The sequence below is a fragment of the Somniosus microcephalus genome, chromosome 9 (assembly GCF_052327205.1).
Source record: "Somniosus microcephalus isolate GS21.2 chromosome 9, FLI_Smic_1.0, whole genome shotgun sequence".
Classification (NCBI taxonomy): domain Eukaryota; kingdom Metazoa; phylum Chordata; class Chondrichthyes; order Squaliformes; family Somniosidae; genus Somniosus; species Somniosus microcephalus.
In genome coordinates this window covers 188111144-188183232 of record NC_140995.1, presented here as the reverse complement: position 1 = coordinate 188183232, position 72089 = coordinate 188111144, and the positions used below count along the sequence as shown (strand labels likewise).

Sequence of the window (72089 nt, the reverse complement as noted above, 5' to 3'; positions counted from 1 at the left end):
ATTTTAAAAAGGTGATGGTGTTTTTTTTAATTTATTTAATGTTTTACTATGTTTTTGGGGTGATCTCCATTCATATATTTGACAGGTCTGTCTGTCAAGTGTATGAAGGGAGATTCCCTTCTTCTATTGGCTCCCCATGGCCCACGTGATCCCAGGGACGCTGTGAACTGCCTGCGCCTGTGGGATACGGGGACCCTGCGCACTTGGTGTTTGGAGAGGCCCAGGATCAGAAGTATAGGCACCTCGGGAGCCTTCAGGTAAGTTCGTAGATTTTTCCAGATCAGAGGCCTCCTGCGTGCGGAAAATACGGTCCATTATATTTACAGTAGATTTATATTTTCCAATATGTGACCTCCCGATTTTTCTTACCAAACTGTAATTCCTCACATTTATCTATGTTGAAATTCATTTGCCAATTATATGCCCATTCTGCAAGATTATTAATGTCTTCTTGTAATTTGTTGCAGTCATCCTCAGTATTGACTATCCCCCCCCACCCCACACACACAATTTGGTGTCATCTGCAAATTTAGGAATTGTGTTTTTGACTCCAAAGTCTAAATCGTTAATATAAATTGTGAACAACAGTGGTCCCAGCACTGACCTTTGTGGAACAACACTTCCCACCTTCTGCCACTCTGAATAGCTACCCTTTACCCCTATTCTCTGCTTTCTGTCTCAAAGCCAGATAGTTATCCATTCTGCTACTTGTCCCCTGAATCTGCATTCTCTGACCTTATTCATTAGTCTATTAGGTAGTACCTTCTTGAAGGCCTTTTGAAAATCTAGATAAATTACATCTACTACATTACCCTTGTCTACTCTCTGTTACCTTTTCAAAAAATTCAATGAGTTTGGTCAAGCAAGACTTTCCCTTTGAAATCCATGCTGACTATTCATTATTATATTTTTGGTTTCTAGATGTCCTTCTATTTTCTCCTTTAGTAGGGATTCCATTATTTTCCATACCACTGATGTTAAGCTGACTGGTCTATAGTTCCCTGGACATTACCGCATTACCAGCACCTGGCTACCGACCATAGAGCACATATACCAGAAACGCTGTTTACAGAGGTCATAGACCATCATCAAAGACCCTACCCACCCCAGCCACAGTCTGTTCACCCTCCTGCCATCTGGGAGACGCTACAGATGCATTCGCACCCGAACGACCAGATTTAGGAACAGCTTCTTTCCCAGGGCTGTCATCCTACTGAACTCCACAAATAAACTCTAAAGCCTGCACATCTGCCAATGCACTTTAATATGGTTATGTTTATGTTAATGTATTACAAGCCAAATGAATGTTGAATGTTTAAATGTCTTAATCTAAATGTACACTCTCGGGAGCCGCAAGCCTATATTTCGTTGTACTGCACATGTGCACTAACAATGACAATAAAGTTGATTATTATTATTATTATTATGTTCTACCTCCCTTCTTAAATATAAGTATTACGTTAGCTATCTGCCCGTCCTCTGGCACTACACCTTTCCCTAATGAATTATTAAAAATGTGTAGTAATGCCTCTACTATCTCTTCCCTAGATTCTTTTAAAATGTGTGGATGTAATCCATCCGGACTGGGGGTTTTATCCTCTTTGAGTTTTATTCGTTTATTTAATATTTCTTCTCTTTTTATTTTAAATGCAGTTATATCATTTCTAATCTCATCATCCGATGTCATTTCCACTTGTTCTGCATCCCTGGTAAATACCCACCTGTTCTGTCTCCTTAGTATATGTTTTATAAAGGTTTAGCATAACTTCCTTGGTTTTTTACTCTATTCCTCTATTGATAAAGCCAAGGATCCCATTTGCTTTTTTAACAGCCTTCTTAACTTGTCCTGCCACCTTTAACGATTTGTGTACATACACCCCCCAGTTCTCTCTGTTCCTGCACCCACTTTAAAATTGTACCATTTAGTTCCTATTGCCTCTCCTCATTCTTCCTCTCAAAGTGCATTACCTCGCACTACTCTGTGTTAAATTTCATCTACCATGCATCTTCCCACTTCACCAGTCTGTCAATGTCTTCCTGAAGTCTGTTACTATCCTCCTCATTGTTTATTCCATTTCCGAGTTTCATATCTATCAACTTTGAAATTATGCCCTGTACACACATGTCAATACCATTAATATATATCAAAAAGAACAGTGGTCCCAACACCGGCACCTGGGGGACACCATTGTAGACCTCCCTCCAGTCTGAAAAACAGTGGCCGCGATTTTGCGTTCGGTGTCAGGATGGGTGCGGGTCAGCTGGTTTCCGGGTTCCGGTCCTGCCCCCAGCTGCCTCCGCTCCACAGACATGATTTTCCCTTGCTTGACCTTGTTAAGCCTGCCCTGCGGGCTTAACGGCCAATTAACAGGAAGCGAGTCTGATGATGTCATTTGATGATGCGTCATCTGCCGATTTCCTTAAAGGGACCATGCACAATTTTATTTTGACAGTTGATTTCTCAGTGTGTGACAGCATTGAGGTTCTGAAAACACTGACAATCACTGCACAAAGGTGAACTCTTGCACCCAGGCTCTCCAATGACCCCCTCCATATGCTGGAATAGATGGCAGCTGCAGGTGAGATGGCAGAAGCGATCTGTCACTGGTGAGAGAGGTTTTCCCAATGAGGTGGCACTGGACATATAGTTGGATTTAAAATCTTGTAAGCTAAAGAAATCTGTATATGTTTTAAAAATCCAGTAGCCAACATTTTCTTTGCTCTGAAACTCACCATCTGCAACATTGCTTCCTTCACACCATTTCTGTAGCTGTCATCTTTTCACAAACATTACAGCAGACTCGCAGCATGCCACACTTACCTGGTGTGGTGTCCGGACATCGGGAAACCTGACCCAGAAGCGGAAAAATCGAAAAACAGGCTGAAAACTACTGACAAGTACCTGTTAATAGGCAGGTAATTGCCTTTAATCCGTTTCCCGCTGCCAGGTGTCGGGTTCATTCACAAATCGTGGACCCGACACTTGGGAAAGCTGTTTAGAGGCGGGTTGACGGCAGGTTCGGGACATGCCGTCAATCAATAGGCCTTTAACCTCTGACCCTCCTCTCTGAGCGCTGGCAAAATCGCAGCCAATGGTTCACCACTGCTCTCTGCTTTCTGTCCCTTAGCCAATTTTATATCCATGCTGCCATGTAGATGAGAAGTTGATCGAGGAAAGATCGTTGGGGGGACTCCAGAGGTAACAATGTGCGGCAGAAAGAGAACCCTTTGCTGGAGATGCTCTGGCTGTGATTGGATAGTGTACGAGTGGAACCATTGATCTGGACAACATAGGAGAGGTGATGCAGGAGGATGGTATGGTTAACCATGTCAAATGCTGCACAGAGATCGAGGAGGATGAAGAGGGATAGTGCACCATGGTCACAGAAAATGTCATTTGTGACTTTGGTTTGGGCGGCAGCACCAGCCCTTCCAACAGAAGGCACGGTGCCACTTGTGCATGGCAGACTGCACAAAGCAGCTCAGGATCTGAGATACAGGCAGCAGCAGCCCTGTTCCAGGAGCGCACAGCTCTCAGCGCGGACTGATCACAAGCCCATGACTCATCTTTCCACCATGCCCCACCATTCCAGTCACGGGTTTACTGGGAGATAGCGCAGGGTAGCAGCTGGCCGAAGGGCTCGTTTAGGCACTGGGGCCAAGGGGGTACCTTTAAAGAGTAGGGGGAATTTAATTCCTGTCTCTACAGTCTCCTCTTTCTCCTTCTTTGTTGGGAATGTAAGCCTGCACTGCCCCTCGCCTAATCCTGCACAGGTTCCCCCGTGGCTGCCTGGAAGGGGCCATACCCATAAAAGATGAGGGCAAGGCTGACCTTTATTCCTACAATTAAGGCTCTGCTGCATGGGCTATAAGTCATCGCGGAGCAAGTCGCAGAGTTGGTCGATGGCCTCCTTTGTAAAGCACTGCTATTGCACAGTCAGCTCCTCAGACAATCTCCTGGAATATCAGTCGAGACCTATACGCTCTCTGGCCCGAGTACTTGCTGTCTCCGCTGGTGGTGCTTCACTCACGGGCCTCCTGTGTCTGGTTCTCTTCCTTCTGTTCCTTCTCTTCCGTTATTTGGATACTAAGTCGAATTAAGGGATATGGGGATAGGGCGGGAAAGTGGAGTTGAGTTAAAAGATCAGCCATGATCTTACTGAATGGCGGAGCAAGCTCGAGGGGCCGTATGGCCTACTCCTGCTCCTATTTCTTATGTTCTTATTATAATAGCAAGCGGGGCTAAAGCCAGCAAAAGAGAGCAATTGATTGACACTCGTAAAATATCGAGGAGGTTTCAGCGAATTGTACTTGCCCGCGTAACTCACTTGCGTCCAAAATTCCGCAATCTTTTGGACTGCGTATTTGCTTTGCGTCCTGATTGTGCATGTCTCTGAGCGCAAATACGTAGGAAATTCCAGGCCTCTATTCCTTTTACCTCAGTGTAAGTTCCTAGAGAGTAGAAACAAAACAAGTTATAGAATATAATGTACCACAGATGACACGGTGACATTTGGGCTGTAAACAAATGAACAAACTGGTCTCGCTGCAAGAATATACATCCAATTAAATTTCATCAACAGGAAGGAATACAGACAGTCTAGACAGAAAATGTTTTTGCGTTTTTAATTTCTGGTGACTTAACAGAAATATTTACAGTGTTCATTTTAGCATAATTAGATGTACAAACAAACTCTCCATGCAACAAGCAGGATTATCCAATATGAAACTGGAAAAGAACAGCTGCCTCCCAGAGTACTATTTTCCTCTGCATACCCACACTTTATCGTTCTCTGTCAGTCTCTCTGTCTCTGCCTCATAAGAACATAGGAAATCAAGGAATTAGAAAGGGTCATTTGGCCTTTTAAGCCTATTCTTTCCCCAGACCATGTACACAACCTGTACTATCATGGATTCTGTACAATCTGTTCCCCCTGCTCCTGCAAAGGTAAACCAAGTAAAACTCCAGAACATATATGTTGTACAACATATAATACATCCTTTATCCATTGCAGTTACACCCCAGCAAACCATTGCATATGGTATCGTTTCTGCTATCTAGGAATAAAGTTAAACCTACTTTTCACTCCCAGCAGCGTTGGCAACAGCACTCATGATTCACTCAGAATTCTATACAGCATCCAAGTGGGAGTCAAAGGAAGCTCTCCTGACTCCATTTCAATGCTAGCTTGAGACCCTTATCTGGATACAGTGTCAGGATTCCCTTGGAATGAATTCCAGTCCCTGAGACCTGGCCCTTACCACAAGATCCCCACAGGCTCAACCATGGTGCAGTCCAGCCTTGGGCTTGTTCCCAGCCTTTTTCATTTTCTAGGTACGACTCTCTAAGTTGCCTCCCTTGCCATGACATTTCTAAGATGCAGCAGAATAAAGCATTTGGAAAAAGTTAAAAATATTAGCACAAGAACATGAAACAAGCGCTAAAGCACCTGAGAAGGGAACATCATCAAAAACAATATAATAGTGACATGTTTACTCATATGTGATCCCAGCACAGTTCCATAAATTTATTATGAACTTTTAAAAACAAAATGGCATTTTTTGATTTCTACAAAAACCAAACCAAGGCTTTTTGAACCACATTTTTCCAAACTCTGTCTGTGGAAGTTCAGAAGATTATATAAGAATAAATGAATAATGTTTCCTTCCTAAAGTGTAAAATATTTATTGTTTGTTCAAACCATTAATATGTCATTTTATTGTGGCAGGTTCTATTAAGGAAGTAATAGAACCTGCCATATAAAGTAATTTTTAAATTTGTTGCCTTACAAGACAACATTAAAAAAAAGTAACTTGCATTTATATAGCACTTTATTGCATCCTAATGGCACCCTCAAGATGCTTTGCAGTCACTGTTGTTATTTCTGTAAAATGTTCAAAATGCTATTGAAAACCGTAACCTTGACTGTTCTAGACTGTTCCCCTCACCCATTATGATAGATAATAAATATCCTGACTGGAGCCGAAGATTTATCGGCTAACTGCTCAGTCACTTTGGAGCCAATCATTTTTACTGTTCAGCTCCAAAGTATTTTCTGCAGTTCGACTGCAGTACAAACAGAGAATGCTGGGAATGCACAACAGGTCAGTCAGAATCTGGAAGAATGAGATAGATTAACATTTCAAGTTGGTCTGTTTATCAGAATTGGCATTGTCAGTCTAGTGAACTCCCAATGAAGGGTTTTATCTGAAACATTCAACTGTTTTTTTCTTTCAGATGCTCCCTGACATGGTCTGCATTTCCAGCATTAGCAGTTTTTTAAATTTTATCTTCCCTTTTAACTGTAGTGATTGGAGCTGAGAATTTTTGATTTCTGTCTCAGTATTACATGTAATTTGTTTCTTATGCTTTATACCCCATAATGAGTGGTGCCTTATTTCTCCATGAAACCACTGCTGGAATCCATTGGAACCCATTACCTTATTGTGCGGTCATTCGATGATTTTACTCATTATCAACTACAGTCACTCTTGTCTTGTCTGATTCATAAAGAAAGAAGAATGGGGTCAAAGGTTTGCATGAGTCCGCAGAGTGATCTCGACTTTCAACAGCAAAGACACTCAGTTCCAGGAATTACATTATACTGGGTCTGAAATGCTCCCAAAGACAACAAGAGTTTCACTGGGAGTGATTCCATTTGTCCTGCCTCAGACCTCATACTGCAAAATGTCTGGCACGATGATGCAGGTCTTTAACTACCTTTCGTTTTTATTGCTGGATGTAGAGCTCCTTCAATAAAGATTTCTGCACTCCCCGAAAAGCAACATCCCTCTCCAGATTGCTTAATGTCCACCCTAACCTGTATGTAATTGAACTGGACTCCAAAAGGAACTTTGATCCAACTACAAGGCAGGTGAGTGAACAAGATGACATGTCAGTGAGATGCAAGTTCAAATTCAATCCTTAGCAATAGATCCAAAACTGAATTTGATCTACAAATAATTAGTCTGTCCAGCAGGACGCATTCCCTTCTGTGGAATGGTAAAGCTCTTTCTAATGGCCCAGCTGAAAGCTCCAGAACTAACTGTACACATGAGTGCTAGCTTTTCTCTGGTTGGGCCATCCCATCAAACAGCATGCCATATGCAATGAAAGCTTTCACTAGCTCCTAAAGCCGTGATCATACAAGGCACAAGATGACTTTCCTGACACACAGTACCTTGCCAAGATAGTAAACATGCCTGCTGGTCACAAATGACATCCCAGGAGAGACAAAAACTCAAGCTCATTTTCATTAATTAATGTGTCTTCGAGCTGTCAGGTGTGCCATTGCAAAGGGCATCCCACCTGAATAAAACTGGCACTCATCTATCTGGCTCCGTGGAATGCGTGCTCCCCTTACTGACATCCCTTTCTTCTTTGACAGCTCAAAGTCAGTTTAGATCTGTGGGATGAGAACTACATTTTTCCTAAACCCTGTTGCTATATTGCCTTATCCATAAACTGGGACAAACTTCAGACTGTATTAAATTACTACCCACGTGCTCTGTGCTGTAAAAGGGAGAGAAATCCAGTGAGGAAGTTGAATCACGCTGTGTATTCTGTGCCTTGCAGCTGCTTTCAAGCTGACAATGTGAAGTGTGTGTTTTTGCTCATGATTAAAATAGTGCAGAAAATAAATATGGGTTTCCATGGTGCATTTTAATGGGGAACAGCTGCAAACTCAGTACAACACTGAATTAGTAACTGCTATGTAGACAGGCCTCGACTCAGATTGGTATTGCCTTCTGAGGCAAGAGAGCGATCTTGGGCCCTTGTTGTGCACTGTCGGACATAAAGTGGCTCTCCCACATATGTTCGAGGATGCTTTAAGTATGAAAATGCTTGTGTGATCATATAAACTTTTGACCTGACTTGTCTGTGGTCGTAAGGATCGACAAAAGAGGAAAAGAGATTTTTTTTTAAACCCAAATTAAAAGTACGCCTACAAGTGCAAACTCCAGATATCAGATTTACATCAGTTTTTCATGAATTACAAAAAGCAATGCTATGACTTCTTTTGGCGTTTGAAGCAAAATACCAATATCCGTTTGCAAGCTTAGATGCTCCAACACATTTTGGTACACACGGGGTCTTTAACACATGGCAGTATCCTTGTCTAAATCAGTGAACTCCATTAGTCAAATTAAAATGGCCATAAATTGTAAATCAGCTGCATCAGTTAGATTAAAAGAAGCGTTTTATTGGACTGTTTCCTCAGCAGTGGGTGTGAATAAGGCTTAAAGCAGGCCTGTTTCAGATCACATCCTGCTGTAGCTTTTTTTTCTGATACTGATTATTTCTTCCCCATAAGTGCCTTCAAGGCTTAGAGGAGGTTTTTTTTTCCATAGCACCTTTCAGGGATACACTCAGGGCTATCTAGCATCTAGCATTTATGCATTCAAACACGACTGGGTGACTTCACAATACCCACCAGAATTTAAGGGAAAGAACATATAATTCAGAACTGTGATGGGGAGTGATCAACAATGTTTTTTTTTGTTTTTTCCCCAAGTTTCTCCTCTTCTCTTCCAAAGTCACTTTTTCATGCTAAGATATGATTGGGCGTCGGTAGTCTCCCCGCACCTCACCAAAGTGCCCATTCTTCATGTATGAGTTCAGACAGTGAGCTTGGCTCAGTTGGTAGCACTCTAGCCTCTTTTTGAATAGCACCACAAGATCTTTAATATCCACCTAAATGAACAGGATCTTTCTTTAACATCTCATCCAACAAGGTAAGAATTTCTGTCTTTGGTTTTGTACAGTTTAAATAGCTGGGTATAAAATGGAAGGTTGTGGGTTCAAGTCCCACTCCAGGGAATTGAGCACATAATCTATGCTGACACTCCAGTGTAGTACTGAGGGAATTCTACACTGTCGGATGTGTCATCTTTTGAATGAGATATTAAACGGAGTCCCCATCCTGTCTCTCAGGTGGAGGTAAATGATTCCATGGCACTATTCAAAGATGGGGAGAGAAGTTCTCCTGGCCAATCCCTCAAACAACGTTAATTAAAAAACAGATTATCTGGTCATGTTGCTGTTTGTGATACCTTGCTGTGTGCACATTGGCTGCCGCATTTCCCTACATTACAATAGTGACTACACTTCAATAATACTTAATTGGCTGTAAAGCGGTTTGAGATGTCAGGAATGGTGCAGGATCTTTTTTTTCAGCAGGCGGTTTGATCACGAAAGATTTGTACCTATGTACCACTCTATTATGTCAAAATGTCCCATTACACTCATACAATGAGTTACTTTTGAAGTGCAGGAATTGTCATCACTCTGTGCCAACAACATCCTACAAACAGCAATGAGATGAATGACCAGTTAACCTGTTTTTTTTGGTGGTATTGGTTGAGGGTGATATGTTGCCTGGGCACCGGGAGAAACTATTCTTTTTGAATAGCACCACAAGATCTTTAATATCCACCTAAATGAACAGGATCTTTCTTTAGCATCTCATCCAACAAGGTAAGAATTTCTGTCTTTGGTTTTGTACAGCTCAAATAGCTGGGTATAAAATGGAAGACAGGAGACAGTCAGGCTACGAATAAGGGCAAATTCCCTTTTGATCAGGAATCAGTTACGATAAAGGTGCTTTGATCTATATGTAAATTGAATTGTTTATAAGGTTTATAATCATTGATGTGTGCTTGGGTCACAGACAAGTTGTATTTAACTTCTGATTAGCATTCCATTACTTCATTGGCTGTAAGGTGTTGTGGGATGTCTTGAGGTCATGAAAGGTGCTATATAAATGCAAGTTATTTCTTCATTTCCTTCATGCCATCATTTTCTTGACATTGACTATTTGATCGCTATTGGTTGACATATCCAAGAAGGATTTGAGGCATGGAAATTTTCAGTGGGTCACAGCAGGCACAATGGGCATTTGAGGCTCATGTATTCTATATATAACACTGCATCCCAAATATTAAATTTCAAGACTACAAATGTAGTACAAAGTAACTGTAAAAAGGCAGTTTTCTGAAAAAGGTATATTAATTCCTTATGGTCTGATTCCATTGTGCTGCTTAGTGTTTTGCCTGTGTCTTTTTGTTTTGTGAATCAATTTTTTAAATTGTAAATTGATCTGGACAATAGCATAGTGTGGATTAAAATGGTCACATGTAGTGACCTTTACCAAATTGACAGGAGTTGGAGTGGACATCTTATGTGTTCTCCATGAAGAAATTTACTATGATTAAGGCCAATTGTTAGAACAAGACCATGTTATCTCAGTGCAGCAGAAAATAAAATGAATGCTTCAATTCATAAGAGACTTGCTATGCTTATGGACACTGTCTTCATGCACACAAAGTAAGGGGTGTTGGAGAAATTCCAAATGGTATCAGACACATCCAATGATACACCACTTCCTCAGTACTGCACTGAAGTGATAGCTTATGTCCTGCATGCTCAAGTCTGTGGGAGGCATCACTGCCAAGCTGAATTTTCTCAACTCACATCTATGTACACATGCTTTCCAGCAGCAGTCAGTGGGTAGGAAAAAGGAGGGAGAACCCTGACAGATTTTTCTGCACCATAGCTGAGGGGCGCTGAAGCCAGGTGTGGCACTGCTGAGATCAGCTAACTCAGCACAGTTCACCCATTGAATCTGAGACCTTAATTGGCTTGTACAGCTTAGTACCATAGAGAATTTAAACTTGACTATTTGAGATGTTTGATAATAGTGTTTGTTTTGATGAGTAAAGTGGCAGAGCTTGGAAATCACAGGCAGCCGCATGGTCTTTGAAAACTAGTGCATCCCCATTGTGCATACTATTTAGAAACTGCAATATTATCCACACAGGATGTTCCCGTTTCAAGCACTTCCTGTGGTAGACAGGAAGACTTACTGTAATTAGTTCTCCATTTTCTGTAATAATGCACTTGATTAATATGTGGAAGAAGATCAGAGGTTCCAAAAAATGTCAATCAAGAATTTCCTGTCAGTGTTACATCATCATTCTTCAAAAAGAATGAAAACTACAGATGGAACTGTACTCATACATATGGCCTCTGTGTATCTCCTGATGTTGATAAAAATAGAACAATTGATGAAAAGCAGTCAAAATTCATCACGAGGATAAGCACCTTTTTCAGTTGGCCTATTTAAAAAGAGGTTCAACTTATCTTTAACAATCATTTCTGTTTTTAATCATTTCAAAATTACAATAACCATTCCTGTACAAATGTTAATATATATGTTTTAACTGTTTATCTTACAATGAAAAATGTGTTTCTGTTGCTGTTACAATTTCACAAGGAATGTACTTGCCATCATAAGCTTATATGATATCAAGTATGTTGGTGTTGGAAGGTGCATTTACTTTTGCATCAGAGGAAAGTGGTTTAGTATAGAGTGATACTAAAGTTGTAATGTAAATCTAGAGTCAGAGACCAACCTGTCTCCAGCGAAGTTGCCTGAGACCCCTGGGAAACAAGAGGTGAAGTAGTTTCACACTGCTTCAGCTTAACACCACATGCAGCGTGACCCTTGGACCCCCCGAAGCACTTTCTAAACCTACCTGCACTTTGAATGTTTAGATGGTGTGGATGTTGCTGTCTGCACTCTCTAAACATTTTAACCACTGGAAGAGAGGCTACATGCGTGTGCAGAACTCTGTTCTGGGCAGAAGATTTGGAGTTTCGGTCAAGTCATGTAAAGGGAGCACTGCCCACTGGAGCCAACACTACAGCTACTGGTCCAAGCAAAAAAAGGAGTTCAATCCAGTACCACAGGAGTTAAGATTTCTGACATCACTACACAGTTATGGGCCACTGCAATGAACTGTAGCTCCATAGCTAATCTGTTTTAAGATACCATAAGGCTAGTTTCAAATTCCAACTGTATTACCATAAAGATAACACTGACAACAGATAACAGTTTCTTGCTTTGTGCCAATGTTCTGTTAAAGTTCAACTTGTAGATCTCAAGTGACTAGAAAACGATGTAAAATTATTACTTTGAGGTTCAATAAAATATATAGCAGGTGTATTGTTGAATGTACCCAATTATAGAAGATTTGCCATTTTTATCACCTTTTTAAAGTTTCTCTAATACTGATTCACTCTCTTGTGAAATTTATAACATCATTGATATAGCAGAGAATAAGGGCCAATTCCTGCACATAGTTCAATAATATCAAACTTTTTATTAGTTAAAGCCTTTCTCTGACCGCTGATATTTTTACCAGAAAAGTTGTTTAATGTATATAATGAAAAGTACATATTTGAAAAGATGATTCAAAATAGTGAAATAATATTTACCAGTGATATGCAGAGTTTACAATTACCGTCACTATATTTTGTTTTGCTGTTAATTCTTCATGAGTAGCCATCGATAAAGTGGCTCCATGTTTGTGGGTCAATCATACAGTGATGTCTTTTCTTCACAGCAATAGGAAACCTTGAGTGTTTACACCTTGGCGCCAGTTTCCTGTATAATATTGCAGCTGGGCTATTTGAGCAAAACACACAATTTAATTAGCTCGTTGTCAAATCATTGTGGCTACACTGTAGCTTAGTTAAGTTTTAGTGTTATTTAGCATTTTTTGTTTTGTCATTCTAATTTAAACGTAATTATTTTGAAAGATTCAACGCAAAATATCTAGCATCATAAAATATGATAATATTGATATCAGTCCTTGATAATCAAAAGGTTCCACAATTATCCATTAAGGGCTGCAGATTTGCTATCACTGGTACAAACTGTCACAAAGGATGGTGGAGATTATATGAGATAGTCGGTAAGAATAATTAATAATCAATAGTGGTCTAAGATATGCGAATAATTACCAAGTGCCCGTTTATTATATTCCGGTAGCTATTTTCAGAACGAATGATCCGACCAGTCTTGGTCCCATATCTTGGTTCTTCCATTGGGCAAATCAGCGGACTTGACAGAAAATCTCGACGGCTCCAATAACCATTGGGTCGGGATTCTCACCGCCTCTGCAGCGGGAGAGGTTCCACATCTTTTCCAAAGTCTTGTCACTTTTTCCAATTATACGTTTAACGTGACAACGTTGGTGTTGAATTCTGTTTTGCTTTTAGTGTTTCTTTACACTCCAGCTGGACAGTGAATCCGCTGTTCAGTGCTGTCACAAGCGTTTCTTTAGTGTGGGTGCGGATCACTATAACTGCTTCAGTTACCCCTCACATCATAGCACAAAAAAGTGACGTTAAAGTATTTCACCGCCACCAGATGGGGGGAAAATGCTAACTATATCAACCATGTTTATTATGTTAATACAGCAGGAGTTCCGAACGTGGTTTAAAATGTAGAAAGCTTAACAACCACCAATAAACCAATGTTATTATTATTTATAGTGAGCACAGTCCCCGAGATAATCAACAACTTGTGTTAATCATAGCATTCTAGGAAATATAAAAAGAATTGAAGATTAAGTACGAATATAATAACAAACAGTGCTTTCAAATGACCTAAAATGATATGTGGGCGTCGTTGGGTGATCTGGTCTCCTCACAGACTGCTCCTCCGGGACATTTCGATCTGAACTACCAGGAATCACGGGACGAATGATTCTTGAAATAAAAATCCGCAATTCTAAGGATGATCTTGACAACAATTGGATCATTTAGTGTTGAACTATTCCCGTTGCATAATCAATGGCTTGAGAAATCTGTTTTCATAAAATAAAGATGTGTGTTAAAAACTAAAACTAAACAAGGCTTAAAGCTGAGCTCGATGTTGTTTACGAGCCCGGTCCACATTCGAAGGCCTGGTTACAGGTTAACTATCTGACGAGCGGATACAAACACTGCAAGTTGCTATAATAAACCAACAATTGTTATTGTTCACAGTGACTTTTACTCCCAACGTGCGATGGCTTTGTTAGAGTTTGATTTATGGGGAAATAAACAAGTTGCGCTCCCCCATATTTAATTGAATTTTTGAAGCTTGTTTTGACAGTAGTTTGGTATAAAATAATTATTTTCCACGTCAGTTCAAACCGTTAGAACAAGGGGGGGACAAGGAACAGCTGCCTTTTAGGGTGACTAGCGGTAAATGTAGATTTAACTAAAGACCGGGAAGAAATAGGAGCGCGGGTTTATTTCTGTCGGTTGTGACCCCGTTCGCAACAATTCGTACAATGACATTTAATTTCTCACTCTACTGGGCAACGGGGAATATAGTTCATCACTCAATAATCCAATTGTTATCACGATCATCCTTAGAGTTGTGACTTTTATTTACAACATTCATGAATCATTAGTCCTGATAGAAATGTCAGAGAGGAGCAGCTCGGGGAAGTCTGCGAGGAGACGCCAACTGTCATTAAATGAAAGTGTTCAATGTTAAAATAAAGTGACAAATTTAATAAATCAATTGAAGTTCGGTTGTGATTGAATACAAGTATTGGTTGATATCAACGCTTTAAATTGAAGTCTCTTCAGGTACATTCTTCTGAAAACTGGAATCTTTTGCTCAAATTTCACCTGAAAGGCTCTATAAAACCTTCCGTTTTTATATAAACACACACATCTATATGTGTACAACCCGGAAATACCGTTGGTTATGTAAGTAATATCAGCTGAACTAGGAAACAGCACCAAAAAAAATCTACGTCTTAATTACTGTATTAGTTTTGCAATCTTTGAAAATGCGGGACGTTTTGATGAAAATGTTCTGGATCCCATGAGCTCGGGGAAGATGATACAACGTTGTTGTTTTTGTTACATTGTAGACAGTGAAGGTGGTGTAAGAAGATTTCCACCCAAGCATCTCCCGAATATTTTGCTGCAACACCGTCAACCGATATGATGCAAGAAAAGTTTACCAAAAAACACCCCAGGAAATCTCAAAAAGCAAAAATACTGCGGCTGCTGGAAATCTGAAGACAGCCTCTGAATGGATAGAATAGTAAGTGCGGTATTAACAAGTCTCGCACATCAGCTCTGATGTGAAGTATAAAATCCACACGTTGTAAATGGTGGAAAGCATTCCAATTCCTCATAAAGATTTAAAACCAAGAAAGACCATAATTGAATATCTATTTAACTATTCGTTTAAGAATTGTGCTCCACGTCACACACTGAACAAATATTTCGTTACAGTGACTATTTCTATTGAGGATTCCACTGGTCAACGTGTTCTGCGCTGCCGCTGTCAACCATGCAGTGTGAGATCAAGTCAATATTAAAGCGCAGGTAACGCACACAGCATTCACAACCCTTTCATCTGCTGCATGCAACGAGTATACAGTAAAAAAAATCATATTCATTTGTTACTGTCTGCGACAAAAAATAATCACCCATATAAGGGAAAACAGTGGGAAGGAAGTCGGTCTATAGGTCAGTGACCAGAGGTCGAAAAACATCAGATAGCACAGTAAAATGTCTAATCTTAACAAAGATGCCCACTTGCTCTGTAATGCCAACTCGACTCTACTGGTGTTCTGTCCTTCTCCAGTCTCAATGCACTGACTAAATTATCGGATTACTCACTGATGGGCAGTTTCTAAATTAATTACAATTCTGCCCCCCCCCCCCACTCGTAACGTTTTTCAGTTGCACCGCTTTCTAAATATTAATAATATCGAAATAATTGATTTTAATAATACGTCGGCGAGGAATTTAAAGGAAAACTTCCGTTTCCTGTCAGTGCAGCGAAAAGACGAGTGTCTAAACAGAGGATGGATGAGATACCTCGATGTCAACAGTAGGTGGCACAATATACATTAACCCCAGCTTCATAGGTGGCGGGGGTGGGGACTGTCAACAATTGTTCACTGTTTTCATTAAAGCTTGCAGTTTTGTCAGAATGTTGTTGGATTTCTTTTTAATTCAGGGAAGTTGTTATTGTACTGTGTAGCGATAAGTACAACATGATGAATTCATATACAGTAATAAGTTCGCTTAAATAAGCTATTTAATCGGTTCTGTGAAGATTAGGTTACTGCCCTTGTCATTGTTTTTTTCCCCGAATAGCCTTGCTAAATCCTATGAATGTGTTACTCCGCCTATACTGCAAGTTAAGGGATGATCCTTGACGCTATGTATTTTTTTGAAAGATCTACTTCATAATACTGGCCATTAGAAATTTGCAAAGTTCCACTTGTACAGATGTGGTGGGGAACGTGTTTTGACCATTGCGACACAGTACTGAACGGGTTAATTGCACTGACGAGCATGTGTGTGGATTCTGCAGACTGGAGTTACCATTATAAATGGAAAAGGAATTCCATAACACTGAACCGTATCATTTTCACTGTGCATCTTTAAGCACAGGGCGTTAATCGGTGTAAAAAGTGTTGGGAATTTATTGCGATGTAATCTGCAAAACAATTGTGTTTGGGTTGTTTTGTTTAAAGTTTATATGTGGCGGTTAGATTAAGTTTTAGACAGTACAAATACAGATTGAGATGCAAAGGATGACTCGTTTACAGTGAAACCACGAGTGAAAACCCCAACTTGTTTCTCTCTCCTTCTCAAAGCAATAAAGAGCTACTTTATTAGAACTATAATTATATATCAACACTGGGCTGTATACAGATAAACACGAACCACGAGGTTGAAAAGCATCTGTTCATTGGCGAAACATCACACCAATTTGTAATAACCGCTCAGGACAAGATACAACCACGGTTACAGCCAGGTCATTCCAAAATTAGCGCTTTATCTTTTCTGAAGTGTGAGCCCTTCTTAAAAACCTGATTATTGTTAATTTGAACTGGATCGGCCGAGTTAAGGTTTCTTTGGCAGTGACTGATACCCAGGACAACACTTTTACAGTTTATTTTGCCGCCTTTCCTCAGAAATGAAAAGCAAATAATAATCGATGTTTTTTACAAAAGCCACCCGTGTGAGCTGAATGCAAGACCTTCTCAAGTCTACAGATAGGCGATCCGTTTTGTTTTACTCTATTAAGCCTGGCGCTAAGTTTCTCCTTTGCCCAAATTAAGGACATTTGTGCATTTTGGGGGAGATTTTAAATGAAGGCAATGTTTGTACAACAAATATCTCAAGGCTTCTGGTTGCAGCCTGGCACGAATCTCACCGCCCTCGTTATATAATGTATTTAAACTGGTACCTACCGCCATCAACGGGAGCTTGGTCAGAATCCGAATGATAAACCCTCGGCATATACGATGATGGGCGGGTTAAATGAAATGCATCTGATTGTATGATTTGCGATCCAATCGGTAACTGAATTTAAAGCTTTAATGTTACAATGACTACATTGCACGGGTAACGCACGGACTTCAGTCTTTACAAACTCTCAGTAATTTAGTCCACAGAATATTGTTCGTATTATGTGTCACTCTGCATCTTGTGGGGCGGGGGAGGCGAAGCTGGGCTTAAAATCAGACAACAACTCGTACGGATCTACCGGGTCGGGTTGTTATTTTCATATATTCCCCAAACAGAAACAATTTAAAATATTAACTTTTCCAACCTCTACGAAATTAACTGTATGTTTCTGCAGATCAATGTAGTGTCCTGCATTAGAATCTGAATATTATAAGAGTGTGGAGAGTATAGATAGTGTGCCGAGTATATAGAGAGAGGTTATGCAGAGCACACATCCTGATAAACTGCAGATGACCTGGTCAATGGGCAATGCTGGAGAAAGGTGTTTGGGAATTATTTACATTTATATACTGAGGAGCTGTGTTCTAAATTACTCAACAAATAGGAAGATAAATCTGTGAGTGTTCGTCCATTCGTTTGATGCTAAAATCCAGCTGCACATCTCTGTCGTGGAAGATATATTCTGGGTTATTGCTTATTCTGGTTTTTTTTTGTTAGTTTGTAGGGGGTATTGTTTTCACGGAGTGCGGCAATCCGGAGCTGACAAGGGCCTGGTCGCCACAGGGGTGTTAACTTCGCTTTGAAGTCTCGGAAAGGTGAGCAGGTCGGTGCCAAGCTGTGAAGGACTTGGTAATTCGTGGGGGCTGGCGGATAACAGGAGACCAGAGGTGCTGAGAGGACGAAGAAACGAAAAGAGGCGGGGTGGGGGATCGTGGCCGGGGAGAGAGGAGAAAATCCTGACAGCTGGACTTGTTCATTTTCGGCATTTCACTCTTATCGATAGACTTGATCCAACTGATTTAATTAGCGCCAGCAAATGGGCATTCAGTCTTATCTAATGCTTCCAATCTACTTTCAATCATATAGCAGACCGCTGAGGTCTGAGAGCGGGTGGGAGGGGTGGGGGTACGAAGCAGGGAATATAATTTTGGGAAAAATTGGTGTGCAATCGCAAAAAACAGAGAAATATATATTTCTTTAACGCATTGCTAAAGCAAAACAAAAACTACCTGGTTAACAGAACTATATATTTTACTTTATTTATTATTACTTTTATTTATTATTGTATATTTGACTTTTGTAACTTTTTTTGAGTTTTTTTAAACTCAAAATGCCATCTGAGCTGCGTGTTCTTGACGTGTATTTAAAAATGTTGGATATGATGATTCAAGATTGATGGTAAATGTATAATATCTGTTTGTGGGTGATTTATTAAAATAAAATAAATCGCCATTCTGAAACAACCTTATAGCAAACGATCGATATTTTAATATTATGTAAAAATAGTCCTCACAATAATGTATATATGCTGTGTATGCAATGTATATATAAGGATATGTAAAGGTAATTTCCCTGATAATAGAGCGTGTGGAAACCTCGTATACAAAAGAAAATATAAGAAATGGCTGGGAGTCAGTGAAGAGGGGGGCCATAACTTTAAAAGGATCGCCACCGGAGTGAGGAGAGGGGTTCGGAGAAATGTCCTTTGGCAGACAGTTGGATCATGGGACGCTCGGCCACAGGAAATGACTGTGGACGAGACCTCGCGTCTTTATAAGAGAAAATTGTATAAATATTTGAAGCAGGGGAATATGCCGGGTTATTGGAAGAGAGCAGGGCAATAGGATTAGTTTGGGAATACTTTAGCAAGGCGCCAGCACAGACACCATTGTCGTATGGGCCTCCTTCTGTGTTGTAAACTTATCTGGCCCTGTGACAGACAACTGAAGATGTTTGCAAGCACATTAAGATGTTTCTACCCTTATCAAATTATCGGACACTAACACCCTGAATTAAACCCCAATGTACCTGTTTATGTAACGTTACTCTGGGTCCAGCTGAAACAGTTTCAGCATTAAATTATGGGAACGTCTTGAAAAATAATAGTTATTGGAACGTTTCCTACAACTTGCAGTTATGTTAAGCTGTGTCGCAAATGGGATACCGTGAAATTTATAAATATCTGAGCGAGTGTGGAAACGGTTTACTTTTGTTCTTGTCTGGGTCCAGATTTTGTTCTTGCAGTATATCGGGTTCAAACAACTCGCTGCGGTCTCGGCGCTTTGAAAATGAACGGACAGCTCGGCAAACGCTCTGTCTCGTTACTGGTTTTAATTTAAGCCATTATTTGTTTTTATTTAAAAGTCGTTTCCCATCATAGGAAACACACAAACGCCAGCTGTGCTGATTTAAAAAAAATTATATTGCTGGACATCGATTTATAATTTACCAGAGGATTTTTGTTAATCACTTTGACGTATTTCCCTTTTATCCGTCTAACCACTGGCATTTATTGCCTCTCATATTAGGACTTGTTGACATATTTTGAAACCTTATGTTATTCTGTCAAGATGTCCTGCTATGCATCTGTCTATGATTTAACCACTATCCGCAATATATTTGCCACTCACTCCATATAAGTCTACAATTACAAATCAGCCTACTGGCACCGGTGGTGTGTTGAAATATTGGCTGGACATGTTACTCGTTTTTGTATGAAATCCTTCTTAATACTTACCTGTGTGTTAGTCTACCGCAATGCCATCTCTCCCGCGGATAATCTCTGGAGATCAGAGGTGATTCTCATTTTAGACCGCCTACAATGCCTCCCTGAATGAGTTATAGTTCCCGCTTCCCCTTACCCGGTTGGAAATCTGTTCTTGTTATTGGGTTTGTTTGAGACTTTGCTTCAGTGTAATATTATTTTTGTTTATGTGTGTGTGTGTGTGTGTGTTAAAAACAAAGACCGCGCCCGGCAGTTTATGATCTGGATCGGCTCCTGTCGATGGCACAGCCTGAAAGGGGGCTTAGAGTAAAGCTTCCTTAAATTGTGATGGCACACTCCAAGAACGGCCAATGTGGGAGCAGAAACCTGTTGACTCGATGCCCAGGGCTCTGTCCCATATTCGGACAAAAAGAAGAAAATGGTAATGAGGTCGGTGCTCCCATAGGCCCAGCAGGACAATCGCCGCCAGCTGATAGGGCGCAGTCCGGCTGATTGACAGGTCCCCGCCTCCCGCCGCCTGTAACTGACACGCGTGGAGCTGGACGGATGAAGTATGTCCACCGCTCTCCTGCTTGTAAGTGCTGACAGATCAAGGCAACAAAATTCAATTACCAGCCCTAATTGCGCTCATAGAGTCCACCCGCGGCGTCCCCAGTCCATGTCAGTCCATCTGGCCCATTGGACGAGTCGCAGCCCCCTTCGCTCTCTCTCTCTCTCTCTCTCTAAACCCCATAACGTTTCCCCAGGAATAATCTGCGCACTGGATTCCGTCTGGGAGTTTGGAAAAGAACTTCACTTTTAGAGAAAAAAAACCTTCTGTATCGCACACACACACACACACCCCACCACACACACACACAGCCCGAAGTGGAATGGCTGAGAAAAGGAGATCGCCGTCCACCATGAGTTTGAAAGCTCATGCCTTTTCCGTGGAAGCACTGATCGGGGCGGAAAAGAAAAGGAAACTGGACGAACGCTGCGAGAATAGTGTTGAGATGAAAGATATAACAAGCCAGACTGTGAACATGTCGAGTAAGGACAGGAACTCCGACGATGAAAGAAACGGTGGCACTGACTACAGCGAGCGACCGGGTGAGTTCCCACTCTTAAGTTAGCACCCTCAGCTCTTACTGTTTACCTAATGACTTCTTGAAACAGACGGAATCCACCCGGTTACAGACCGAATGTGACTTTAGTTTTAATCAAGCAAAAACTCCTTTTCTACTTTTGCAACCATCGGTTTCAGATTTTAATATTTGTGACGTTCGGCTTCCGTTAGTTGCTGGTAAATAAACAAAATACATTTGCATTTTACGCTTCTATGCATTTGGTAGAAATTATATATGCAACTAAAACATCCATCAGTTTTTTTAAAATATAATTAAAGTTTCACTGTCTCATTTTATTTTGTCTCTAAATGTAAAATCTCACGCTATAATCGCGGTACTTTCATGTGTTTCTTTTTTTCCTTGATGCTTCAGTTCTGAACGGGGACGATGCGTTGGAGTGCCCTTCTCCTCCAATAGTCAGTAAGGTCCATGCACCGCCCAAGTGCGGCACCTCTCGGGAGGACATTCACGTCGAACTTCAAGGTGCTGATCTGTGGAAAAGGTTTCACGATATCGGCACCGAGATGATCATAACGAAAGCAGGAAGGTCAGTCCGGCAGCGTGTGCGTGCGTGTCCCGAAATACCAGCCAGTCAGGGTGCACTTGATTTTTTTGGAGTTAGTTACAAGTTAGACGTAAATGCTGGTGGATTCGTTATACAGAATGTAAACTCGAGTTGTTTGTCGCTAACTCTTCCCTCCGTGTGTCTGTTGATTTGATTGGCGTTATTTGAATGCGCCCCATTTCGCTGGGCTCCGAGTAGCCTGATATTGCACTGAAGATTAAAGTTATTTTCTGTATATCAAGGAACATACATTTCAGATTCGTTTGTGATTAAACCCACATGCGTCCGCTTGTAAAAGTTTTAAACGAGCTTCATTGTGGATTCGTATGGGCAAACTGTAACTTCGTAGCAGAAAAACATCTATTGTAGAAGCTTTTCTGTTACTCTGCCCAAGGAGCTGGATTTATGTTTTTGATTATTGTCCAGCACAGATTGAAAGGCTATCCGGTATTTTTAAAGCAGAGATATTTTGGGACTGCTCGCTCTAGTTAAGTCGGCTCCTTCTCTCCGACTGTTTATAATGGCGGGTGACGATGGCCTTGCTGTAAAATACTTTATTCACCCTCAATAATTCTGCAACAGCGCCTTGTGTGACAGACGGAGCGGGATCGAACAGTTTTAACAGTTGCCGGGTACAATATTTTTAGATTTTTTTGTTGTTCTCAAAGCTGTTTTGTTCATGTATTTATTTTTCTCTGTTAGGAGAATGTTCCCGGCTATGCGGGTGAAAATCACGGGTCTGGATCCCCATCAGCAGTATTACATCGCCATGGACATTATCCCAGTGGACAATAAGCGTTACAGGTAACGAGTCCTGAGCACAGAGCTGCTTGGAACTGTGATGAAGCGGTGGGCTCTGTCTATTGGAACTCGTGTATTTATAAAGTATTTGAGGCTAAAGGCAGCCGTCAGCCAAATAAAGTAAGAGGCCCGACCACATAAAGACAAGGGTTTTAAGTATTTACTAACCGAAGTGTGTAGAATTGTAGGTATGCAGGGTCAGGGAGTCTGGGCTAGAATACAAACAGTTGAACAGATATAAATAGACAGCTGAATAGAACAGTTGGGGCTTAGTCTGAGAGAGTTAGGAGGGGCCGAATTGCCCTTTTCTCGTTGTGTTCTTCTGTATTAATCAGAACAACTACATTCTGGGAAAGGAGACATTGCCCGAATTCTCAAAGTTAATAGTTGGCCATTTCCCTCCTTTATACAGCCCATGATCTCTACATCGATGTATACTCAGTCATATATAACAACCGACTGACCTGAGCCACACATGAAATCTCTGCCGCCAACAATCTATATCCTCCACATTAAGACCTACCGCTCTCAGTGATTTCCCCCAGGAGCAGTATATATCTCTCCACAGTAATGTACATCTCCCATAGTCCATGTTTCAAATTGTCGCGTATCTCGCATAGTCCAAATCTGCTAACAGTAATCGTAACCAACGACATTTTATATGTCCAATCTTTAGTATACAGATCATCTGCCATAGTACACATTTCCCAGTATATATCGATATCTTGCTTCCACAGCTCCAAGCAGAACCGTACACCTTTGCAACAGTTCATATCTCCGAGCAGCTAAGCTCAACCTCTCATCGTTTGCATCCCCCAGCACTAATGCGTGTCCTCTTAACAATCCTCTTGTATATCTTTAAAATAAGCCTATGAAAATTGATTCGCAAAGTTTGATTCATCACAAAACTGACACTTACGCAAGGAACCTATAAGGTTTTGAAATCTTGTCTAACAAGGCATTTCTCTTTCCGGGTAATCTGGAAGAACATTATTGACTGGACATCTCGAGTTTCCAAACGATTTCATGTTGATTTTAATCAGTAAAATGGAAATTGTAAAGTGGAAAAAAATATTTTAAATAGGAAAGGTGTCTGTTTTTTAATTGTTAAGAAGTGTTGCCATTTATGGAGGTGCTGAGCTTGTTGCTGTCCTCTGCCCCTGCTGCAGGTATGTGTATCACAGCTCCAAGTGGATGGTGGCTGGGAATGCGGATTCTCCAGTCCCTCCTCGGGTTTACATCCATCCGGACTCTCCAGCCTCGGGAGATACCTGGATGCGACAGGTCATCAGCTTCGACAAACTCAAACTCACCAACAACGAGCTGGACGACCAGGGGCATGTGAGTGCCAAGTGCCTATTCTCCTCGGCCGTCACTTATGTAACTGCAGAAGAGATCTGCTTGTTTTCGTAGCGCGCAGATCACTTCAAAACCACCAGGATTGAACAGTATGAGTATTCTTTTAAAATTGATTCAGTAATTCCGCAATCAAATTAGTGCTAATGTCTCCTTGCATTTTTTTGACCGCCAGTAAACGAGTCTGGCACACGCTTTGAGCGGTGTCCCTGACGCCTCTACTCGGCTAAGTTTGTTTAGAAATACCTCAAACTTTATGAGATGGCCACAGATTAGGTAACATGTTTATTTAAGCAAGGCAAGGGTCATTAAATAGACAACGAGACTTAATTTTTTTTTGAAAAGACAAATGACTATTTGGGATCGACCATTGGGCGTTTTCAGTGATATTTAACATGCGAAAATTAAGAGGAAATCAGGGTAAGAAATACTGGAACTTTAAACATGGACAATAAAAGTTAATCGTAATAATTATACAAAGAATTATTATTCTATGTATGACGGTTATGTAAATTACGTAATCGTTGTAGAGTTAATGCTAACTTTCTTTATAAATTAACTGTTAACATTAACTTATAGAAATGTACGATTGACCTTAACATTTCTCTCAAGTTTTTATATTCTTGCTCTGACCTTTTTGTAAAACCATACTAAAATCCAAAGAGGTAGTAACAATAATTTCTGATTTGCAGGGTTTTTTTTGCAAGTCAGTTCCATATTAATGCAGTGTCCCGATTAGACAGAGATTGAGACCCACCTTTTTGTTTTTGAATGACTGAAGCTGGCAGCGGGCGTCACTGTGGTACCGCCAGGAACTGGAGGGGGCGGGGGTTAACCGGCATTAAACATCGAAACAGAAAGAAATTGTATTACTGAACGCTGGGCTTCTGATTTTAATTTAAAAGAATAAATTGTTTTAAAATGTTTTAAGTTTTAGTGTTCTAGGGGATGTGGGCATCGATGGCAAAGGCCGGCATTTATTGCTGATCCCTTGTTACTCTGAGAAGGCGGGAGTGGGCCTTCTTCTTCAACCGCTGCAGTCCTTTGTAGCAGTTTGGTGCAATTGGGTGGGTTACTGGGCCACTTCAGAGAGCAGTTAAGAGTCAACCACATGTAGGCCAGACTGGGCAAGGACGGCAGGCTCCTCCCCCCCCCCCCCCCCCCCAAAGTGAGCTAGTTGAGTTTTGATAACCAGCTTTTTAATTTCCAGATTTAAAATAAAAACTGAATTCAAATTCTCAATCCACCAAGATGGGGCTTCAACTCCCGCCCTCTGGATTATTAACCCGGGCCTCAGGATTACTGGTTTGCATCAAGGCGGATCTTTATTTTTTAAGGGGCAGTGTTTAATTTTAAATATTACAGGTATTGCTATGGCTATGTGAGGGCTTTCAGAGCTGGCGGAATCTGCAAAAGAGCGTTCTCATGCCAAACAGAATCCCCGTCCAAATAAATATATCCTTCAAATCGCCCATTCGGTCCATTCTAACTCTAATCGGAGTGGAGCACGCTTTACTGCCGACCGTGTCAGCGGTTATCAGGATTCGACTGTATTTTTGTTCCATAACTGTTTCTACAGAAGTGGCCCTTTGCTTTCCTGTCGTGTGGCTTTCCGCCACCGCAGAGTTACTGTACAAATGCGATTTATAAAACATTTCCGTTTAATCTACAGCTGTTTAATTGAAGCCGGCTGGGTGATAGTGTTCCATCTTGTCCAGTAATAAATATCTTTTAACATATAGCGCTTTGTAATCGGCAGCTGAAGCACGGAACTAACTACAACCTTTACTCTGAGCTGACCCGTGTTTTAGTGTTTCCATCCAGTATTAGGTTGCGGTTCTGTATCTTGTTTAACAAAACGTTCACTGTGTACAGTGCGTTGCGCATAATTAATTGTTTGAAAAGCGAAACCTATAATTGCGAGATTAATTAAATAATAAATGTAATCCTTGGGATAAGGCTTTGAGAAGGTACCGTACTTGAACTGGGACTAGAAACGCAGCGGTAACTCGAATTAAATACCAATATTTTAAATTTATTATTGAAAATGCAAAGCGAACGCAATGCAGTGCAATAACTGAATACGGGCCAGTAGTTATTTAAAGACACACACCCCTGGATGTCTGGTTGAACAGGCTGCATTTCAAAACGATGGAAATTCCAGTCTGGATTTCTAACAACCCATCGCTACCAGCTTGATGTCTCAGTGTGTACATTACCAGCACCATAGAACAGAAACCGTAAAATTAAACTATGACAGGAAGAAATAATTACATCGATTTTTCTACAAAAGGCACATTATGGCGTTTAACAAAAAACACACTGGAGGAGGTTTCCTCTGTGCGCTATATTTAACGAAATCGTGAAAACGAAACCAGCAATCCCTCGTCCTCAAATTGTGGGACGAGCCAATTGATCCCGCTTTGCCCAGCGAATTACCAAATACCCAGCGTTGAGAATTAAAACAAATTAATCTTATGCGAGATTCGATCTTAAGATAACCATCTGGGTTGTTTATTTGTTGCTGGAACAGATCATTTTGCATTCGATGCACAAATACCAGCCTCGGGTGCATGTCATTCGCAAGGAGTGCGGAGAGGAGCTGTCTCCGGTCAAACCCATCCCGGGAGGAGACGGGGTGAAACATTTCTCCTTCCCCGAGACCGTCTTCACAACAGTGACCGCCTACCAGAACCAGCAGGTAGGGGCGGCTGGCGATCGGCACCGACTCCACAGCCGGTCGCTCGAAATGTTCCCCGGTTCTCTCTGATCCTATCTTCCGCACTTCACATTCACTTAAAAATAGCAAGCGACCAATCTTTACAGAGCTGTTTTGTGTGGGTGTTAAACCGGATATCACACTCATTTTTAAATTCTTGTTGGTAAATTGTTAGATGGCTTCTAGTATTGAGTCTACTGATCCATTTTGCTAAGTTTTGCCAACTGTTTCATTTTAAATTCTTTAAAAAAATTGTTACTGTTTTAGAAGTAAACTTTGGTAAGAGTGAGCATCAGTCAGTAGGATAACTGTTAGAAATTGCACAGCTCTCTGGACATGAATAGCACAGCGGTGTTATAATACAGGATGCAGTCTTAAACCAACAACCTAAAAACTGCTAATGTCAATTCCAATTCTGTCTCAGATCACCAGACTGAAGATCGACAGGAACCCGTTTGCAAAAGGATTCCGGGATTCGGGGCGCAACAGGTAAGTTATTTCACCACCCCCCCCCCCCCCACCCCCGCACACACACACACACAACAGAGAATTCTCTAAAACCTCAGCGGCCCGACATTGTAAATCACACACAGCTACACTAAAGCCTTCCCCGCGTTGAAATAAACTTTCAACCCAGTCTCGCACTTCCCACGCCTTTTTTACATCGAAATAATTAAGAGCGAGCGCCGCAAAACACCCTCCCGGCGGCAAGGGAAAAGGGACAGATGCAGAGATTACTGCTGCATTTTGTTCAGTCGGACCCCTGTACTGCCCATAAAGTTTAAAAGCAGAAAGGGGCAAACGCTGGCCCCTCAGAAAATACAGGAAAAGACAACTTTATCTGCTAAACAAACTCGGCTATTTGATAGCGCAAGCGCGGCAAGTGATAAAATGGGATAAGTTCAAGGCATCTTGTGTAAATTATCGCCCTGGCAACATCTCTCCGGGAGGCGACTTTTATCTCGACACTAACTAGAACCCAAAAGCTCCTGTTACTGGGGAAAATGAAGCCTGATTTTTGAGCCCGAGTCCACCCAATAAATATTTTATTATGGCTTCCTGCGAAATGCCTATGATCCCCCTATAAAGTCAGTGTGAAAGCTATTATATCTGAACAAAATGTTGGCAAGCAAACATCAAGCACAACTTTATGTTCGTTCTTCATTACTTGGTTTTAGAATAGAATCACAGAATGGTTACAGCACAGAAGGAGGTCATTCGGCCCATCGAGCCCGTGGCGGCTCTCTGCAAGAGCACTTCAGCCAGTCCCGCTCCCCCGCCCTTTCCCCGTAGCCCTGCAATTTTTTTTTCCTTCAGATACTTATCCAATTCCCTTTTGAAAGCCACGATTGAGAATATTTCACGACTGTGGTTATTTAGTCAAATGTGGGGCAATTATGTTGATTTAAATTCTTTGTCATACTTGGTATCGCCTTCCTTACATTTTAATGACAGATGTTGCAGTTGTATGACAACACTGCGTCACTGAGTATGTCTGAACGGCTGCCTGCCTGTTCGAGTGTACCTACCCGTATCTGAACTTGCTTTTTCTTGCTGTGTGGGCAATGCACTCATCTACACGCATGCATGTGTGTGAGTGGATGTATGCAACCCGCTGCACGCTCAGTGTAAAACTGCTGGGAATTGCTAAGAGCAGCTGCTGGAAAAAACCCTTTCCGGTAGATTTTCCCAGGCCACTATGGTCGCAGAGAGTTTTTGGAAAGTTCCGCACTTTGTGAACCTGGCACCATTATCACAAGGTAAAAGCACCTGCTATGTTGGTCTGTACTGAGGTTGGTTTCTGTAAACAAGACATTTGTACTTTCAGTAAGTATGCATCATTGCAGTTCTAATTGTGCTTGGTGGTGCTATGCTATGTATTCCTTAAAGTGGAGAGATGGTCAGTAAAAGAGAATGTATTATTTTTAAATAAAGCACTGTGACCCCAATTTTAACTCTTGTTGTTTTATTACCGATCACCTCCTTAAATCCCTCTCCCCTGCCCCCTCCACCCATAACTCTAACAATTACAAGGTGCTCATGGATTCTTTCTCATCAAGATAAAGACCATTCCTGCAGCTTCCCCTTCCTCCTTGCCCATCAAGCCAGACCTCCTACAGTCTCTCTCCTATACTAGCTCTGAACCCCATCTGTTTCTAGTTTGTCTTCCAATCCCCCATTCCCTCATTAAGCTCATCTCACCCATGAAACCGACTTCCTATTCCTTTGACTCCATTCCACTAAAGTTCTGACCATCCAACTTTTCTTCCTGGTCCCCATGTTAGCTGACATTGTAACTGGTTCCCCCTCCTCAAACACTGCACCCCTCCCTTTAAAAAAAATCATCACCCCTTCCTAAAAAAAACCTTGAACCCTTTATCCTTGTAATCTACTGTCTCATCTCCAACCTCCTTTTCCTCTCCAAAGCCTTTGAATATGTTGTCACCTCCCAGATTTGTGCCCATCTCTCCCACAACATCCTGTTGTTAATCTCTCCGATCAGGTTTCCGACCATCCCAAAGCACTGGGACAGCCCTAAAGCTTCTGTGACTCTGACCATGGTGTATGATCTCTCCATGTGCTTTTCAACCTCTGTGCAGCCTTTGGCAAACTTACTCCTCCAACACCTCTCCTCTGTTGCCTAGCTCAGTGTGACTGCTCTTGCTTGGTTCCATCCTTACCAATCTGATTATATCCAGAGCATCTCTTTACAATGGCTTCTTTTCCTATCTCCACTGTCACCTTGGGAGTCCCCTAAGGATCCAATCCTGGTCCCCTCCGCTTCCTCATCTACATGTTGCCCTTTGGTGACATCATCCGCATCAACCTCTGTTCACCCTTTTGCTGCCTCTGTGCTTGTCCAACATTCAGTCTTGGATGAGCCGTAATTTCCTCCAGCTAGACATTGGAAAGACCAAAACCACGGTTTTTATCCCCGGTACAAACTGCGTACACTTGACACTGAATCCAGCCCCTTCCAGGGCCACTGTTTCAGGCTAAATCAGGCTGTTTGTAACCTTGGTATCCTGGTCACATCGAAGCTGAGGGTCTGACCCCATTTTTTCTCCATCATAAAAAAAACCCTACTTCCACCTCTGTAACACATCACCAGCCTCCACAAGTCTTGACGAAGGGTTTCGACCTGAAACGTTGACTCTATTTCTCTCTCCACGGATGTTGCCTGGTCTGCTGAGTTTTTCCAGCATTTTCTGTTGTTATTTTGGAGTTCCAGCATCCTCAGTATTTTGCTATCGTACTGAAGGAATGAGACTCTGCACTTATAATTGTTCACTTTCTGGGCAGGAGAGGTTGATTGGCAGTCATTAACAATGATCACATCATTAAAAGGGTACTTAGGCTGTTAATCGCTAGACTTAACTTTCTGTGGCGAGTTTAATGGTCAATTAATGTGTAACTGCAGCAAATCCATATTTGTTTTCGTGAAACTAACGGCAGAGTGGCACAAATCGGCCAGCAACTTGTGGCGATTCGCAATTCCAGGGTATTTCTTCCTCATTACAATTTGCTGGCCAATTTGCACATTAATAACAGCGTATGTCGTTCAGGCTACTTTTTCAAGAAAATCTGGCCCAAGGTTTACCTATTTGAACCAATATTGAATGCACTAAGAGTGAATGTTAGTTTCAATAATAATGAAAGAGAGGGAGTTTACATTTGGTTTAACACTCAAGTGCAGAAATACCAATGGAAATTTCCCATGGGTATTCCAGGAACAAACAGGCATCACAAAGGAAATCCTACTGATATCCTTGGGCTACATAAACTATTAAACAACTGGCTTATACTCATTTTTTTCAATTGAAAATCTGTCCTTGTGATTGGTGACATTTTAGTTTTGTCCAGTCAGCCTCACAATAGATATTTTTCATATTCCATAGCTGGCCCCAACATATATTTTATTTATCAATGTGGCGCTGCTTATGTTAGCAAAACTTTAATCAGCCAAGACAGATTAGGACCTTTTTGAAATCCAGCTTTGTGACTGAACAGTTTCCTTGTGAGACAATGGTGCAGTCATTCACACTGTGATGTTTAAACCATTCTTCTAACACTGCAGCAAGGGCTCCTGATGGATATGAAATTACCAGCATGGAATGGAAAAAATTAAAAGTGATTCATACTCATTTCAGCTTTGGGAAAAAAATCCAAGTTATTCTGTTCCACTCTATTAATTAGACAGACAGACATGTGTCCCAAAGGCTGGAATGCATCCACACATTAGAAGGAAACATACAATTATTTAATTCAATGACTTCATTCAAAACTAAGCCTAGTTGGGCAGAATAGTAATAATTTGTTCAAAAACACACAAAAATATTAGGAACATGTAAACATGGAATGAGGTTACATTTCTTAATTAAAGATTACTCCAGTCATAAACAAAACCTTTCAAGAATAAAAGTTATTTTACCATTATCTTTTTTTTAAATGTCAGCGAATCAGGAGATAATGAAAAAAAAATGAAATCCACTACACAGTTATTTGGATCTGAGGAAACATTTTTACTATGAACGGATTTTAAAATGACATTCTCTCTTAAATACACTTGTGAATGTTCCACTAACACCAGGAAAGAATATCTCCATGTTTGGAACAATTATCCCTTTGAGGAGAGTAATTCATCTTCCGTACCGAAAATAGAGACTAAAGCAAAGCTTCACTGATTAATTATAGGACTGCCTCTTTGTCTTCTCGTACAGAAACACATTAGAAATTTCCAAACATCATTTATTTTCTCAGATAACCTGTGTCTATTTTGAAAAGTTGAAAGACATTTGGCATACAAAGAGTTAATGAATAATTGTTATCTTCACTCTACAGTGTCATCACAGATTAACCTATATCCCACTGAATAAACAGGATTTCTATTTTGTTAGCATAACAAGCGCTAGGCTTTGCACTAAACACATACAACTCCACTCTATAGAATTAACACTGCAATCAGATACTGTAAGATATGGCATGGGTCAGGATTTTTACTCCATTATTGAATGAATCCTGATAATATTACTGATGTTCAGATATTTACAATTACTATTGGATTTCAAATAATTGAAGAATTAAGTTTTCCAAATTTGTGAACTGAAATATTTATCAACATGCATTTGTATTTATATACATAGTAAATAAATGAAAGAACATGTGATTTATGAAGTGTAATTTTCTTGATATAGAATGGGTTTAGAGGCTATCGTGGAATCCTATGCATTCTGGAGACCCTCTTTGCGGACCCTCAGCTTTGAAGATATACCTGGGATTCACAAACAAGGTATTGGCATGGCTTGTTCTTGCAACCATTCTCTATTTTAGTGATAATGGGCAAAGTGGACAACAATAAAAAACAATATGCAGAAAGCAAATCTTTCCACATGTAACACTGGGTTTTATACTAATTGCACCACTGTTATAATAAAACTAATAACGAAAATGTTCTGTTTGTAGTCAGACCAATGTTTTAATACAATGAAACCACTTTATAATGAAAGATTGTTTTCCACATAAACTTTGTCATTTTAACTGTTTAATACGGCCTCTTTTATGCCTGATTTACACCAGTGTCTGTGTAAGCTCAGCACTAAATTAGTAGTATAACATCAGAGCGTAACTACCCTTTTAGAGTCAGTATTCCTGTTGAGCTTTCTGCCATTGTGTCAGAAAAAAGGGTCTCACTGCACATTCAGATCATGCAAGGTACAATATAATAGCTGGTGCTGGATGAATAAACTCCAGTACGCCTAGTTCTCGGTGCGAGTCCGACACTCTGGTTAGGCAATAGACTTGTACGAGCATCTAGACTGTACACATGTGTGGGTAGCGTATCACACATACCCACTCTGGTTTTGTCCCAAACTTGAAACACCACTAAACACTGACACTGGGAGTTTTGAAAGAAACCAAAGTACAAGGTAAGTTTAACATGATAAGCAACACATTACACTGTGCTGCTCTCAGCAGTCTGTATTGAGACATGGCAGAGTTATGTGTGTGAATATCCTTTTTGGTAATTTTTCTCCCTTTACTGTCCTCCTCTGCTGAAGGCACTGACTCTTGCTGAGGTACAGTTCCACATGTTCTTATGTGGTCATTCTTCATGTATGAGGCTGAACAGTGAGAGTCAGCATACTATTTGTCCAAGGAGGGGACTTTACAGCTGGGCTTAGTACTGTCCTCACCTGATGTCCTCATACATGCATTTCCAGTAAGGTTGCTGGATAGCTGTCTCTAGAAGGAGTCCTGGCCGATTTCCGCTTCCTGAGCCAGGAGCGCGGGGGCCAATTGCAGCACCCACTGTAGACACAGATTGGCAATGCAACTGGGGACCCTCCCGGCCTGTATGACTCAGTAGCTCACTGAATGAACTCACTGACCTATTGAGGGTGCAGTTGTAGACCATTTGTGCCTCTGTACCACTGCTCGTTGGGTTTGTGGATTGGCACCTGCATTGTGACACACTAGTCTTAAAATGAACAGGGTCTAAGGAGAACATGGAATCATTAGACATGTAACCTGACCATTTACAGGAAACAATTTAACATGGAAAAGTGGTTGTAACTTTCATTTGGATGTTACTGAGTTAGCCAATGTAATACACAGAAATATTGTCATATTCAATGACAGATATAGTAAAGTGAACAAAAGAAATTTACTGCAACAAACTTTGCCAAGAGACTGTGTTTTTCTTAATAGGTGGTACAGTGTCCTCGTCTGCCCACCAAAGTGCAGGGAATGGTGTCCCAACACATCTTCTGCCTGGCTCTTCCTGCTCCTCTCCAGCTTTCCACCTGGCACCAAATAGTAGCCAGCTCTGCAACCTGAGCCCAGCAGATTTCACAACCTGTAACCGCACAGGCCTGGCCTTTAACAGATATAGCAGCAGTCTTGCTGAAACCTACAATCGTCTGACCAGCCCTGGCAGTGAAACCTTTGCATCCCAGAGGACCCCCTCCTACATTGGAGTAGCTAACACAGCAAGTGTGAACATGTCAATTTCAGGCAATGAAGGAGAGGCATTCAACTGCCATCAGGCTGGGTTGCCGGTGCCGATCTCTGGGATATCATCCCCGCAGCTTCAGTACATCATGCCTTCACCGTCGAATAATGCCTTCACCGCCAATCAGACCCACCAGGGCTCCTACAGTACTTTCAGATTGCACAGCCCGTATGGTTTATATGGATATAATTTCTCCACTTCCCCCAGACTGGCAGCCAGCCCTGAGAAAATAATTTCTTCCCAAGGAGGTTTCCTGGGTTCATCTCCCAGTGGTACCATGACTGATCGACAGATCTTGCCCACCGTGGAGGGGATGCACATGCTCAATAGCAGCCAGCAAAGCATGTTTGACACAAGGCCATTAGGGAGCTTGACAGCTTCACCATCCCAGATCCCAGCGCATTTAGTTTGACAAAATAGCTGAGCTTGAGTGAAAATGCGTGCTCTTACATTATGAAATATTGGTGGGGATTCTTCCAGTTATCAACGTGCTCACCGTTATCAAATACGTTATTCAGTTGTGGCACTGGTAGGGTACGGACTGAATGTGCTGGAGATTGGAACATATTTGGACTTTCCATCTAGTTGCAGTGTATGTTCCTACAGCAGGTATGGTATGTCAGGTGATGTGAGGCTCCAGCTGTGGTCCCAGAAGAGCTTCAAAGGACACAGTAATATAGGCCAAGAGCAGTTGAAGTGGAGAAGGCGGCCAAATGTTTTCAAAAATCATTATCATTGACTATGTATCTTGTATATTGACGCAATCTTCTGGATTGACTGATGAATTCACTAACTGTGGCAGGTAGTGAATGGACTTGGTTACAATGTGAAGTTAATCAAGACATTTGGATACAAATGCCTGACTTACAATAATGACTCTGTTTCAACAACTAACCTCACACAAACACCATCCTTTGGTCCAACTGGTGACTTATCCTTCCCTGCCTCCAGCTTTCGCCTATACTCTCCTGAGATTGCTGACACATAGTGGCGTATGGTTCTACAGACTTTGGTGGCCTTTCAGTCCTTGGCCAAATAGCTTTTTTTCATGTATGAGTCTAAACGGTGGGTGCTAATTGACCGTCAAAACCATAGGTACCACCACAGCATAAGCTGATCCTGTCTGTACCTGATGGCCGCACAAGTGCACTTTCCACAGCAGAGGATTACTGGATAGAGATCAAGTGTACCAGTCAAACATGTACAAGCAATATTACCTGGATGGTTTCCCCACTCCATAGACTGGAGAACACTGAGTCCAGTGGTAGCATCTCCTCTGCCACCCTAATGAGATCAGCAAACTCAGCACAGACCAGAGATTGTACCTGGGACCTTCTTGGTCTAACATTTATAATGTCCATGCAGTCGAGCCAGCCCACTTAAAATAATAATAATGAAGATTTGTCTCCCTACCCTTCATGATTTTAACATTACATTTTGTTTCAAAAAGGCAGCATGTTTAACACCATATTCTAATATAACATAAAAGATAATAGTCGCCATGACAAATTATAACTCCAAAACAGAATCACAGTGTTCCAGTGCTCTACTTTGTTTAATATGCAATTATTTAAATAACCCCCCAAAATTACAAAGCAAATAACAAATACAGGAATATAGTAAACATACTTCCATTTTAATTGACAGCAAAACAGCAATACATTTATTTAATTTCTATTCATGGTTAGCTGTTGAGTCAGGGTGAAATTGTATAAAATATTAGTTCTTTTGTACAACAAAAACAGAAAATGCTGGAAATACTCAGCAGGTCAGGCAGCATCTGTAGAGAGAGAAACAGAGTTAACGTTTCAGGTCGATGAGCCATCGTCAGAACTGTTCTTTTGTACAGTCAGCTATGCTTTCATTCATTTGCTTTTGAGGTAATCATAGCACCAAAGCATGATTTAAAAGATAATAATTCCCAAGATTTCTGTAGTAATATGGTAACATAAATTAAGGACTGGATATCGTATAGTCCACATGCACCATCGTACAAAGAGATCTCATCCACCTGCAGTATCTGGAAGATTCATTTCTCAAATTGTGCCTATTGGAAATGTAAAACGCAATTGCATATTTCCAAAAAAGAGTGTTTGTCACGAAGTGCTGATGTTTGGGAGTCACCAGTCAAACACACACAAGCAATATTACCTGGACATTTACACATAATACTCTCCCTTGTAGAATGGGATAATACAATCCATAAATAAGATGACTGTGGATAAATTCAAAGGGGAGGAATGCCTTTCTAAAAGGCACTCTTCAAAATGTATTCATTTAAAAAGTGTTATCAATAATTAAATGTTGATGTATTTTGTTGAAACTGTTCCAGGCCAAGACATTGACTGTTCCTCACAAACTGATTATGCCCCCTGTCAGGAAGCTGCTAAAATAAAAAAGGTGCTGAACAAAACCCTTAGTAAGTGGTGCCTATGTGCCTGGAAATATGCCAATGTCCTTCAGAAATAAAAGCACTTGAAACGACTACAACAAATGATAATTCACAAAGAGTATATTTGCAAAGTATCTCCCGATTGGGAAGATGTTTTTATTCCCAAGTATCTTGGGGTTATATAAGCAATATGGTTAAGATATCTTTCAAGCTGGTTTGACCTTGCTATATCTGCTTTGGGATATATATATCTACACAATTCTGATGTCTGAAGCAACTTTGCCAGCTGAAATGTTGCATGATAAGATGATTAAAAATCAAACATAAAAGCAATGTGGTTTTCTACTTCATAACTTGGGTAAGATTGTGCTCTTATCCATAGGGAACATTACCAGCATCAAATCACAAGGACTACAGTCTTTTCACTCCCTCTTTGAACTGCACCATAACGTAAGTGCCAAATATTCTTGTTGCCTTTTTGTTACTTAACAGTGAAGAAGTACATCTAAATTATCAAGCCTTATGTACGTGAATAGCCCTGTCAAAATATTGTTAAAACTGTACTTTCAAATTGTTTAAATGTGTAAATATGTAGCTGTTTTACTGCAAATTTTACTGGCAATAAAAAAAGTAGACTTTACATAAGTACCTGCCTAAAGAACCTTCATTAAAGTTACACTTTTCAAGATATTAACTGATATTCCAGTCTCTCTTGGTGAACTGCTTATCCTCAGCTCATCCACCATGTGGAAAAAAGATATAGCAAGTAATGTAGAAGTATTGAAAATATCATGCTATTACACATTTCATTGTGCATGTATACAATACAGCTACTGAAATACCAGGAATATATTTATTACTTTAATATTAACCCTAATGGGGATATTTTCCTCTTTCTAGAAAAATATGCAATTCTTAGCCATATCTAATGGCTGTTAATGGAAACGGAGACTACTCCTGATTTTACTTGTGCAATAAAAGTACAATAAAGAGACCTGGCAGATATGGACCAATCAGCACTCATCTGCATTTCTTTTCTTTTCACACTTCTCTAAGTGATTAAATAGTGTAAAAGATGGAAAGACATAAATGCAGCTGTGTAGGGAGCAAAACTGGTATTTTCCCAAATGGCTGGACAAAAGGTACGCCAGGGCCATTTCACAGACCATGAGTTGAAGGCACTGCTGAATTATTTGAAAGATGGGATGTTCTTTTTGAGCTTAAAGGCTGGCACTTGTCAGCTCAGGCCCCGGTTAACTCCTCCGACATGGACGGAGATCTGGAAGAAGTTCTGTCATTTAGAGAGACGCACCAAGGTAAGGCAAGAATCTTACAGCAAATGCTGCCTGTCTTAATGTGTACAGGAAGGACACATGGAGATGTGTGATGTGAATATAAAAACCCTATTACTTGTGAGTATTTGCAGCATGTGGTTGACCCATGTATAGAAATGTTAAACAAGATATAGCAAATAATGTAGAAGTATTGAAAGTATCACGCTATTGCTCATTTCTAGAAAAAAAAGCAACCTTGTTCATATTTAATGGTTGCCAATGAAAACAGAGACTACTCCTGATGTCCATGGGATTAAAGGGGCAGTGGCAATGTGGATACAAAATTGGCTGGGAGACAGAAAGCAGAGGGTAGTAATGACTGGTTATTTTTCAGACTGGAAAGAAGTACACAGTGGTATCCCCCAGGGGTCGGTATTAGGACCACTGCTCTTTTTAATATATATTAATGACCTGGACTTTGGTATACAGGGCATAATTTCAAAGTTTGTGGATGACTCAAAGCTTGTCAATGTACTAAACAATGAGGAGGTTAATAACAGACTTCAGGAGAACATGGACAGACTGGCGAAATGAACAGACCCATGACAGATGAAATTTAATGCAGAGTAGTGTGAAGTGATGCATTTTGGAAGAAAAAATTAGGAGAGGCTGTCTAAAGTAAATGGGGATGCAGGAACAGATAGACTTGAGGGGTTCACATACACAATTCTTTGAAGGTGGCAGGACAAGTCGATAAGGCTGTTAATAAAGCATACAGGATTCTTGGGTTTATTAATTGAGGCATGGAGTACAAAAGCAAGGAAGTTATGGTAAACCTTTATAAATCACTGGTTAGGGTTCAGCTGGAGTATTGTGTTCAATTCTGGGCAGTGAGTTATTATGATCTGCAATGCACTGCCTGAAAGGATGGTGGAAGCAGATTCAATAATAACTTTCAAAAGGCAATTGGATAAATACTTAAAAAGGAAAAAAAATGACAGGGTTATAGTGAAAGAGCAGGCGAGTGGGACTAATTGGATAGCTCTTTCAGAGAGCCGGCACAGGCACGATGGACCGAATGGCCTGCTTCTGTGCTGTATCATTCTGTGATTTCATTGTAAATGTCACAATGGCAAAAGCAAGATGCTGTAGGGAAGAAGTGCCAGGTTGAAATAACTCTGTGTTATTGAACACTGCTGTTAGGTTTACAAGCCAAAATGGTAAGCAATAAAGAGGCACAGTGTGCCATAGATGGCAGCCAGTATGCAGAGAGATCGCTCATATCCTGTGAACAGGGTTTAATTCCCTTAACAGGGACGGAGACTCATCATGATGCTGAGCCCAAAGAGATTGGACAGGTGAGAAGGCCAAGGGATCTACCTTGATGAGCAACATCTGTTATGTCAACATGTCTACACACTTGGTGCAAAATTATTGAAATGGGGATCAAGGTGGAGATGAAAACTAAGCTGAAATAATAATTTTGATTAGTACTGCAGTGAGATTACAGTTCCTTCTGCTGATTAAAGGTAGCTACTTTAACCCAGATTATGTTCAGCACTGACCACCTCTTCACTAGATGGAAGGCTGGTGGCTGGGTACCTACAGCACCAGACTGCTTTGCCAAACAGGTGTGTGGTTTTGAAATACAGAATAAACATGAGGACTGTAGCATCAGATCATTGATCATAACTGTGGAGCCAGCACACGAGGATTCACTGCTAGGCTGTGCTGAATGTCTAATTTATTACTCACAAGCAACCAAACTGCCCAAACAAACATGAGACAGGGAGAAGTTATACATGGAGAGTAAGAAGGTAGAATCTGTTCTGTCTAGAAGATTTCCCTTGAAGCCTGTAAAAGTTGCCACTTCTAGGAGTTTATAAGTGCTTCGACTGATCACAAATTGGATGTTAATTATCAACAAAACAGACCAGGGAAAGGATAGTCTCCAGAATAAAGGGCATTAAAGAGATAAGTAAAGACTAACTGCATTATTTATAAAGCCCTGCATAAGCTGCTCTGTTAGGTTTCAGTGCATTATGTGAAGCTCACAAAACTCTCCTATTTATCAGTATATTGCAATAGAACCATTTTCATACTTTGAGCCACTTTTGTAATGGAGGCATGCTTATAAATAACTCACTTCATTAGATTTATAATATCTCAGTGATTATATAAATATAATTAAAAATATTTAAAAAAAAGTAGGCTTGACAGTGGCACGATATTGGGGGTGAAATTTAACTTGACAGGGTGCAAAACCAGGCATTAGTGGATCGGCCTCCCATTATACAGACTGCCCAATTTTCCTTTTCATTGCTGTCAATTGGACGGGTTGTATAACAAGTGGCCAATCTGCTCCTGCCCGTAGTGCGCCCCCTCCTAAAGTGATTTTCACCCAGCCCCTCCAATTATGAGCTGTAATGAGACACAATGCCCGATAACTTGCACGGACACTGAAAAAAGCCATTTCCTTCAGACGACTGCCTCAGCAAATCACTCTAGCCCTCATTCCTTCCACGTTAAATTTAGCCAGGCCTCTGAGTGCAGAAATCCTCTGTCATTTGAAAGTGAAGGCCGTGACAAATGGGCAGCACATGAAGATCACAACCATGATAGCGAGGGAAGGGAAATTTTAATTTGGGAACACAAATATGAGAAGATTGCGGTGCTGACTGGCCAGTGACGGGCCCCCGGCAGGTTTGAAGTCTTGAATTGAGCTCAGATGATGTGCAGATGATGTGCCAGTCATTATCAGCAAATCTTGAGAAATTAACACTTGTATGTTACCAGGTGCACACGCGAGAGGTCTGGTAGGGAGTTGAGCTGTGCTCACGCCATCGGAGCACAAGATCGGTCTATATGCAGACCATTTACGACTATACCAGATAGCACTCATTAACATTAAGCAGCACGCTGGCTGGAGTTCTAATGCGGGTATCATGTTGCTCTGGCATTTAAAGTAGCTGCATCTCTTTCCCTTACACCTGTGCAGTATGTATTTCCACCCATTGGATTCATTTAAAGGCCCATCATCACTCTAAATTTTGAATTTTTATTATTGTTAATTTGCATTTCAGCTGGTCAGTGTTATTATCAAGTTTAGGTGGCGTAACCAAGTCTAGCCCAAGTCCATGGCAACGGACGATAGACATTTTTCTTTTCTACCCTTCACATGTCTTCTCTCCTCTCCTGAAGGCGCTGACTCATTCTAGGGCAGAATTCCATGGACGCCAAGCACTGTCCAATATCTTATTCGGGTGGTATTCTTCATATGTGAGCCTAGACACATCTGACCTGAAACATTCACTATATTTCTCTCTCCACAGATGCTGCCTGACCTGCTGAGTATTTCCAGCATGTTCTGTTTTTATTTCAGATTTCCAGTTTACAACTTAATGTAAGCCTGCTGCTAGAGAAAATATCTGTAACTTACCAATTTTGACTTCACCATAACACAGCCATGCACAATCCAGAACACTAGGGGGTCAGGTTAATGGGGTGAGTTTGAATTCTGAGCGACCTAGTCAAACTTATTTTTATATCTGCAATATGATTAAAGAAAAGATACTCTTTCACTGCACCTCTGGTATCTCTATGTAGTGACCTTTACATAGCCAGTATAAAAAGGAAGAAAACATCAAGGCTGAAAACCATTGCCATATATCTCTTAGCTTTCCCCGGGCTTCTATATTCTGTTGTTTTTAAGTATTCTCTGATACTTCCTACTGTTTGGTATAACCCAGAAATAAATCTGCTGTTACTAAATTAGGATTAGTTTGCATGCATTTACCAAGTTCCAGTAATCAGGACCACAGGATTTTAAAACTACTTTTATAATCCCCTCATCAATTTAACTCCTTAACCACTGGCGGTTTTCCCTTTCCGAGCCCAACACACTACCCACACTGATCTCTGGATTCCAGAGCAGTTCAGACACTCTGTGCTAAGTTTGGAGCAAAATCAAATTCCTCAGAGGAAAGCATGTCACCCACATGGAAAACAAGAGGAAAATATCATTGAATTTTTTTTTTATCCCCAACCTTAGCAAAAACAATATTAAGCAAAACAACATGAAAACTGTTGGCAGTTCTTCACAAACAAGCTCCAGCAGCTTGTAGCTTTTAAAGGGCCCCGTTTGGACTCAAACTTTTCTTCATCTCTTTATTTGAAATCTGCAGTCCACTCACTGTGCTCACACTATTAAACCCGCATTGTAGAGCTCCCCTCGTGGCTCATGTGGTGAACGTACTGCCCGGCATGGTACTGAAGTACATAGCCTGGGGTTCAAGGTTCCTGATTCAATACCTGGTCCGTGCTGGAGTTAGCTGTTCTCAGTTTAGGTAACATTTGCGGCATTACCACTGGCCTCAGTGGCCCTGGCAAAACCCGGGTTCCCGGTCCTTATCATTAAGCAGCAGTATGCGTGTGGATGCCTGGTGAGGACAGGACTAGGCTCGGATGTGTTGCCCCCATGATTGAATAGCTTGTCAACTCTGCCCACCTAGGCTCGCACATGAAGAATGGCCAACCCTGCGATAGGTGCTGGAAAGTGACTGGAGCTGTAACCCAGCTTGAGGAGAAAGTTGGGAAAATAACACTGCAATCCAGAGCAGACAACAGTTTTAATAAGGCTTTGGCACATCCAAATGCAAGGGATGTACAAAATTCAGCACAATACACAGCAGAGCTTTGCTTTCAGTGCACATGTGAAGAAATACAGGAAACTTTCGACTTACCGGCACCTAAATAACCGGAAATCTCGGTTAACCGGCAAAATGCAGGAGTAGGTTTTACTTCATATTGTACTTGCATTCCTCCATCTGTTGCTGTGCAAGGGTGTGGCTGCAGCTGTTGCTAAGCTACAGAGACGCTTGGAACTTGTGGCCATTGTTCTGTACTTGTTGCTAAGCAACAGGGTTTGTTGCTTTATACGGAGCTCTCAGCTCTCCTTATCTTTTACTATAGCTTTCGGTTATCCGGAATTTTTGATGAACTGGCACCACGTCAGTCCCGTCCGTGCCGGATAAAAAAAAGTTTCCTGTACTGGTTTGTTACTACGTTATTATTAGTGGAGCTTTGTAGCATTGCTCCTGGGTAGTTGGGGCCTGCAATGCAACTTCTGACTTTTACTCTGGTCCATTGCAGTGTAAGCATAGCAGCAATTTGCCAATCACCGATACAGTAAATTTACAAGGGAGTATATGTCTGACATAGGGTGAAATGATTGCACATTTTACTGATTCAAAAAGCTAACCTCGCCCCACACTGCCTGAGTGCAGGTCAGGTGGAGCGTACCCAAGGTATGCACCACCTGAAGGTACCTAAAGAAAGAGAAAGAAAGAAAGAACTTGCATTTATACAGTGCCTTTCATCACCTGTAGGAAATGCGGCAGCCAATTTGCAAGGTCCCACAAACAGCAATTAGATGATGGCCAGATAATTTGTTTTTGTGATGTTGGTTGGGGGATAATTGTTGGCCAGGACAGCGGGGAAAACTCCCCTGTATCTGCAGGTTCAGGTCATTCCCGTGGCAGGAACGTCCATTTGGGAGGGACTTGCGCCCAAGCGTGGTAATGGCTGCCAGCTGTGGGAGAGCAACCAATAGGCTTCCAGCCCGCTCATGCCCTTTGCTCTCTTTAGAGAGAAAAGAAAGAAACCTACCGGTTTGGCAGAGGGAGGAGTTTTCCCGCCGCCCTTTCTCAGATCCTCCAAACCGTGGTTGATGAGGGAAACCTTGATGGCCCACTTGCAATGGTCGCGCTAGCTCCTGGGAGTCTGCCAGACAGAAACACAGGAAAATGAAGCAGGCGCCATGTTGACTTCAGTCCCACCTCTTTACCATGGCAAGTAAATGCACATGAAGCATGAAGGGAACAGAGACCCAGTAATGTGCAGTGTCAGGAAATTGGCTTACCAGGGTTGCAAAGCAGAGGAAAATAAGCCCCACATTCCTTTTAATAATATTTACCTACTACTTTACACAATTTTGCTTCTTCTTCCCTCTGAAAAGTATCTTATGCTCAGTTATTTACTTTATAAAACATTTATTTATTTTTTGCACTATCTTCCACAATGCATTGGAAATTTTATTTAAGATGTGAGTATTTATTTGACTTTTCACTCTCCTTCAGTTATTTACATGGTGATAAAAGGTATTCCCCCCGCCCACCCCGCCTTACTTCACCAAGGAGAATATCTTGTTGAAGCTGTCTCTGGCTCAGCTCTGCACCAAAGAGTAATTTCTCCAATGGTCTGCTCTTTGAACAGGTGGCCATTTGCCATGGTCTGGACCTGACTGACTGACTGAGTGACACTGGCTGCAATGTCCAAGTTCAGCATTAAAACGTCACATAAACATGTCCCAGTTTTGACAAAATCATCAGTCCCTGAGCAGTGACGCAAAAATAAACCCACCCTCATCCCAGTCTTTAGCTCAGACTTTTTTTCATGCTGCCAATGATTGGATTAGTGTTACTTTTGTAAAGTGTTCTAAATGAATTGAGAGTGGCAATGAATTTGAGAATGATCTTGCTGGCAAACTTTATAGAAAACACGGGTTATGAACTTTGTGGACGTGGGTTGAGGGGCGCTGTTAACACATCAAATCCATTCAGCAGCCTCCTTGCAAATGAGAACTGCATTGAAAAATGCTGCGTGGCCACTTGCCAAGTCATTTCATGGGGTTGCTAAAATATTCACAGACTATAATCTCGAACGTTTCATGAAATCTGCTGCAAACTTTTCAGCAGTGGCTGTGGTGAGCAACGCCGCACTTGCCTCTTATTCTTCAGGTACTTTGGTAACGTACAACCTTCAGAGGCCAACAGAAAGGACACAGTCTATTAAATGTGAGAAGCACCAGTCAGAAAAGTGAGATTATCGGTTTCTTCCAAACTTTATTTCTGGTGTGAAAAATTCAGACCTTTCTCCATTTACTGAGTTATCCTGAGGGCACAGTAGCTTATGGAGAATTGACTTATCGGTTATTGTGAAATGGTCACCATACAAATGAATGGCCTGTTATCCTCGATCTCCACTTATATAAATATTATGCTGCATGTAAACACCCAAAATATTTGTAACTGAGCTATCTCTAAATGTGGCAATATTATCATTTTTAGACATTTTATTCAGAGAGTATTCAGAAGTAAGAAATGCTGCAAAGTTTCATACATCCTCCCTGATTATTCAACATTAGAAATTTACAGGAAATTATTTTTGCAGATGTTACATATTAGAAAACATGTGCGCATTTTGGAAGATGCAAAGGACATTCAGTACTCAAAGGGTTCCAGTGCTGGGTATTTCTACATTATGTGCTTACCATCTCCTTCCTCCGTTGCCTACCCGCTCTCCCCTACATTTAGGTAGAGGCCAACGCTTCTATTTTAATGATGAATGTAAGAAGTCACACAACACCAGGTTATAGTCCAACAGCTTTATTTGAAATCACAAGCTTTCGGAGCGCTGCTCCTTCTTCAGGTGAAGTGGAGAAATGCATAAAGACACAGCTTATATAGTCAGAGAATCATGTCAGATGTTTACAGGTAACCTTTCCAACTGCCATTTATCGCACCTCGGCAGAGAGATAATCACAGCAGTCAAAGGTGTGAATGGTGTCCAAACAGGTCAGTCAGGGCATTTTAATGATGGCGCACCAAGCAGTGGCATTCTAAGCAGGAAGAGAGAGACACACACACAGTGACTGTTAAATCACATTTTAAAATCCAACCTGTAACACTTTTGGCAGAGATTGAGCCAAATCAGAAGCCACTCAAGCCAACTCCATGGGAGTAATGCTAACATGTGGCATACTAACCCAGCTCATGGTCTTTTGTGGATTGAACCTAATCACTGAACAGTGTTACAAAGTGCCTCATAGCAGAAAACAGGCTCTTGTGATTGGCTGCAGGATGTTTATAATGAAATGTATCAAACAATTAACTGGCCCCCTTTTTATCTCGAGTGTTCCCCTATTCCCCTCTTTTAGCTTCCCTACTGCTGCCCCTTACAGCTAGGTCTGCTACAGCTGGTGAGGAAGAAGATCTTCCTGGCCACAATGAATGCTACTCAATGATGGGGGCGGGGATGCTATGCTGCAGGGCAGTAGCCTGGAATTGTTTTTTCTATTTGTGACTATCCCTCTGCTCTGAGAATGAGCTCTCTGTTAAATACTTAAGTGCTCCCTCTGGTGGGTTGTCTGAGAAAGTGAATGATGGTAGTTAGTGGAAATCAACTTTGAATGACAGTCTAAGGCTTAAATTCAAGCTCAAAACCCTCTGGGTGGGAGTACAGAATTCTACCACAAAAGCTATGGCATCAATCTCATTCTTACAATTTTTAACTCTACATTATTCAGTGGCAATCTCTTTCCTGGCAGCACCACTTGAAATCAGCCTAGTCAGGTCATTAAGTAAAGGCTGCAGTGGTTTGAAGAAATACTCTGGATCAACAGAAAGGACTTTGCTGCTTAAACAATCCACAATAAATAAAATCTGTTTAAGATATACATCGTCTCATTGACCTTCACCACACGGACTGCAGCAGTTCAAGAGGGCGGCTCACCACCAACTTCTCAAGGGCAATTAAGGATGGGCAATAAATGCTGGCCTTGCCAGCGACACCCACATCCCATGAACGAATATTTAAAAAAATTGATACATGACAAACAAAACACGTAAGCATTTAAATTTAATTTTTGTACATACAGAGCAAGAAATATGATTCTGTTTTTCCTGTGGAACCAAAATTGATGTGGTTGTGTGTCACAAAATGATTTGTTCCCAGTACTGTAGTTAAGCATTAGTTTCTTCTCGGCATATACAATAATTTATTCATAGCAGCAACATGGGTGAACACATAATAAATATCAATGTACCACATGTACAGAGCTCGTGGAATGCAGTCGTCAGGCTGAGTAACAGCTGGCATCAATGATCTTCTGCAGGGGTTTATGGGATTGGCTGTATGGTTTTACTTTTGGATTAACCAGTCCCCATAACTAAAGCTTGAAGAAAAAAAAACCAGAACTCCTTCAGGTGTCTAAACTGCTCGGAAATAAAGTCGCCTCCCTCCTGAATTTTCTCTGCCATTCCCCTGAAGGTGCTGACTCTTCCTGGGGTGCAGTTTCACAGACAGCTCTCCAGAACCTCATCCAGTCTGCAATCTGCCTGTATTCACTGTCAAGGCACAAATGGGAATCAATTTAGGTGCATTTGCTGTCATTCTTACTTCAAATCCTGCGGTCAAACTGCATTATTATTGTGGCTGAGTACAGTGAGCATGGACTGCAGCAACTGATTTTGCTATAGTTAAATGTAGTAAATGCAAATGCTGGTTTAGCAGTGAATGAGTATTCAGTACCAGTGCTACAGAATGATCATGTGACTGAATTCATAGATTCGGAGATTGATGAAGGCCAGTTTGGTCAACGCTCTAACCTGATCACCAACTGGGTGGTAAGTTTAAGTGTCTTTAATTTTTAACATGTGATTGAGGAGAAACTTTTGATTTAAAAAGATCACTAAGAAATCATCTTTACCAAGAACAAGCTGCCACCTGAATCAAGAAGACAAATACTGCAGTGTTACTCACAAGTTTATTCAAGCTCTATAACGCACTCTACCCAATCCATTCTTGAGAAAGGTAATTGTGTAAAACATAAAAATATTTATCAATCCTTACCACCCCACCAGGATGTGGAGCGCCTGACATTGCGCTCCACTTCCTGGGTGGGGCGGTAAGGTGAATTTCGTGGCCGGAGTAGGACTTCCTCACCAGGCGCAGGATGCCCCGCCTCGCCAGCGTTACCGCCCCGAAACGGGGCGCTACCAAATTTCACGCCCCAAATCTTTTGTTAAATATTTTAATAAACAACCATCAATTGCTTTAGCTGGGAATCTATTCTAACTATCCATGGCTCTGTGGAGGAAAAATTCTTCTCATCTCAATTATTGCAAATGGGCATTCATTAAATGCTTTTGCTACACTTTAGCTGTATTTAACAAAAGGAGTCTCATAAAAGCAAAATACTGCAAATGCTGGAAATCTGAAATAAAGGAATCTCATGTTGTGCAAGCAATAAATGACTCTTATGTGCACTCAATAAATGCTGGCTGAGATGTTTATTAGTGTACAGGAGTTGTATTTTTTCTCGAGTACTTTATGAGATTCTTACATTCATTATTATTCTACATTTATATTTATACAATTAACATTTTTTAGATAACAGTAGTAAATAAAAATTCATATTGATACAATATTGACTTTTATCAATCATAATAAGCGCCTTGGGACATGTTGCTATGTTAAAGGTGCTATATACATTCAAGTTGTTGTTATATTATTAAGGAAAGTCCTTTGGCATGGTGATATTCGATGATAAACCCCACAGATGTCTGTGCTTACCATATGTAGCCCAATTTGTTGCTGAATACTGCTATTTTATATTTAATCGCTGTCTAGGCTCACACATGGAAAATTTCCACTTGAACAAGCTGTCGGAGTCAGTAAAATTGATGATTCCAGAGGAGCTGAGTGATAACAAATCACTTGCCCTAATTATAATATATGGTGATGTCAACTTAGCTTAACTGGCAGCACCTTGTATTAAGGAAGAAGGATGTGGGTTCAAGCACCACTCCAGAACCTCAGTACATAAGCCAGTGTGACACTTAGGAGTGCTGTGTTAGAGAAGGTGACGTAAGAAAACTACTAGGCACTTGGTCTAAGCGTTAAAGCTTTAATCAACTGTTTTACAACATGGAGGTCTAGTTGTGTCCTTCACTAGTTCCTGTTAAAGAATGTCCTGAGCAAGCTGGGCCCATGCCCAAATATTTATACTCTCCCTGGACAGTGCCACCAGCAGGCCACCCACTTTTATTTCATAAGTCATTTCCACATGAATGACAAGATTCATGTCAGAAGGTACTGTCCTTTGAATGAGATTTTAGACCGCGGCCCTGTCAGCCTGCATTGGTTGTCCCATGACACTATTTGATGAAAAGTAAGGAGTTCTCCTGGTGGCCTGGTCAACATCCTTTCTCAACCATCAAAAACATATTAGCTCATCATTCTTTTCATTGATGTTTATTGAACACCTACAAGGCACAAGTCAGGAATGTGATGGAATACTCTCCCCTTGCCTGGATGAGTGCAGCTCCAACAACACTCAAGAAGCTCGACACCATCCAGGACAAAGCAGCCCAGTTGATTGGCACCCCATCCACCACCATAAACATTCACTCCCTCCACCTCCGGCGTACCTTGGCTGCAGCGTGTACCATCTACAAGATGCACTGCAGCAACTTGCCAAGGCTTCTTCGGCAGCACCTCCCAAACCCGCGACCTCTACCACTTAGAAGGACAAGGGCAGCAGGCACATGGGAACACCACCACCTCCAAGTTCCCCTCCAAATCACACCCCATCATGACTTGGAAGTATATCGCCGTTCCTTCATCATCGCTGGGTCAAAATCATTTTCATTATTTAGTATTAGTATGTGAAGACAGGCTGTTTTAACGAAGTGAATCTGATCATAACTGTTGCTCTCCATATTCACTCAATATGGAATAAAGCTGTTTAAGAATTCATGTCTGACTTTGTCTTATCAAATGTATTTTTGTTCTGCCTTTGAAAAGACTGGAGAGACATGAATGAAAGACATAAATATCTCGTTCAGATCGCAAGGGGATTCTATTGTTAGACATCTGAGTTATGCTATGGTATGAAGAAGGAAGGAAGGACTTGCATTTAAGTAGCGCCTTTCATGACCACCGTATGTCTCAAAGTGCATTACAACCAATGAAGTACTTTTGAAGTGGAGCCATTGTTGTAATGTAGGGAACGCAGCAGCCACAAACAGCAATGTGATAATGACCAAATAATCTGCTTTAGTGATGTTGATTGAGGGATAAATATTGGCCAGGACACCAGGGATAACTCCCCTGCTCTTCTTCAAAATAGTGCCATGGGATCTTTTACATCTACCTGAAAGAGCAGACGGGGCCTCGGTTTAATGTCTCATCTGAAAAACAGCACCTCCAGCAGTGCAGCACTCCCACAGCACTGCACTGGAGTGTCAACCTAGCTTTATGTGCTCAAGTCCATGGAGTGGGACTTTGAACCCACAACCTTCTGACTCAGAGGCAAGTGTGCTATCAACTGAGCCACAGCTGACACATTAGATATTAGGCAGAACGAACACATCGCTAAACATAAGACACTCAGACCAATTACTGTAGCGACTAACACCACTGTACCCAAGAGAATATCTGAGGCATGACCCTAAGCTTGTAGCAGTTTATAATACATATACATTTTTTATTCGCTGAAGCACTACCTTAGTACCAAGTGTCATCTTGGCTCTGTTGATTACAAGGTTGTTGGTGCAAACCTCACCACTGATTTAAGTTCGGAATCTAAGCCTAAAGTAATAATGAGTTCAAATCCTACCATTCTGTTTGAGAAATTGAATTACATTTTTTAAACAAATAATTCATTAGCTAGAAGCATTTTTGGATGTCCTGAGGTGTGGTACAAGTTCTTTCATATTATCATTTCTGGTATTTCATGCTGCCAAATCAGGCATAGCATGGATTAGGCACAGCGTAAAGTGTCGCAACAATGGGTCTCAAACCCAATCCCTGCAGTGCTATTTTGGCATTTCCCACACGAGCCCGTTCATAGCCTTTTTCCACTCTTGCACACTCAGCACACGGCATTGCACACTGGGAGCATATATGAGAAGCTGGGTGCAGAGAATTGTGTGCCTGTTACAGTTATCCAACTAAAAACGGAATAGCTTGCCCAAAATAGCTTACGTAGCAATTTTCTGGCCATTACTTTTAATAGATGGAAAACCAGGTCACTGCATAATGAACAGGCGATCCTCCATGCCCAATATTCATATATGCGCTTCCAGTGTCCAATGCTCTGTGCTTGGAATATTAGAAGTGGAAAATTATCTGTCTAGTGTCATAGTATGGCCAGTTTGGTGCTGTAGGCCCAGTCCTATAGCAATTTGTGGTGCTCAACTTGCTGCCCTAGCTTAGATCTGCTGTCGCTGGACTCATTGGGTATTGGACCTGGGGCTTTCCTGGCCTGTATGGCTCAGTATCACACTAGCTGTTGCACTCATGATTAAATCAACAGTTTGAGAGGAGCCATTCGTGCCAATGGCTCAGTTAGTAGGTGTGGAACTGAGTCATACCAACCAGCAAGATTTCAGGTTTGATCCGTGCTGTGATGAGCTAGTTAATCTCAGCCAAGGTTGCCTCAGGACCACAAGGTTAGAGAGAGGGAAAAATATCAGACAGAGTTTGTATTTCTGATAGCAATTCAATGACTCCTGCTGTTTAATGTGTGTGTGTGTGTGTGGATACCAGTAATGACAGGATATGATCTGACTGTGATGCCCCTGCAGTTAACTACCCTACCAGCAGTCACTACCTAGGCTCTTAGGCAATGCGCCCTCTTGGACAATGTGTCGGAGGGTGGTCTCTGCGCGTGGAACCATATCCCAGCATTGGTTAAGGCCTTCAGCAGAATCTCACAGCACCCTGCACTTGAACACAGGGGGAAAACTGACTGCTTCTCCTTGTTCTAGGGCAGCACCCTAAGCTGCGCTTGTCACTCTTTGTCCTCTGATGCCCCTGAGCAGATGTCCTCTTCGCTGTGCGACGCAGCATTTTCAAAAACACATGACGGAGTGTTATTTCTAAAGGCCCATCTGTTGAAATGGAAAAGAGGGAGAGGTAGTCAAACACTGGGACAGCTCCTGTAAGCCCCCGTGATGGTTGACAGGGTATTTGATGACAGTTGCAAGAATTTGACACGCAGCGGTGTCCTTTACAGCACTTTAAACTTTGTCATCAAATCCTCCAGTAACAGAGATTTATGAACGATCATGATCTTGTTTTGAAAGTTGTATATTTGGCAGCCCTGAACTTTGATCTATGATAGGCTGCAGAAGTCAGTGTGAAATAATTCTTTCCTGTAATCCCTCCAAGAAAATAAATAGCAAAAATGCTGGGAGTTGAAATTTGATGCTGTTTGCGCCTGTTCAGTCATGCAGTGGCTAAAATATATGTAAAGCACTCCACTCGAGTGCCGGGCGGAGTGCGAGGGTTCTATAGATGTGAAGTCTGATGTAGCAACATACGGTACAAGGCCATCAATCACCAGGCAGCCCAGAACAGCACAGAGTCGTTGACATGTCCGACATGATCACTATTCCTGCTGAAGAGACAACAATGAGGACAAGTCAAGAAATCGAGAGAAGCGAGCCATTCCTGTCATAGGCTGGGAGCGGAGGGTTACTGCCCATCTAGATTTAGAAGAAAAAACTTGCATTTATATCGAGCCGTTCATGACTTAGGGCATCCCAAAGCACTTTACAGCCAATGAAGTACTTTTGAAGTACTTTTGAAGTGCAGTTACTGTTGTAATGTAGGAAATGCGACAAACAATTTGCGCAAACAAGGCCCCACAAACAGCAATGTGATAATGACCAGATAATCTGGGTTTTTTTTTAGGTGTTGGTCGAATGATAAATATTGACCAGGGTACCATGGAGAACTCCCTTGCTCTTCTTCAGAATAGTGCCACCTGGTTTAATGTCTCATCCAAAAGACAAACATTTCCAATAGTGCAGCACTGCCTCAGTACTGCACTGGAGCATCAAGCATAGACTTCATGCTCAAGTCCCTGGACTATGAACCCACAACCTCCTGACTCAGAGCTGAGAGTGCTAACCAACTGAGCCACGGCCAGATAATGCAGACTTTGAGTGGGTTTTCTTTCAGGTTATATTTCTGAAATTTTCAGATGCCTAAAGTCTGTTTTTTTGTTTAAAGTGGAAGTCCATTTTTTTTTATACTTACTCCTGCGCCTTTTGATACGGGGACGTTATTTATCAAGGTCCTAGATTAATTTTTCATTATCAGCCGAGCAAAAATCAGAAATCAAACCGTGTGTCCTGTCCAGTTTTAGACTTGGCAAAAAGGAAGGTGCCAACCCGATGGAAGCTGTGACAAAGTGCGGTGATAAGAATGTGAGTCCTTCACAGCTAGACAGACAGAAAACATAAACAGAGACCCAGAGCTGCCAAAAGGGCCCCGAAAGAGATGGCTGTGAGATAGGGAAGAAACACAAATAAAAAGCCCAGTTGTAATTCGATAACCGAATTCCCTTTGTCACGTGTGCATTCTGCTATCTAAACAAGGATACAGAAGAAAAAGAAGGTACGTTTGATGACAGCATAAAAAGACACAAACAGCTAAACGTTAGGATTAGAAAGGACACTGGGTTATTAAAGGACTCATAGAGAAGTCACCCATGTGTTTGCCAGTGGATTAACAACTGAAATGCCCTCTTCACGCCTCTGTGTTTACAGTTTGTATTGCAGCACCGGTTGGGTGCTCATGGACTGAGCGTGTCTCATTTCTCTGCTTATTGAGTCATGCAGATAGAATGTTTCACCCCAAGGGAAGGAGACATGTTTTACGATGATCTGTATTTTTCTTCATTTCAATGAATTTGCCTATTTTTGTCTTACAGGGCTCCTGTGAAGCACCTTGCGACATTTTCCTATGTTAAAGACGCAAGTTGTTGTTAAGAATATGGAAGCATCATCTATATATATATAAATAAAAGGATCCGTCCATCTGTCTGTCTGTCTGTCTGTCTGTCTGTCTGTCTGTGTGGATGTCCGGGCATCACTCAAAAGTTATAGAGCATACCTACACATATGTTATATCAAAAGAAAGCTTATGATTAGGGGAGTGTCATAGGTGTATTAAATTTTTGGTCAGACAAAAATTGTTCGGACAGTATACAAAAAAGTTCAAAAATCTGCTCATTAGCGGTTGGCCAATCATACGGGGGAATCCGCTCATTAGCATTCAGTGACGTGAAGGTTGACCAATCCTACGGGGGGAGCATGCTGCATCACGGGGGGCGTTTCATTGCGTGTGTGGGCGGGGCCTAATCCTTCAAACTGCCGTTAGTGCGGGAACGAGAAAAGCAAGCTGCGGCCACTGTTAGTTTGGGCGTGTTGCTAACTCTGCCACTGTCCGACCATGGGCCCCAGTCGCACCCTCACCCTCCTCCTCCTCCTTCTCTCCGCTTTCTCCCCTCTCTCATGTCACCCCGGCCTCTCCGCTCTGCAGGATGTCACTGCTGAGCTCTTCGGGTCGGAGGCCCGGGGCACCGTGGCCGCTTTCGGAGTAGCCTGGGTAGGACTGATTTACAGGTGAGGAGGGTGTTTGTTGTTCACGTTGGGCGGCGGGCCGGAGCTCAGCTCGGGTGACTCGGGCCGGGCCTCAGGCGCTATGCCGCCCACGGGGTCTCCGGGGCGGCGGGCCGCAGCGCGAGCTCAGCTGGGGTGACTCAGGCCGGGCCTCTTCCTCTCTTCTCTATCTCCTTCCCTCACTCTCTCCTTCTCTCTCTCTCTCTCTCTCCTTCCCTCTCTCTCTCTCTTTCCCTCTCGCTCTCTCTCTCCTTCCCCCTCTCTCTCTCTCTCCTTCCCTCTCTCTCTCTCTCTCTCCTTCCCTCTCTCTCTCTGTCTCTCTCTCCTTCCCTCACTCTCTCCCTCTCCTTCCCTCTCTCTCTGTCTCTCTCTCCTTACCTCTCTCTCTCTCTCTTTCCCCGCGATGTCAATCAACAAGGCACAGGGGCAGACTTTGCACTCTCCCCCCCAGTCTCTCTCTCTTCCCCACAGTCCCCTCTCCCCCCAGTCTCTCTCTCCCCCTGTCTCTCTCTTCTCCCCCCAGTCTCTCTCTCTCTCCTTCCCCCTCTCTCTCTCTCTCCCCCTCTCTCTCTCCTTCCCCATTTCTCTCTCTCTCATTCCCCCTCTCTCTTTCCCTCTCTCTCGTTCCCTCTCTCTCTCCCTCTCCTTCCTACACAGACAGACAAACAGACAAACTCATTTATCTATATATAAAAATTATTTCTACTTTTTTCATAACAACATGCCCTCAAAAAACCCTCAGCACTGCCGGGCACTCCAGCTAGTCTTAATATAAATAGGCTGCCTGCAACTCTGATGTAAGTGATTCACTGCTATCCCCAAGCCCTAGTTTGTTCACGGTAAGATATAGTTAGTCTTCTTGTATACAACTGCAGTGTATACAACACAACATCTTCCTCCTCCGCACCCCCTCCCCGCCCCACTGATGACAGCCCCTAATACTGGAGTTGTTGAATATTGAACTATTGACTACAACAGGACACCACGATAATAAAAATAGAAAATGCTGAAAATACACAGCAAGCTGCTGGCATCCGAAAGAGGAAAATAGCTTACCATTTCGGGAGGGACCATTCATCAGAACTGAACTCCTCTATATGTGTTTTACACTTGGCTAGTATCCTGAATGAGGCATTGCATATCAGGTCATATGATGATTCATTTACTGATCATTAGCAATGAATGTGAGAGTATAAAAGGTAAGCATATGATTTGTCATCACTCAGGGTATGAACAGAAGTCGGCTGAGGTTACTGCGAAGGGCAGTGAGATAAGGATCAGACCAAGAATGATCAGAAACAGAAAGTTGCTTTCATTAACATATTCTTACACAGCAACAGAAGAGAATAGGCTTCAGAGCTCCGGCATCCAGCAGCCAAACAACTACAAGCAATTTAGAAGAATTCTAACGAGACATAGAAACCTTAATCCATGATTTAACGAGTATATTTTGTCATTTATAATAATTAATAAAAATTAATAATAAAACGTTTATTTTTGAGGATTCTCAGAAATCTTACTGTATTTTAGTAGCAGATTATTTCCCTTGGCTGTCTCATTCTGAGACAGACTGTCACAGGCGGTTGTGAAGACAGTAATAAGTGACACAGTCAGGCCTCCAGTACAAGTAGCAGACAACATTTTTTTGTCTAGAGGTCTCATAAACTTGGATGGTGGCCTATTTTAGGTTTAAATTAAATCAAGCACAACTGTTTGTCTACATGAAGCATAAAGCGTCTTGAGATTAAGTGACACATGGCCAAGACACATGTTGTTTGTGTTCGTTAATTATGTCAGACGTGAAGAACTTCACATACTACAAAATGTACTGCTTACACAATGTATACTAGAGTTAAGTCAAAGGCTATTTGTTGATCCATGAAATTTCTCTATTAAACTTCTAAACCTAAAAATATGCAATTTTTTCAGAACTTTACAATGGTTAACATGTGGGTTCTGCGATACATTTGGTTTTTGGAGGAGTGTAGATGCAGTGATTCTCTTGGTGTAGCTGTGCATACTGGTATAGCATTGCTACACATTTCAGAATTGAGGGATAGCGAATCGGCAGTTCGTTTTACATCTCTTCCGATTTGTATTTCCATCGGGAGAGATGTGAAAGGGGCTGGCGATTCGCTGTCACCCATTTTACAATATCACACAAAGTTAAATGACCCCGTGGTCTTTTGTTGCTGTTGGTCAGGTTATGGGGGAAGCATTAGTGCTATCTTAACTTGTTCGGGGATGTTATTGGAATACATCAGCTATCCCTGTGGTGCCTGGAATAGGCAAGGTATACTTCAATTTTCTCTCTCTTAAAAAAACAAACTTGTAACTTTGGAACCATTTCAGCTTTAGTGAAGCTTACTTATTTTTCTCTGTTCATCAATTTAAACATTACAGGGAACAGCTAATGATCATATAGGGAACAAAATAAATGAACTGCTTCTTATGAAATCACCTTTAATGAGTATAGACTTTAAATGTATTCCAACCCATTGCCAATGAAGAAAGCTGTGCAAGAATAACACTGTGTTGAAGGTCCAGTGTACATTAATGTAACTTTATATGTGGATGGAGATTCATACAGGAGACCCGATGCTTTTGAATATGAATACAGAAAGGGAGTTTTTTTTAGGTCATTCATGTATTACATGTTTTCCAAGTTGTACTCAGAAATATATGGTGCTCTGTTTTAATAATTCTCAGTGGATTTCATGTAAAATATAGATCTATGTTAAAGAGTCATTTTAAATCGATATTTATTTGCACATAGAGCAGAAGACTGTAAGGCAATATCAGATGTGATTAGGCTGTGGTCTAGAAGCAGACACTTTGTTTAATAGAAGAAAGAAACAACTTGCATTGACACAGCACCTTTCATATCCTCAGGATATCCCAAACACACCAATGAACTATTTTTTTAAATGTTATCACTGATGTAATGTAGGTAATGCAGCAGCCAATTTGCACACAGCAAGGTCCCACAAACAGCAACAAGATAAATGACCAGATAATATGTTTTTGATGGTGTTGTTTGAGGGATACATTTTGGCAAGGACACTGGGAGAACGCCCCTTGCCCTTCTTCAAACAGTGCTATGGGATCTTTTACATCCACCTGAGAGGGCACACAGAGCCTCAGTTTAACGTCACACACCAAAGGCAGCACCGTCACCATTGCAGCAGTCCTTCAGTACTGCACTGAAGTGTCAGCCTGGATTATGTGCTCAAGTCTCTAGAGTTGACCTTCAACCAACAACCTTCTCCCTTAAAGGTTAGAGCTACTAGTGTGCCAAGGCTGACAGCTCAGTGCCATTGCTCACAAAATGAGGATTTCTCTAAATAGTAATGAGGTGTTTTCTAAAGCAAGTCCAGTTTTTGTGATCTCTCTTTCACATTGTGAGAGGATTCTGCTGGCAATTGAAAGGCAGAGGACCCAGACATCGGTAAGATTTTCTTCAAATACTTGAAGCAATTTTCATAAGTTATGCATTGTTTTTTTGGTGAGTTAAATTTGTTTCCTCCCTTGCTTGTGCTACGTATTTGTATGAGGTGCTGGGCGGTTGGTTGTCAGTCACGGCAAGTGTTGTCAGAGAATGTTGTGCGATGCACCAGTTTAAGATTTGGAGTGGTGGGGGTGGCGGGGGTCGGGGGGGAAGAATATTTATAACTCTTAGAGTAAAGAAGTTCTTCCTAATATCTGTTTTAAATTTACATTTTGGTAATTTAAAGTTATGCCCTCTGGCCCCACTTTCCCGGTTTACTTTGAAGTAATATTGTGCATTAATACCTCTGTTAAAATAGCAAAGGAATTTCATACAAAAGCATTGAGTTATTTCCTAATATTGCACAGTGTAATGCCAAGGCCTAGCTTTATCTAATTTATACCATTTAATTTATATATAAATCTTGATTAGGTTCTCCTTAATTATTTATTTCCAGACTGTGGAGCCTAAGCTTCTCTAATCTTTCCTCATTACTGAGCAGGAGTTATGGCAGGAGATTAGGAAAATCCCCAAGGAAAGTCAGAGCCTGAATGTTAATGACATCAAGGGGGAGGTGGGGCTTCAGGGTTACTGAATCCAGTAGGGAAGTTTTTACATAACCTGCATGGTGGCAACTGGACGGCTTCCATTGAACGCCCATTTTATTCTCCACCCGATTTTATGCTCGATTAAAGTCAATGGAGGGCAAAATCGGGCAAAGTGTAAAACAGGTGACCGACTCGAACCTGCCCCTTTCCTGCTGGGCGGGTTAGGTTAAAATTACCTTCCAAGTGTCAGAACTGAACAAATCTCAATAAATGCTCTTGTTTCCTGGGGTGCTTCAGCAGTCATGTCAGTCAGTACATTTACAGCACAAATCTGCTGCTGAGAGGGGTACTGTGTTTTTTTTCATTGAACGGCTCAGTAGTACCACTCTCAGCTTTGAGTCAGAAGGTTGTGGGTTCAAGCCTGTAGGGTTCTCAAAATTCCCACATCCCCCGAAAGTTATGGATAAAGGGACCCTGTATGGACAAGTTATTAAAAAGGGTACCCAAAAGAAAATGGCTTCTGAAACCTTGTGACCAAGGCCTGCAGGATTTTAAAAGCAAGGCCCTGCAAAAGGCGGACCCACAAAACCTAACATGCATGGATCTGTGAAAGACTTAGTCATTTTCTAAAGCCAGACAGCTAGGTAAACACAGAATATGCATTCTTCATCTTGAAACAGATCAACTCAGGATGGACCTAATCTTGAGGCCATTAACTTTCTGCATAAATAATCGTAACAGCTCAAAGTAGCTACCAAGCCAGGAAAAGACGATTAAATTTCATAAATGACAAACAGCCAGGATATTGAAGCCATTAAACAAGGAGACAACCGCCCCAAAAACAGTTAAATTCAATGACTGTAATCACTTTAGATGAGCCCGCCAAAATTAGACAAAGAACTGACCTGATTTGGTGTGCAGATAAGGGGTGAAGAACCGGGTATAATTGTAGGCCCACCGGTAGCCAAGGTCTCTTGCCTCTTGCCTCTTTGCTTGCTCTCTTCTTTCTCTCCTCCCTCCCCGCGCTACTCGACACTGAGGATGCCCATTACAACACCGGGGGCCAAATGCGGGAGGAGAACAAGACCCGAATCAAACACGCACAGGACACATGGGGCCGCAAACGGGCAGGCGAGACGAGACGAACGGCAAAAACCGATAAGCAGAGAAGGGCAGTGAAAAGAAGCATTGGGGACGAGCGGGCACACACCCCGGTCCAGTTATAAGCTGGCATTTGAAGCATGGGTAGAAAATCAAGGTAACACTATAAACCGCCAACCGATCCCCAACTGCAACAAAACCGTCGGCGACCAAACCACCACCAGAAGAGCAACCATTTCTGCAAGGTAAAGTACCCAACAAAGACTTTACTCCCTATCTCGAACGGAGGAAAAGAAGTGTACTTTACACAGACGACTCCACCGCCGCACCCTGAGACTACGTGATGACGGCAGGCCCCAAAGGACAACAAGAGTGAACCCCAAAACCACAACCGGCTTAATCGACAGGTTTCGAACTGTCAAGGAAACCCCATTGGTGATCATAAATCCCTGGCCCCTCGTAGCTTAATCCAGTTAGGTATTGGGGGTGGGACAAGGGTAGTCGAATTTTAATGTGTTTGTTCCCTCGATGTGCCGTGTGTTCCCCATTCCCAAATAAGTGTATTTTTATATGCCTGTAATCATTCTAGTAATTTCCAGTGTTGTAATATTGTTGTGCCTTTAATAAAATTATGGTTTTCTTGTACCAAACCAGTTGCCTACTCTATTTTCTGTATCGCCTCCTGTACCTAAGTCCGGTGTCTAGAACCCAGGGGTGTGGGAGCGATTCGAACTGCTCAGAGACAGTCAGGGGCAGAGCTGACTGGGCACACGCCACCCCCTACAGAAATGGCGACCGCGGCAGGACACCGGCAACAGGGGTGCGATACAATAGACAATGGTTCAGAAGAGCAAACCATGATGGAGGAAAGGATTTCTGATTATGTGTTCAGCAAGGTGAATATCACGGAGAAGCCGCAGCTAAGTGGACAGAAGGGAAGGAGCACAAGAAATCCCTAGAGAAGGCAGTCTGGCTGATGTGCTTCCAGAAGCAGGTCCAGCTTTTGGACAGGCCCGTTGCAGCACAGGCAGCCAAGATAAGGGAGTCAGCCCTGGAGGTCCAGGACAAGGCTCTAGCAGGGGAGAAGTTACTGGTAGCATTACAGGCCCTAATTCAGGGAAGGGTACAATTAATGGGAGAACAGCAGCGGCGGGAATTTCAGTGGCGGCAGTATATAAGGTAAGCCCGAGGCGCCGGTAGGCCTCAGTGCGGCAGCGGTGGGAACCTCAGTGGCGGCAGTATATAAGGTAAGCCCGAGGCGCGGGTAGGCCTCAGTGCGGCAGCGGCGGGAATCTCAGCGGCGGCAGTATATAAGGTAAGCCCGAGGCGCGGGTAGGCCTCAGTGCGGCAGCGGCGGGGATCTCAGTGGCGGCAGTATATAAGATAAGCCCGAGGCGCAGGTAGGCCTCAGTGCGGCAGCGGCGGGAATCTCAGCGGCGGCAGTATATAAGGTAAGCCCGAGGCGCGGGTAGGCCTCAGTGCGGCAGCGGCGGGAATGTCAGCGGCGGCAGTATATAAGGTAAGCCCGAGGCACGGGTAGGCCTCAGCATGGCAGCGGTGGGAATCTCAGTGGTGGCAGTATATAAGGTAAGCCCGAGGCACGGGTAAGCCTCAGTGCGGCAGCGGTGGGAATCTCAGCGGCGGCAGTATATAAGGTAAGCCCGAGGCGCGGGTAGGCCGCAGTGCGGCAGTGGCGGGAATCTCAGCGGCAGCACTATATAAGGTAAGCCCGAGGTGCGGGTAGGCCTCAGTGCGGCAGCGGCGGGAATCTCAGCGGTGGCAGTATATAAGGCAAGCCCGAGGCACGGGTAGGCCTCAGAGTGGCAGCGGCGGGAATCTCAGCGGCGGCAGTATATAAGGTAAGCCCGAGGCACGGGTAGGCCTCAGAGTGGCAGCGGCGGGAATCTCAGCGGCGGCAGTATATAAGGTAAGCCCGAGGCACAGGTAGGCCTCAGAGCGGCAGCGGCAGGAATCTCAGCGGCGGCAGTATATAAGGTAAGCCCGAGGCACGGGTAGGCCTCAGTGCGGCAGCGGCGGGAATCTCAGCGGCGGCAGTATATAAGGTAAGCCTGAGGCACGGGTAGGCCTCAGAGTGTACTAATCTCCAATCTCAGAGGGAGAGAAGTAAAAAGTAATCGAGGTGTGACGTCACCGCAAAGCAGGTAAGTGATTGGTTGGTGAGTATTTCTCTCTTTTTTCAAAAATTTAACTCTGTGGTTTATACTTTCTAATCTCTCTGTAGTGTAGCAGGGACTGTTTGTAAACCAGGGCCCTTAAATATCTAATTTAACCGTAGTGTAATTGGTGGGATTCATTTGTTTAATTTAATTTGAATTAATTAAAGGGTAAATCATGGCAGGACAGCCCGGTGCCGTGGTATGCTCCCCCTGCGCTATGTGGGAACTCAGGGACACTTCCTGTGTCGCTGACAACCATGTGTGCAGGAACTGTGTCCAGCTGCAGCTACTGGCAGACCGCATTACAGTGCTGGAGCAGCGATTGGATACATACTGGACCATTCGCGATGCTGAGGACGTCGTGAATAACATGTTTAATCAGTTGGTCACACCGCAGGTAAAGGTGGCACACCAACAGGCAGAGTAGTAGGCGCAGGCAGGTAGTGCAGGGGTCCCCTGTGGCCACCCCCCTCTCAAACAGATATACCGCTTTGGTTACTGATGGGGGGGATGGCTTACCAGGGGAAGGCAGCAGCAACCAACTTCCTGGCACCAGGGGTGGTTCTGCTGCACAGGACGGGAGGAAAATGACTGGGAGAGCTATATTGATAGGGGATTCTATTGTAAGGGGAATAGATAGGCATTTCTGTGGCCGCAAACGAGACTCCAGGATGGTGTGTTGCCTCCCTGGTGCAAGGGTCAAGAATGTCTCAGAGCGGCTGCAGAACATTTTGGAAGGGGAGGGTGAACAGCCAGTGGTCGTGGTGCATATAGGTACCAACGATATAGGTAAAAACCGGGATGAGGTCCTAAAAGCTGAATATAGGGAGATGGAGGTAAATTAAAAAATAGGACCTCAAAGGTAGTAATCTCAGGATTGCTACCAGTGCCACGTGCTAGTCAGAGTAGAAATAGAAAGATATTTCAGATGAATACGTGGCTTGAGGAATGGTGCAAGGGGGAGGGATTCAAATTCCTGGGACATTGGAACCGGTTCTGGGGGAGGTGGGACCAGTACAAAACGGACGGTTTGCACTTGGGCAGGGTCGGGACCAATGTCCTAGGGGGAGTGTTTGCTAATGCTCTGGAGGAGGGTTGGGAACCTGAGCGGAGAGACAGAGGAAAGGGAAACAAGGATAAAAGCAAAAGACAGGAAGGAGAAAAACAGAAGTGGCAGGCAGAGAAATCAAGGGTTTAAATCAAACATGGCCACAGTAAATAATAATTCTAAAAGATCTAAGAGCGTTAAAAAAACAAGCCTGAAGGCTTTGTGTCTTAATGCGAGGACCATTCGTAATAAGGTGGAAGAATTAGCTGCGCAAATAGAGGTAAATGAATATGATATGATTGGGATTACGGAAACATGGCTCCAGGGTGGCCAAGGCTGGGAACTCAATATCCAGGAGTATTCAATATTCAGGAAAGATAGGCAAAAAGGAAAAGGAGGTGGGGTAGCATTGCTGGTTAAAGAGGGGATTAACACAATTGAAAGGAAGGATATTAGCTCTGATGATGTGGAAGCTGTATGGGTAGAACTGAAAAATACCAAGGGGCAGAAAATGTTAGTGGGAGTGGTATATAGACCTCCAAACAGTAATGCGGAGGTTGGGGATGGCATTAAAAGGGAAATTAGAGAAGCGTGCAATAAGGGCACAGCAGTCATCATGGGTGACTTTAATCTACATATAGATTGGGCTAACCAAATTAGTAACAATACTGTGGAGGAGGAATTCCTGGAGTGTATACGGGATGGTTTCCTGGACCAATATGTTGAGGAACCAACTAGAGATCAGGCCATCTTAGACTGGGTATTATGTAATGAGAAAGGATTAATTAGCAATCTTGTTGTGCGAGGCCCCTTGGGTCAGAGCGATCATAATATGATAGAATTCTTCATTAAGATGGAGAGTGAAATAGTTGACTCAGAGACTAGAGTCCTGAATTTAAATAAAGGGGACTACGATGGTCTGAGGTGCGAGTTGGGTAGGATTGATTGGGGAACGACACTCAAAGGGTTGACGGTGGATAGGCAATGGCAAACATTCAAAGATTGCATGGATGAACTACAGAATTTGTTCATCCCAATTTGGCATAAAAATAAAAGAAAGAAGGTGACTCAACCGTGGCTAACAAGGGAAATTAGGGCTAGCATAAGATCCAAGGAGAGGACATACAAAATTGGCCAGAAAAAGCAGTAAACCTGAGGATTGGGAGCAGTTTAGGATTCAACAAAGGAGGACAAATGGATTAATTAAGAGGGGGAAAATAGAGTATGATAGTAAGGTTGCAGGGAACATAAAAACTGACTAAAAGCTTTTATAGATATGTGAAGAGAAAAAGATTGGTGAAGTCAAGCGTAGGTCCCTTGCAGTCAGAATCAGGGGAATTTATAATGGGGAACAAATTAAATACATACTTTGGTTCTGTCTTCACAAAGGAGGACACAAATAACCTCCCAAAGGTGTCGGGGAACATAGGGTCTAATGACAAGGAGGAACTGATAGAAATCAGTATTTGTAGGGAAATGGTGTAAGGGAAATTGATGGGAATGAGGGCCGATAAATCCCCAGGGCCTGATAATCTACATCCTAGGGTACTTAAGGAAGTGGCCCTAGAAATAGTAGATGCATTGCTGGTCATCTTCCAAAATTCGATAGACTCTGGAACAGTACCCATGGATTGGCAGGTAGCTAATGTTACCCCACTGTTCAAAAAGGGTGGTAGAGAGAAAACGGGGAATTACAGACCGGTAAGCCTGACATCGGTAATGGGGAAAATGCTAGAGTCCATTATAAAGGATGTAATAGCAGAGCACTTGGAAAAAAGTGACCGGATCGGACAAAGTCAACAGGGATTTACAAAAGGTAAATCGTGCTTGACTAATCTACTGGAATTTTTTGAGGATGTAACTGGTAAAATAGATAAGGGAGAACCAGTGGATGTGGTGTATTTGGATTTTCAAAAGGCTTTCGATAAGGTCCCGCATAAGAGATTAGCGTGTAAAATTAAGGCACATGGGATTGGGGGCAAGGTATTGACTTGGATAGAGAACTCTTTGGCAGACAGAAAGCAAAGAGTTGGAATAAATGGCTCTTTTTCCAAGTGGCAGGCAGTGACTAGTGGGGTGCCGCAGGGATCGGTCCTTGGACCCCAGCTATTCACAATATATATTAATGATCTGGACGAGGGAACTAGATGTAATATCTCCAAGTTTGCAGACGACACAAAGCTGAGTGGGCGTGTGTGCTGTGAGGAGGATACCGAGAGACTCCAGTATGATTTGGACAGGTTGGGTGATTGGGCAGAAGCATGGCAGATGCAATATAACGTGGATAAATGCGAGGTTATCCACTTTGGTGTCAAAAACAGGAAGGCAGATTATTATCTGAATGGCAATAGATTGGGAGAAGGGGAAGTGCAACGAGACCTGGACGTCCTTGTGCACCAGTCGCTGAAAGTAAGCATGCAGGTGCAGTAGGTGGTTAAGAAGGTAAATGGTATGTTGGCCTTCGTAGCGAGAGGGTTTGAGTACAGGAACAAGGATGTCTTGCTGCAGTTGTACAGGGCCTTGGTGAGACCACATCTTGAGTATTGTGTGCCGCTTTGGTCGCCTTATCTGAGGAAGGATGTTCTTGCCATGGAAGGAGTGCAGCGAAGATTCACCAGGCTGATACCTGGGATGGCAGGAATGACGTATGAGGAGAGATTGGGTCGATTGGGCTTGTACTCGCTGGAGTTTAGAAGAATGAGAGGGGATCTCATCGAAACTTATAAAATTCTAACAGGACTAGACAGACTAGATGCTGGAAGGATGTTCCCGATGGTCGGGGGGTCCAGAACCAGGGGTCACAGTCTAAGGATAAGGGGTAAGCCATTTAGGACAGAGATGAGGAGGAATTTCTTCACCCAGAGAGTGGTGAACCTGTGGAATTCTCTGCCAAAGAAGGCAGTAGAGGCCAGTTCATTAAATATATTCAAGAAGGAGTTGGATATATTTCTTAAGACTAAAGGGATCAAGGGATATGGAGAGAAGGCAGGAACAGGGTACTGAATTTGGATGATCAGCCATGATCTCATTGAATGGCGGAGCAGGCTCGAGGGGCCGAATGGCCTACTCCTCCTCCTATCTTCTATGTTTCTATGTATGTAACATAAGGCCAGGTTGGAATACCTACAGTGCCAGGTCACCGAAGCTAAGAGCAGTGAGTTGAGGTTGCGGGAGAAGAATGCCCGCCTAGCGAGACAAATAAGAGAGCAGGAGGAGAAAGTAAAATAAGCAAAGGCAGCCTATAAGTTGGCAAGCGAACAGGGGTTTGAAGATGCAGATCATGGCCCCTGCAAGGAACAGATAGAGAATCTGAGCCTGGCCCTAAGAAAGGCAAAGGACTTGGTGTGCCTCATAAGCCTGAAGGCAGGCCAGGCGGATTTTACAGGGAACGAGGGGAGAACGGTTTAGACACCACAGGTAGTGCCAAGGGATGACCCGGTTGAGGAACAGGAGGTCCCACGACCACCACCCGTGGTGCCAGGTTTTAACGAGGTCTGGCAGCAAGGGGGGTGAGGTCAGGGGTAGAAGCGGAGGTGGAACAACCCCCGCAAGAGAGGCTGGAACCAGGTCCGATGTGCCCAGCCCGGCATCGGAGGTTCGGCCCACCCATTAAAGGCGAGGACGTGGGACCCCTCCAAAACCAGTTCGTATTACCCTATAGCACCCAACAGCTTAGGGCTATGGTGAGCCATATCCAAAAGCTCACCGAAAAGGGGGACCCCTCGGTCCACTTCAGGGAAGTGGAACAGGCAGCCAGCGTCAACGAGTGCGATGATGCTGAGCAGGCCAGAATGCTGCTGTTCTCTTTGGAGAGTAGGCTCCTCCAGTCCCTCTCTGACGAATGTAAGAGGGGGCAGAGCGGGTATGAGGAGCTCAGGGATGAAGTTCTGGAGGCCATGGGGATGAATGAGGGAAGCCCTTTCTCCTGTGTGGAAAAGGCAGTGCAGCTTGCAGGGGAAACCCCGCAGGCTTTTGCGGGCAGGTTATGGCCGGTATATAGGAGCGCCTGCCCTGGGGCACCTAACCGGGCATTCCTGAACCGGGATCAGCTGGCCCACTGGCTCTGTTGCCTGGTGGCAAACAGCTTGCCACAGGTCCGGGCCAAGGCGGAAGTCTGGTTCGACCCTAGGAATCCCCAGACCACCGAACTTACGGTGATCAGACAGTTGACCCTAGCCTATAAGAACGGCAGGGGAACCGATGCACACCCACCTAAGGGGAAGGTGCATGAGGTAAAACCCGGACAGGGTAGGAAGGAGTGGCATCAGGAAGGGAATAACCCTTCCAGCCCTAAGCTCAATTGTTATGGGTGTGGGAAGGATGGACACTGGAGGAAGGAGTGCAAAAACCCTTGGAAAGATAACAAGGGAAAGAATTCCACAGCCCCAGCCCAAAAGGCAGAGACAGAAATCCCTCCCGCCGCGGTCGAGTCATTTTTGGACACCATGAGGTCCTTATTGACTGGCCAGGGGAGAGTAGCAGCCGCTACCAGTGCTCTGACCCCGTCAGCCCCATCCAACCCACAGCCATGACTAGAGCCAGCGCAGCCTGTTTACCTGTGTTCCCTTCGGTACGATGTATGGAAGAGACCCCTCATGGAGATGGAGGTAGAAAAGGTGAAGGGGACCTACCTGTTGGATACGGGGACATCATGCACCGTGGTCCATTCAGCTAATCCCACCACCTCACCTCTATCTAGCGGGGTCCCATACAGTCTGGCGGGATTCACAGGCAGAGAACAGGCTGGCTCATTTTCTATCCCGCTCTCCATTCATTTAGGAACATTCCGCTCTAAGTGGACCTGTGTCCTAATGAAGTGGGAACAGGAGGGTGGAAAGGGGATCCTGGGAGCCGACTTTATGTAGGCCACGGGATCCTGGTGGACTTAAGAAATCATTGCCTATGGGGGGCAAATACAGGAATGGAAGGCGAAGTAGTAGTCATCCCAGGGAAAGAAGTTAGAGGACCCTGTGCACCATGAAGCCTAAAGAGGGTTATAACCTCAAGCTCATGGTCAGCAATACCCCAAAAAGAGTTCCAGGCATTTGTGCAAGCCCACCTAGCCACATTTGCCACACATAAACACGACTGCAGGAGGGTCAACGGGTTTGAGGTCAGCATAGACGGGGACCCCATGGCCCGACCACAGAAACAGTATGTGATGAAATATATGCCTTCATCAGCCCCTGTGTTTTACCTGCATTGTATTGTGTGTACCGCCCCCTTTTTCCTATTGTGTGTATTGGCTCCGCCCCTGTCTTTTGTCATATAAAGGTCTCAAGAGCTGTATGAGTAATTTCTGCCAGATGAATCCAATGTGGAAAGACATGCAATGTTCTTAGTGATTAAAGGCCTTCAGTTGAATCCTTTAATTCCTTGTCTTTGAGTTATTGATGGCAGATCAATTTTAATCATTAAAACACCAAGATGGATCGACTCCTGAAACCAGAGCGCTTGGATCTGGACCCCCATGCCTCAGACGCAGCCACACAGTTCGGACACTGGTTCCAATGCTTCGAATTTTTCATCGATAGCTCAGCCACCGCCATCGCAGCCGCGACCACCACCGGAGACATGAAACTGGGAATCCTGCGAAACTGGGTGAGTCATCGGGTCTCCCCTCTCATCCGAGATGCCACCAGCTACGGGGATGCCTGCACCATTCTGAAGGCCCACTACATGCGGCCAATAAACGAGGTGTACGCCAGGCATCTTCTGACTACTCGCACGCAGCGGCATGGTGAGTCACTAGAGGACTTCATGCTAAGCCTAAAAGTACTGGGCAGAGACTGTAACTGTAAGGCCGTGTCTGCCATCGTGTACACGGAGGAGCTGATCCGAGACTCCTTTATTGCGGGCCTCAGTTCAAATTACATTCGGCAGAAACTGTTTGAAAAGGAGGGACTGGACTTAAAACAGGCTATGGGCATAGTGCGATCACTGGATATGGCCCAGAGGAACTCTGAATCCTGTTCCTCAGGCCACGCGGCCCACTCCGCCTCGTGCGCGTCGTGGGGGCCGCCATCTTGGAAGCCATCTTCACCTCCCAGGTCTCAGGCCAGCCCAGCACCATCGGAGCCCCAGCCTCCACCCAGGAGCCCCACTACTGCCGCGATGCATCGGGGCCTGAAATGCTACTTCTGCCGCCAGGACAAACACTCCAGGCATCTGTGCCCAGCGAAGGGCACCACCTGTTTTAAATGCGGGAAGAAAGGACATTTCAGCAAAGTCTGCAGAGGGAACCCCGCCCCCAACTCCGCCACCGCCGCGTGCGCGCCATGGGGGCAGCCATCTTGGACGCCATCTTGTCCACCCTCATGGAGCCCACCATCTTGTCCCGACTACACGGACCTCCAGGACCCACTGGTGGCCTCGATCACGGTGGATCAATCCAGGCCGCATCCGTTGTCTAGATCGATGATGGACATAGAGGTAAACGGGAACAAGGTTAAATGCTTGATTGACTGCGGGAGCACCAAAAGCTTTATTCATCCTAGCCTGGTAAAACGACTTTCACTAACGATAGTCCCTACACAGGGCAAAATCGCCATGGCTGATAAGACCCATACCTCAAAAGTTACAGGTTTTTGCGCGGTTATGTTGTCGGTAAAAGGCACTGATTACAGAGATTTTAAACTATTGATAATGCCAGATCTCTGTGTGAGCGTGATCTTGGGTCTGGACTTCCAGTGCCACCACCAAAGTATCACGCTCACCTACGGTGGGTCCCAGCCGCCCCTCACAGTGTGCGGTCTGGCTACCCTGAAGGTCAAGCCGCCCTCTCTGTTCGCCAACCTCGCACCCAACTGTCGACCCATAGCGACCAAGAGTAGGCGGTACAGCTGGGAGGACAGACGGTTCATTGCGTCGGAAGTAGAAAGACTCAAGCGGGAGGGTATCATTGACTGCAGTACCAGCCCGTGGCGCGCCCAGGTAGTAATAGTTAAGGGTAGCGAAAAGAAGCGGATGGTGATAGATTATAGCCAGACAGTTAATCTATACACCCAGCTAGATGCCTACCCTCTGCCCCAAATCGCGCAATACCGGGTGTTTTCCACCATCGACCTAAAATCGAACGGACGCCTCTACCACTTCCTCAGAGTCCCCTTTGAGATAACGAATGGGGTCTCGGTCTTCCAGCGGGAGATGGACCGCATGGTCGATGAGAACCAGTTAACAGCCACCTATCCATACCTAGACAATGTCACCATCTGCGGCCACGACCAGCAAGACCACGACTCGAACCTCGCGAGATTTCTGAAAACCGCCCTCAGACTCAATCTCACCTACAACGAGGATAAGTGTGTCTTTAGCACCACGCGCCTCTGTATCCTGGGCTGCGTGGTGGAAAACGAGGAAATCGGTCCGGACCCCGACCGATTGCGCCCCCTACGGGAGCTACCCCTACCAAACACTCCCAAGGCCCTGAAAAGGTGCCTGGGGTTTTTCTCCTATTATGCCCAATGGGTCCCCAATTATTCCGACAAGGCCCGTCCCCTCCTGAAATCAACGTCCTTCCCGCTCACGGCCGAGGCCCACGCCGCCTTCAACAGCATTAAACACGACATTGAGAAGGCCGCGCTGCAGGCAGTGGACGAAAACATCCCTTTCCAGGTCGAAAGCGATGCGTCCGACTTCGCTTTAGCAGCCACCCTCAACCAGGATGGGCGGCCTGTAGCCTTTTTCTCAAGAACCCTCCAAGGGCCCGAGATCAGGCACTCCTCGGTAGAGAAGGAGGCCCAGGCCATAGTGGAGGCAGTGCGGCACTGGAGGCACTACCTAGCTGGCAAACGCTTCACCCTGCTTACCGACCAGCGGTCGGTAGTGTTGTGTATGTACCTTTAAGAGAATAACTGGTCTCAGACTGCAGTACCAGCAGTGACCACCCCTGTATAAAAGGCGCTAGAGAGCCTCGGTTGTTTAGTTTCGTTATGGACTTCCACCAGTAAACATCTGTTTGTTTTCACTCCTGCTAGTCCGTGTCTAAATCATTCACGGACTTAACACTGGCGACGAGTAAAGAAACAAACTTACCTGCAACTCAGCAGCAGCTCCGACGACGTTGTTGAAGGTCGGAGCCAGAAGAGAGAAAAAAAATAGAGGCCATTGAAACTCGAGAAACGGGCATCGACCGTCAATCATCGGGTTCAAGGCTTTGCAGGAGCGACTTTCCAGAGCCAGGCTGGGTTCCTCGGTCCGTGGTTTCCCAGCTAATCGGGCTGGTGGCAGGTAGTGCTCTGATCCTTCCTGGGCTGCGGCGGGCTGAGGCTCGATCGGGTGGCCTTTCAACGGGGCCGGGCAGCGAGTCGGGAAGCAAAGAGAGAGAGAGAGGGTGGAGCACACAGGGCGCGGCCGGTGTTTCGAAGCCGGGCAGCGTTCGGACCTCAGAAGAGGGAGGGAAGTGTCCCAGAGGGTCCGCTCCACAACGGGAAAATAATAAAAGAAAAAGAATACGCGCAAGAAACCGTGGAAAGCAGTGCTAACAACAGCGGGGAAGAAGACAAAGTGCGGGAGGAGCCATTTTGTTAAATCGGAGAAGAAGGCAAAGCGCGGGAGGCGCCATTTTAGATTTGCAAGATGCCGAAGACTGGCTGTATCACTGCTTTTGATAATACATTAGAGGACTGGACCACGTATGTGGAAAGAGTAGAGGTACATTTCGAGGCAAACGATATAGCGGAGGGGAAAAAGGCATCGATATTGTTAAACTTAATGGGCGCTAGAATGTACGGCCTATTGCGGGATCTGATTACTCCAGCCAAACCGAAGGCGAAGAGTTTTAACGAAATTGTTGCTGTTCTACAGGAGCACTTAAACCCTGCACCGCTGTTGATAGCAGAAAGATTTAAATTCCACAGGAGAACGCAGCACAAAGATGAGAGCAATGCTGAGTATCTTACGGAACTACACAAGCTATCAAAGCACTGCCAGTTCGGAGCAGGACTGGCAGATACCCTACGGGACAAATTTGTCTGTGGACTCCTGAGTGAAGGAACACAGAAGAAGTTACTCACAGAAAAAGAGCTGACGCTAGATAAGGCTTTCAGCGTGGCAGTATCATATGAAGCAGCAGCCAGGGGAGCTGCAGAAATTCAACAAAAACCACAGGAATACGGCACCCACGAAATGACACGGGGATTTGCAAAATGTTATCGCTGCGGCAGAACTAACCATGACCAGAAGGACTGCTGGTCCAAAGACAAAATATGCAGACAATGCGGGAAGATTGGACACACTGCACGAGTTTGTAGGTCTGGGAAGAAGACCAGCAACAACAAAAAGGCTACTAAGGAACCGTACAAGAAAGTACAAAAGATGACGGACAGTAGTTCCAAAGACCAGATGAGCGATAGTGAATCCGGAAACAGGAGACTAAGCTGTCTCAAACTTCACAATGTAATCGCAAAAGAGGATCACCAAACCATTTGGGTCACTCTCACAATAGCAGGGTCCCAAGTTAAAATGGAATTGGATACAGGATCAGCGCTAACCGTCATGAATCGACGAGACTACGAGCGGCTATTTTCACACATACCCTTGAGAGAGACATCCATCGTCTTGATGATGTATACGGGGCAAAAAGTATAGCCCAGAGGAAAAATAAGGGTGCCTGTCGAGTACAATGCCAAGAAAATATGGAAATTGTATCTCTACATACTGCCAAATGGTTGACCACCGTTATTGGGACGGGAATGGATCAGGAAGATAAACTTAGATTGGCATTCCATTCATGCAATGACGGTGGATGGTAAAAAAGATGAAGACGTCACTCCTGGACGATTGTCAACAATCTTAGCTAACGCCAAAGAGGTATTTCAACAAGAACTGGGCACGCTTAAAGGCGTAACCGCCTCGTTAAAAATAGAAGAGAATGCAGTTCCCAAGTTTTTCAAAGCGAGACCGGTACCATATGCAATTCGCCCAGCCGTCGAGGCAGAGCTGGAGAATCTGGAGAAGGCGGGCGTGTTGTCTAAGGTCGACTGGAGCGAGTGGGTGACACCCACTGTTCCTGTCATGAAGAAAACGTTAAGCAATAAGTCCGGAGAGCCAAGGAAGATTCGCATCTGTGGGGATTTCAAGTGACGGTGAACCCTGTCCTTCACACAGTACAATATCCTCTTCCAAGGATAGAAGACATCTTCGCCTCACTGTCTGGAGGGAAGCGTTTTACAAAAATTGACCTAGCACAAGCATATTTGCAGATGGAGGTTGAAGAGTCCTCTAGGAAGTATCTCACGATAAACACTCACAAAGGTCTTTACCAGTATCATCGATTGGTATTTGGAGTAGCATCGGCTCCGGCGATATGGCAAAGAGCGATGGAACAAGTCCTGCAAGGGATTCCGGGGACTCAGTGTTACTTGGACGACATCTTTGTAACAGGTGAAGATGACAGTGAACACCTTAACAACCTAGAACAGGTGCTCACTAGACTACGGGAACATGGGCTG

The 72089-nt window shown here is 43.3% G+C and overlaps 1 protein-coding gene across 2 annotated transcripts; it reads left to right on the top strand.

Annotated features, from left to right (window-relative positions):
- Nucleotides 1–20341: 20341 nt before the first annotated feature.
- On the top strand, nt 20342–52604 carry tbx18 (T-box transcription factor 18). Of its 2 annotated transcripts, XR_015079597.1 has the most exons (9): nt 20342–20885; nt 21275–21449; nt 22170–22271; nt 23438–23609; nt 26158–26325; nt 26768–26832; nt 31539–31633; nt 33052–36197; nt 52587–52604. XR_015079597.1 is itself a non-coding variant. In XM_085997702.1 (8 exons), the coding sequence occupies exons 1-8, from the start codon at nt 20666–20668 to the stop codon at nt 33765–33767; spliced, it is 1713 nt and encodes a 570-aa protein (XP_085853828.1). In that variant the 5' UTR covers nt 20342–20665; the 3' UTR covers nt 33768–36223. The 2 variants fall into 2 exon arrangements, 1 of the variants encoding a protein (XP_085853828.1); XM_085997702.1 differs by lacking the exon at nt 52587–52604 and having other exon boundaries at nt 33052–36223.
- Nucleotides 52605–72089: the final 19485 nt, after the last annotated feature.

What these genes read in the sequence shown, in the direction of transcription:
- tbx18 (XM_085997702.1), top strand. Translation starts at nt 20,666, where the DNA reads ATGGCTGAGAAAAGGAGATCGCCGTCCACCATGAGTTTGAAAGCTCAT. An exon ending in TGACTACAGCGAGCGACCGG is followed by an intron (nt 20,886 to 21,274) that starts GTGAGTTCCCAC and finishes TTGATGCTTCAG; the next exon opens with TTCTGAACGGGGACGATGCG. An exon ending in GTGGACAATAAGCGTTACAG is followed by an intron (nt 22,272 to 23,437) that starts GTAACGAGTCCT and finishes CCCCTGCTGCAG; the next exon opens with GTATGTGTATCACAGCTCCA.